General features: G+C 38.6%; 1 protein-coding gene across 1 annotated transcript; it reads left to right on the top strand.

The window, feature by feature from the left end:
- The first annotated feature begins 13,746 nt into the window (after window positions 1-13,746).
- A2M (alpha-2-macroglobulin) lies at window positions 13,747-52,786 on the top strand. Its single transcript, XM_058282752.2, has 36 exons — window positions 13,747-13,931; window positions 16,443-16,626; window positions 17,438-17,597; window positions 17,763-17,815; window positions 19,207-19,227; window positions 19,505-19,673; window positions 20,091-20,175; window positions 22,219-22,339; window positions 23,141-23,255; window positions 23,367-23,476; window positions 25,144-25,305; window positions 27,039-27,266; window positions 27,508-27,571; window positions 28,617-28,759; window positions 29,385-29,534; window positions 31,814-31,975; window positions 32,863-32,974; window positions 36,227-36,341; window positions 36,984-37,212; window positions 37,944-38,070; window positions 38,375-38,496; window positions 38,872-38,923; window positions 40,815-40,898; window positions 41,167-41,343; window positions 41,605-41,692; window positions 42,831-42,987; window positions 43,265-43,339; window positions 43,763-43,943; window positions 46,033-46,256; window positions 48,126-48,344; window positions 48,508-48,635; window positions 49,538-49,628; window positions 50,309-50,377; window positions 51,306-51,408; window positions 51,835-51,876; window positions 52,654-52,786. Exons 1-36 carry the CDS (start codon window positions 13,849-13,851, stop codon window positions 52,668-52,670), a joined length of 4,422 nt encoding a protein of 1,473 aa, XP_058138735.2. The 5' UTR covers window positions 13,747-13,848; the 3' UTR covers window positions 52,671-52,786.
- Window positions 52,787-72,089: the final 19,303 nt, after the last annotated feature.

Genomic DNA, 72,089 nt, shown 5'->3' with positions numbered 1-72,089 from the left:
TGCAAGTATTTTGCTTATAAGAGTAATCACAGACAGTTCATTAATGATAACATGTATGTGTTTAATATGAAATAGTACTCAAAAATGTTCAGAGGTCATATTTTTTTCAAGTAGACATGAAATCAGCTGTGGACAGAATAAGCTATATCAAGAATGATATGGAATGAAAATATGAAAAGGGCTAGGGATGAGGACAGGAAAATTACAATTATAAAGGTATTAGTTTTAAAATATTCTATTACTATTATGTAAGATAGACAGCATCACCAAAATGTGGATTTTTTTCTTTCATAAAGATATAAGCTCTCTATTTCCAATGTGAAGTTCTGTATACACAAGGAATAGTCAATTCCTAGGAGTGTTGGTTAGAGAGCCTCAAAAGTTTGTTGGAAAGTTAGCAGAGAAATGAAGAATGAGGTGCTTTTATAAAGGAAAATGGGCGTGGAATAAGAACTTGAAGTAAGCATCTGGAGTGCACATGAAGGACTGCCTCAAAAGAGAATCGAATATCCTAGGGCTTTTTCTAATGGACTTGAGGAAAAGTAACACTTATCATACAACTTTGTATTTTCCTCCTCCTATTATATAATTCAATAATTCCTTTAATTATTCCAACCCTTTCACTAAACTTTAATACAGTTTGTATTAGGCAGCCAAAGGGGTGCTAATGCAAAGTACCAGAAATCTTATTGACTTTTATAAAGGGTATTTATTTGGGGTAAAATCTTACTTACAGTTACAAGACCCTAGACAGTGAAAGAGTCCAACTCAAGGTACCATAAGAGGTACTTCTCATCCAAGTTCACATGTTGAATCAAGATGGCAGGCAGCCCTCAGTCTGGTCTCTTAGGCCTTAGCTGCTCAGCTACTCTGCTCTCTTTAGCTGCAAACAATCAGGTGAAGGGCTAATCTCTCCCCAGGACTGCAGGATCAAAGTTCTCTTCTCTTCCATGTCTATGGAGTTCTCTTTCTTTTCTCATGTGTCATCTAGAGTGAGTGTCTGTGGTCCCTTCCCACCAATGGGGCATGGACTTAAACTGAGTTACACTGTACTGATGTGGTCAAATCAAAGCCCTAATCTTAATTTAACAAAAACATCTCAGCTGAATCTAATACAATCAAAGGGGATCACACCCAGAGGAACAGACCAGTTTACAAATATAATCTCTCTTTTTGGAATTCATAAATAATCTCAAACTGCCACACAGTTGTACAGCTTTATGTGATAGACAGTGAGTAAAAACACTGTGGACTACCTCCCTGTCTATGAAGAGGGGACAAAATTCCATTAAGAGAATTATGTACAGCAGTTTCATGTGGTGATCAGTCAAAATGTAAATGGTAGTTGTAGCAGTTTGATATGGTTTATGAAATAGATATTGGATTATGTTTGTAAACTGGTCTGTACCTGGGCATGATTAAATTATGATTAAGGCTTTGATTGGGTCACATCACTAGGACATTGATTGGTGGAGACTCACAGATAAGACTACAAGGCAGAGCAGATGAGTTGGTTGGAGTTTGGATGTTGGAGTTTTAATGCTGGAGTCTTGAGCTAGAGACCTGGGAAGTAAGCACACAGAAGAGCTTGGTCGTGATGAAAGAGAGAAGGCCCCAAGAAGAGAAACAAACCATTCACCTCCTAGTCTGTGTAAAAAACAGAGGATCTGAGCCCAGGGAGAAATAAACCCCAGGAAGAGAGGAACTCAGGAAGCCTGAACCCTGGCAGATGCTAGCAGCCATCTTGCTCCAACACATGGCAATGGACTTTGGTGAGGGAAGCAACTTACACTTTATGGCCCGGTAACTGTAGCTTCTACCCCAAATAAATACCCTTTATAAAAACCAACCAATTTTGGTATTTTGCGTCAGCACCCTTTGACTGACTAATATAGTAATCTATGGTGTACCATGTTGGAGACAGAAGAAATACCTAAGGGAATACTTAAGAAAAACTTCTAGATCTGGAGCAGTCTGATGTTTAAGTTATATAATCTTTCATGGATATCACCCCTTTTAGTCAAGCATTTGATGGGAGTTAGATAGCAGGCCTTTGAGGATACCCAAAAGGACCTAGAGTCCTAGTATTCTGAATTGCAAAGTGGAATGGATCCATATTGAGAATTCAGATGTACCGTGAATTTGAGGAGACTAAACAGACTTCTTACCCAGTTTATAAAAAGATGAACCACAGAAGCAGCAGCAAACTTAAATTTTTCTCTGAAGGGTCCTGTGTCACATGAAGAGCTGCTTCACAGATTTTGTCCTAAATACGAAATCTAAACAGCTGTTATTGCTTTGAAATAAAGTTTAAATGAAATATATTTTACATAACATTTCTTTCTGCTAAGACAAACATGAACTATACACTATAGGATCTAAGCTCCCTCTATTCAGAAGTAGAGTGGGCATCACTATCACAAAATCCTCAAGACTGAGGAATGAATAAACATAAGGGGGGAATGAAACTATCCACTAAAGGAGACTTATTATTATTCTAGTAAAGGAATAACTTGTAACAAACATTTGTATAACAGCAGTGGTCATCAGAGGTTCTGCAGGGAGGGAGAGGGAAGAATAGGTGGAACATGGGGCAATTTGGGACATTGGAATTGTTCTGCATGGCATTGCAATGACAGATATGGCTGTAACACATTTTGTGAAAACCTCTAGAATTGTGCAGGACAAAGTGTAAACTATAATGTAAACTATAGTCCATGGTTAGTAGCAATGCTTCAAAATGTGTTGTTCAATTGTAACAAATATACCACACTAAAGAAAGATGTTGTTAAAGGGGGAAAATGTGAAGGGGGAGAAGGGAGAGTATATGGGAGTCCCCTATATTTTCCATTAACATTTATGTAATCTAAAGCTTATTTAAAAATAAAAAAATTTAAATGGCTTCATTTTTGGAGAGATTTTGGATCACAGAAGGGTCACAACTGTGGCAGTAGAGAGTCATTGGTGCAGGGTGTCAGTGATGAAGGGATGCACAGGAGAGAATTCACCTGGGGCATACCTCTAAGGCAAATGAATGTGTTCAAGTGTTCATGAGGCATTTTCATGGTGGGTGGAAATCCACACAATAACCAAAAGAATATTGAATTCCCATCCTGGGGAGTTCTGCTACATTCTTTAATGATACAGCAAGAATCCACCAGGTACAGGGAGATTGTGACAGGCCCTTGATATTAATGATTGTACTTATGAACCTTTTCTTTTGAAATTGAAACTTAGCCTGTTATTATATATTCTGCATAAGAGTTACCTCTTGAGGGCCTTCTTGTTGCTCAAATGTGGCCTCTCTCTAAGTCAAACTCAGCATATAAACACACTATCTTCCCCCCAAGGTGGGACATCACTCCTGGGGATGAGCTTCCCTGGTACTGAGGGATTATTACCAAGCACCAACTAGCAATGCATCTGGAAAAAGAACTTAACCAAAAGGTGGAAAAGGTAAATACAAAGGAGTTTTTATGGTTAAGAAATTTCAAAGTGAGTCAGAAGTCATTCCTGAGGTTACACTTATGCACACCCAGCAGGATCTCATGGACTGCCACAGTAGAAATTGCTTCAAATAGCAGGGCTCCTTATGGCTCTAGAGACATCCAGATATATAAGTAGGGCTGAAACCTCATGAATTTGGTGGCTTGCCAGTGGGTTTTACTTTGGAATTTATGCTCTCCAGTGTGACAGCATTGGACTCATTTGTGGTTTCCCTACACATGGCTCTTCTGCTCATTCTATTTGAATTTATAGTTAGTACTATGCTTGATAGGTGTATGAGACTTAAATTTTTGGTCCATCCATGTGCCAGTAGGGTCCTGAATCTCAGCAGAGTTGCAACACCTACTCTCCAGTTCATTGGACTCGCCCAGGACAACTAACAAGGAGACAATGATGGACAACATGCATCCCAAGGAAGAGAGAGAGTCTGCATCTGCAAGCAAGATATTTCCATCCATCTTCCTCCCTCTCAATTAGAGGCAGAGTGGGCATCACCATCCCAAAATCCTCCAGATTGGGGAATGAACAATGGACTAAAGTAGACTTACTATTATTCTACTATAGACTTTACTGTGATTCTAACAATAGAATTTTTATCATTGATGTGGAGGCAGTGGCTGCCAGAGGTCCTAAGGGGAGGGAGAGGGAAAAACAGGTGTAATATGGGGGCATTTTGGGGACATTTGAATTGTCCTGCATGACATTGCAATGATAGATACAGGCCATTATATATTTTGTCATAATTTCCTAAATTGTATGAGACAGAGTGTAAACTATAATGTAAACTATAATTCATGCTTAGTGGCAATGCTCCAATATGTGTTCATCAATTGTAACAAATGTACCACACTAATGAAGGATGTTGTTAATGTGGGAAAGTGTGGGATGGGAAGGAAGTGGGGCATATGGGAATCCCCTATATTTTTAATGTAACATTTATGTAATCTAAAGTAACTTTTTTAATGTAAGTAAAAAATAAATAGGGAAGCAGATGTGGCTCAAGCAATTAGGCTTCTGTCTACCATATAGGAGGGGCCACCTGGTGTAGGCAAGCTGGCTAACATAGGGAGCTGGTCCAGATGGAGAGTTGTCCCACACAGAAGTGCTGACCAGTGCAAGAATGCTGGCCTGCGCAGGAGTATTGGCCCGCATGGAGTGCTGGCCCATGTGCAGAACTGGCACAGCAAGATGACACAACAAAAAAAGACATAGAGAGGTGCAGAGGTGCCCAAAGATGTACTTACCAAATCCAATGGATGTGTCATGATGATGGGAACGAGTGTTGTTGGGGGGGGGAGAGGGGGGGTGGGGGGGGGGGGTTGAATGGGACCTCACATATATTTTTTTAATGTAATATTATTACAAAGTCAATAAAAAAAAAAAAAGACATAGAGGAGAGACAATAAGAGACACAGCAGACCAAGGAGTTGAGGTGGTGCAAGAGATTGACTGCCTCTCTCCCACTCCAGAATGTCTCAGGATCGGTTCCCAGTACCACCTAAAGAGAAGACAAGCAGACACAGAAGAGAGCACATAGCAAATGTACACAGAGAGCAGACAGCAAGCACAAAAATGAGGGGGGTTGAATATACAAAATTTTTAAAAAATAAATAATAAAAAAAATTAAGAAACAAAAAATGAACTATAGTGAAAACTCTATTAACCAGCTTTACTTAAGAGACAATGATGAAATTGCATTCTCCATTTCAGAAAATAAAACCAGTAGAATATAAAATGCTAGTGACCAATGATATTATCTAATATCTCCACACATTTTTGCTCCTAGCAGTTGAATTATATGCTTATCCAGAATCATTGTATTATATTCCCAAATCTGTTATTCCAATTACATTATCATTACTTACAAATTTTAATACTAAATTGAAAGTCTTTGGGAAGATTCAAAGGAAATTAATCACTTTTATATGAATCATTTTTAAAATGTCATTTGATAATTTTGACAAACAGGCATACAGGAAATGACCATAACTTATAGTGGAAATTGTAAAAAATCTAGGGGGATTCTTCACTCCAACTGCTTTACAAACAAAAGAGAAACAGAAACTGTAAATGTGGTAGTGTATTGGGGATGTACTTTATGCAAAAAAGTGCACAAAATTTAATAAGGTTATTTAAATCCATTTTTAAAGCCTATCATAAAATATTCACTTCATAAGCAAGAATCAAGTTATTTCAAATTGTTAAAAATCAATATTTTAAACTTTCCAATAAAATTTAAATATGTTAGTATTTAGTCTCTTAAATTACATGTGAAAAGTTACATCATGATATCTAAGAGTTGTTTCTGATTGTTGCAAAAAGCTGAAACCAGAGTTTGATACCCACTATTTACTAAAGGAATACCATACCTTTTTCTCATATCCCTTGCTTCATAAGTAACTTAGAATTCTACCTGCAAATTATATTACATTATTACAAATTAAATAATGAGAAACTTAATATCTATAACTTGTTATGAAAATATATGAATTATAAAACTATACCACTTAAAATTTATCCTCCTTTAATATCTTACAAAAATATATTCCATGATTTATTTCCTACAAGTTTTATAATGCTACTAGATATTGTGAGTTAAATAACCCAAAATTCAGCCAATGGCAAAATAATCTTTGGGCAAGACAAACAAAAATCAAATGTTAGAATGTACAAAGCTCTTAGAAGAGTATTCAATACAGTAATATAAAAGTACTGTATAATTGCTAGCTGCCATTGTTGTTGTTGATGTTGTTAACATCATCATTATCATCATCACCACCACCATCACCCAAGTGATTAGATAAAGGTTGACAAACCCTTTCATCATTTCTTAAACTCTTACTCCAATGTCTGCTCCTGGGAAAAATATGACTCTTTAAAATAAAAGTTCTGACATGAAAAGTTCTGCAGTGAATTTGAGAGCCAGAAAGGTGGATTGGTATGATTAAGAGTCTTTGAACAACCCTACATGTGTGCGCGCACATTTTCATTCATCGAAAACAAAGTTCGCCATGCAACACATGCCTTACTTGCTCCATATACAGAAGTAAACTGCACCAGTTAGAGAAAAAGATGTAAAATACAAATACTTAACTAAGGAGAAAATATTGGTGAATACCTTTATAATTTGGGGGTCGACAAAACAAAGCCCCTATACAAAGTTAAAAGCACAAGCAACAAACAGAGCTCCAACAAGTGAAGATGATGTTGAATATCATTCGTAATCATAAATGTGAAAAGGGAAAATATGCTATGGCACACCTCTTATCAGATTGGCAAAATTTAGAAAGATGAATTATAGAAAAATACAGACTCTTGGGCATTGCTGTTAAGAAGATAAATTGGCAGAGTCATCTTTAGCAAAAAGATATGCCAGCATCTATATTTTTAAAATATATATATTCTTTTTTTCCTTTCTTTATTTTCTTTTAATGTTACATTCAAAAAAATATGAGGTCCCCATATACCCCCCACCCCTCCCACATCAACAAACTCTTCGATCATCACAGCACATCCACTGTACCTGGCGGATACATTTTGGAGCACCACTGCATCACATGGACAGTGGTGCACATTGTAGTCCACCCTCTCCCCCAGTCCACCCAGTGAACCACAGCAGGACACACAACATCCATCTGTCCCTGCAGCACCACCCAGGACAACTCCAAATCCTGAAAATGCCCCCACACCATGTCTCTTCTTCCATCTCCCTACCATCAGCAGCTACCATAGCCACCCTCTCCACATCACTACTACAATTTCTTCCCTTACTAATCACAATAGTTCCCCAGCAGAACCCCGTAAGTCCACTCTAATTCATACACTATTCCTCCAGCCTGTGGACCCTGGGATGGTTATGTCCAGGCCCCCTCTACATCAAGAGGAGGCTTGGATTCCACACGGATGATGGATGCAATTCTCCTGCTTGCAGCTGCAGGCACTCTTGGCTCCCTGGTGTGGTGGTTGACCCTCTTCACCTCCCTGTCAGCTGGCCAGGGTTAGTCCAACAAACCAGAGGCTAGGAGCCACAAGTCTGCTCAGGCCCAGGGCCTGGCCATCACATGGACAGTCCGGAGATTCAGGCCTCCTGAGTATACACCAACCCAAAGGCCAACCACAGGTCCAGTAAAAGTAACAGAAGAGGCATTTCTGGAAAGGTCATATCTGAGTCCAACTCCATCACACTAAGGAACACAAACTCAAGTCAGGCCAACTGACATGGCCCTGAACTCCAGATACATCTGCCATGACCATAGAACCTGTGGGTTTCTGCAGCCCTCAGGAGAACCAGCACATGGGTTTCCATCTACCTGGGCTGTCTCTGGTACCCCGCTGAGGCATGCATAAGCATCACCCCTCTGATGACTTCCCAACTCTTTTTTGGAGACTCATAGCCATATAAACTCACTTGTCCTTTCCATTTCCACCTTTTATCAAAAGTCAAAAAGCAGTTTTTAACACCTGATATTACATGTAGGCTGAGATATTCTGCTGGTCTGAGTTGACCCCTTTATTCAAGGTCTTTTTCTAGTTACATCATCAGCTGGTGCTTGGTAGTTATCCCTCTTAACCTAGCAAATTCTCAGTACAGATTCATCATACAAAAATACCTCTACATGCCCAAAAACATGTATCTGTAAGGATGGTCATTGAATTCTATTGTTTATAGTTAATCATTTTAGTTGAGTTACTAACTCCTCTGAATCACAATATTCAGTCTAGTAAAATAGACTATTTGTGGATATCAGTCCTCTTTAGAAACCTAAAGTAGCGAGTGGTATTTAATTTAAAAGATACAATCGTTACTCAACTTTTTGGTAATTTTAACAAGATATGGCAAGCATTTGTTTAAATAGCATCAGTCTGAGAATTCATCATGTTTTAATGTTGTACATTCTGATATCTTTCTCCTTAGAAACTAGTAAAAATGTTAGTGAGAGAGCACAAATGAGAAACACTACTCTTGGAGAGCAACATCTCAATAGATACATATTATTCTAACTCTAGGTTTGCCTAAGATATGTCACACAAAGATAAAGCAGGTACACTCTGACAGGGTGAAAATGGATAGTTCATTAACAGAGCTTTCCCATTTTGAAGGTGGTTAATATGTAACTGAATCATTTTTATTAGTAACTATGCCTAACTATCCCCTTTTCTCTGGCAAAATAAAGTAAGTGCACGAATGTTACAATTAAAGAAGTTATATTCCCTTGTTGGCAAGTAATACAGCAGTACAAGGGGAAGTATATTTTTTGATCCATTTTTCTTAAAGGTAATCCACCTTCTGATCCCCTAACATTTTTCTCAATTTCCAAATACTCCTCCTTTGTTCTTCGTATTGTGTGTTTTCCTGTACTTTGCTCCCCAGCTTTCTTTTCTTTTCCTGGAAGTGCTGATAGGTGCTGTCCCTCTCCCCAAACTCAGAGCAAAAAGGCAATCGATCTCTTCTGCAAATATGCACTTAGATTTGTGTAGTAAGATTTGCAATTTTAAAAGCTGTTGCATATAGCTTCTGAAGTAAAACTACCCAGTGAAGCTGATAAAGCAGATGCTATTATTATATTTACTATTATTTACTATATTAATTTATAAATCAATTTATTTAAAAATTTCTAAATGTACTCTATTTTTTTTTAAGATTTCTTTTTTATTTATTTCTCTCCCCTTCCCCACCCCAGTTGTCTGCTCTCTGTGTCCATTCGCTGTGTGTTCTGTGTGTTCTGTGTCCACTTGTATTCTTGTCAGTGGCACCGGAAGTCTGTGTGTCTTTTTGTTGCATCATCTTTCTGTGTCAGCTCTCCGTGTGTGTGGTGCCACTCCTGGGCAGGCTGCACTTTTTTTGCACTGGGCAGCTTTCCTTACGGGGCACACTCTTTGGGCTCCCCTATGTGGGGGACACCCCTGTGTGGCACGGCACTCCTTGCACGCATCAGCACTGCGTTTGGGCCAGGTCCACACGGGTCAGGAGGCCCTGGGCTTGAGCCACGGACCTCCCATGTGGTAGGCAGTCGCCCTATCCATTGGGCCAAATCCGCTTCCCTCTATGGTAATCTAAAACCATTTGACTGCTGTTTGCTTGTTGCCCTGCCCCATATTTATTGGTGAGGAAGCTGAGGCCCTGAGCAGTCAACTGAGTTTTCCAGGCCCAAACAGTCAGAATGAGTACTCGGGTGTCCTGGCAACTAAGACAGTCATTTTTCTTCCCTCAAGCTCATTTTCCCTCTCCCCATGAAAAGGAGCGTCTGCCTTGGTGAAGTGTGCATTTTAAATAAAATGTTTCCTCTTTATCTCTGATAATACTGAAAGTGGGATTACATTTCTCATTCTATAAAGCCCAACCCCTCCCCTTTCATGTGCGCCTCTTCGTCAGCACTTATGGAAATAGCATTGCATTTAAACTTATTCAAGTCTCTTCCTTCTTAGAGAAGTCTCCTCTTCATCCTGTTATCTTGCCAAGTACTGCCCTCCAGTTCTCCTCCAGTTCAGAAAATCTGGGAAACGGGCTCATTTCTCACATTCCCCTCACTCCTTATCCAGTTATAATCAGGTTCCTTCCCTACACAAACACCATAACAGCTGGATCCCAATGTTCCTAAATCCAACAGAAAAAAAAGAACAGTCTATTATCTTATTTCACAAAGGCATTTGACATGGACAGCCAGGCATTTAGCAATAACAGTCCTTTTCAGGTCATCCTTGTAACTGAGGCATCGGTTGAGTGCTGTTAGCATCGGCCCCTTCTGTTTTAAAGACTTCTGCAAATAAGTGTTCAGTCATTTCACGTTCCTAAAAACAATTTAAGTTCTGTTATGTTTTGAAGTAACACATTATAAAACCATGCAATCTTTTGAAATGATTTTTTTTTTAATTTTGCATGCTATAAACATTGATGCCCTGGCATAAAGCCCAAATTACCCTGCCTTAGTAAATACCTGCATTTGACCATTCTCTTCTTTAAAAGGTCACCTTTGAGGGGCTTAGGGACACCACATGCTCCTGGCTGTGCTTCTCCCTCTCTGGTGCCCCTTCTGGTTCCATTTGGGTGCCACTGCCCTTCACCTAGACTTTGGTGGGTCAAAGGCTCTGTCCTGGACTTTTCCTTCATCACTATATTCTACCTGTTACCATCCCTTTGCATGGCATCACCTCTCCCAATAAGCTGGTAAATCTCTAGTCTGTTTAAATAAGGCAGATCTCAGTAACGGTGGCATTCAGAGTGCTCTACTTTAATCTTCAATAAGAAATATATTTTACACTGTGACCTAGAACACTTATAGTTATGGACAGAGATGATTGAGATAAAGATAGCAATAAAGAAAGAGAATAGTATTAGGATACAGGTTTGACTGCTGTAACAAGATCTCAAAATGCACTGGCTTCAACTAGTGGAAGCGTTTCTCACATGAAAGTCCAGGATGCAATGGCTTCTTGTTGATTGAGGGACTCAGACTGTGTCTTGCTTGTTGCTCTGCCACTTTTCACACACAACTTCTCTCTTACTGTCTATGATAGAAGCTCTGACTACAGCTATTATATCCACTTTCCAGCCAAGGATAAGGAAGAAATGAGGAAGCACAAAAAATAACCTTTTCTTTTTTCAGCCATGGTCAGAAAATGTCAGACATTACTTCCATTCACTTCTTAACTCATCAGAAATTAGTCATACAGCCACAGCCAGATTTAAAGGAGGAGGCAAGGAAATAAAGTCTTAAGCTTGGCCGCTTGTGCCCATCTAAAACTCAGGGGTTCTATTACCAAAGGTAGAATTGGAGAATGGATAGAGAGGGACACCCATTAATCTTAGTCTCAATTTCTAGGAAACAGTATTTCCCAAATCAATATTTCCACTTATTATACTTGATACACTGTATTTTCTATTTTACTATATTTCATTTAAAAGAAATCCTGGTTAGCCCTCAGTAAAATTGTAGAATAATTTACAAATAGATGGTGACCCACAATTTGAAAAACATTGCTCTAAGCCTACTCTGTCCAATACGGTAGCCACTAGGCACACGTGGCTGTTAAGCACTTGAAATGCAATTAATCTAAATTGATAGGTTGTAAGGTAAAATCCAAAACAGAATTCAAAGACTTGGCATGGAAAAGGAAAGTAAAATATTTCATTAACATTTTTATATGATTAAATGTTGAAATAATATTTTGGATCTATCAGGTTAAACAAAATACATTATAAAATTAATTTCATCTGCTTCTTTTTAATTTTTTAATGTGGCTACTAGACTATTGAAAACTACACAGGTTACACACACTTACATTTCTATTAGACAGTATTACTCTAGGTGCACCTGTTAACTCGGTGTAATTATTAATACTTGAATATATCATGCACACTTTCTAAGACTATACTCTTCATCTTCCCAAGCTTTAGCCCTTCTGTCCTCCTTCTGTTCCCACCAACCCGTGTTTTCTCTGTTTTGGTTGACCAGTTAAAGGCAACGCAATTTACTCAGTAACCAACCATGAAAATTGGAAGGAACATTCTCCTTTATCTCTCACATTCATATAGTCACCAAAGATGATCTTTTTTAACCTCTTAAATATTAAATCTGTCAACCCCTTTCTTTTCTTTTTTTAAAGATTTATTTTTATTTATTTCTCTCCCCTTCCCCCGTCCTGCCGGTTGTCTTGTCAACCCCTTTCTAACCCCATTATGAATACCCTGCATCAAAATACCATCAGCTCTCACCTATGTTATTGCAACCAACTCCCAACTGGTCTCCCTGCCTCCTGGATTGCCTCCCTCCAGTCCAGTAAATATGTTCTTTCTAGGAAACAAATCCGAGGAAGTCGTTCCGTTGTTTACTCCCCAGACTCCTTAATGTTGCTAACAGGGTCCTGTCTCATTTGGTGCCAGGTTGCCTCTCCAACCCCATCCGTCTTTGAATTGCACAGATATTTCCTCTGTACCCAGTGCTTTTCAGTTCACTGAATATGTCACAACTGGTCTTACCTGCTGGGTTTTGCAGATGTCATTCCCTTTGTTTACAATGCTCTTTTTATCTCCTTTCCTCTGGCTATTCACTACTCATATTTCAGAGCTTGATTCAGATTTCTCTTTCCCCCAGATTTCCTTTCCAAAGCCCCAAGTCTGGATTATGTACCCCTATTATGTACTCCCAGAGTAACCTAATTTCTCCCATAATAATACTTGGCTCCTATATTTTTATTACTTGTTTATTTGTCTGTTTTTCTCCCTCCCCCCCCACCCCCACCCCCATTATTTTGCACTCCCTGTCTGCTCTCTGTGTCTTCGTCGGTTGCTCATCTTCCTTTTAAGAGGCACTGGGAACTGAACCCAGAACCTTCTATTTGGGAGGGAGGCACCCAATGGTTTGAGTCATCTCCACTCCCTATTGTATGTTTTTACTCCCACAAGAATCTAAGACCTTTGCATGCAGATCTGCTTCTCCTTCTTTGATCATTCTATCACTAGGACATTGCATGGCAACTCTTCTTTAGTAGGTTCAATGAATATCTACTCATAACACAATCAAATGGATGAATGAATGGATGAAATAGTTTATATGGCCCAACAGTTGGAGTAGCAGTGTATTCAGAAGGCAATAAGGAAATTTGCCTGTAGAGTAGTAGATGGTGAAGGCAATTGGGAGCTTTATCAGACACAGTAGGACAGTGTTTGCTTTTGAAGTCCTGCTACTTCTCCTTTCATCTTTCATTTCCTTAAAAGAGGAAATGTTTGTCTATTCCCATTCTTCCAGGGCCTGGCTCTTCATCTGCAATCCAGTAATATCCCTAAAGTAAAGCCTATTATTAGCTTAAGGTATTACTCCAATCCAGAGTAATACTTCTATAGAGGGCTACTGAATTCTGAAGTATCTTCAATATTTAAAAATAAGTATATCTAATGGACAACTTGCCGACAACTTGCGGGCACAGTGACCTGCGGTGAAACTATTTTGAGCTTGCCCAGCGATGCTTAATCTGCAGCCTCCCCTGCCAACTACTTATGCAAGAGTTTTGAGGAGAGTCACTGCAAGTATGGGGGAGGGGAGAAGAAATCGAAAAGCCCTGATTAGCTGCTTTACAGTAAAACCCAGAGAAAGCGAGTAGTAACGGGAAAGTGGATTTGATCCAGCCAGGAATTAACCTTGACAGCAATTTGGCAGTCACTGAAAGCAATGACCTTTCCAGAAAATGTTTAGAGACCTCAACTTTGTTTACAGACCCTGCGTGGGTGGGACTTCCTGTTTACACAAAGCTCAGCATAAAGCCCAGTTGATCCGGGCGAGTTTGGGACCAGAGAGAGAGCAGGGAGTAGGGTACGATACTCTTCAGGTCCCTTCTCCCTGCAGCATGGGGAAGAGCAAACTCCACCCAAGTCTGGTTTTCCTCCTCTTGGTCCTCCTGCCCACGGATGCCTCGGTCTCTGGAAAACCGTGAGTTCCAGGCAGACTTTGAACTTTACTTTATTCCATGTAATCCTTTATAGGATTCTTTGTCTTTCCCCTGAAACAGCCGGCTTCTTTTCTCTAAGGTCCCTCCCAACCATTACATTTTGTAAATCTGATTTATCCATTCTTCACTTATTCTTAACCATTTTTCTCTGGCTCTCTGGGTCTTGGAATCTCTAAATTCCCTGGGAATATGCAAAGCCTTTTTAAGGAGCATAGAAAATTGATATTTTCAAAGGAATAGATTTCCAGAGTCTTACATTTATACTGATCTGTTTGAAACCATGCTGTTTATCGTTTCTTACTAACCCTTTCTTAAATGCTCATCTTTTTTAAAGAAAGATAAACTTCTCTTTCAACAAGATCTTACAATGGCACACTGTGCCAACTAAAGGAACCATTTGAAATATCGATGTTGATTTTGAGAAAGTGAAGGACTCAGAGAAGAAAATTCTTTTGCAGATCAAGGGGTGACCAATTCTTCAAGGAAATATCAGCTGATGGATGATTAAAAACAATTCTTGATAACAAGGCATTGGTGATTTTTGGTGTGTAATGCAAATATTGCAAAAAGGGGGTGACAATGTTTTACCTGGCATTTATTTATTTAATAATGTGAACCATTTTTCTCAGCACTTCCGTCTACACAAGCCAAAAATAGGAACAGAATTAATGCTAGACCTTGTTTTATACTTGGAATAAGGAATATTTATCCATGGATAGATAAGTTGATTGGGGAAAGTAAAAACAGTTTTCAGTATAATTAAAGTATTTTAATTTTATATCTTATATGTATGAATCAGAATTTGTAATATATTTATTCTGTTTTTCCCAGTTGTATACTAACAACATTTTTTAAAATATTTTGAAAATAAATCAGCCCTGAAGAAAAATTTTAACATTTAAAACCCTATGGGCTGAGGGAAGGGGACTTGGTCCAATGGATAGGGTGTCCATCTACCACATGGGGGGTCCGCGGTTCAAACCCCGGGCCTCCTTGACCCATGTGCAGCTGGCCCACGTGCAGTGCTGATGCACGCAAGGAGTGCCATGCCACGCAGGGGTGTCCCCACGCAGGGGAGCCCCACGCGCAAGGAGTGCACCCCGTAAGGAGAGCTGCCCAGCGCGAAAGAAAGTGCAGCCTGCCCAGGAATGGCGCAGCACACGTGAAGAGCTGACGCAGCAAGATGACTCAACAGAAAGAAACACAGATTCCCACGCTGCTGATAAAGATAGAAGCGGTCACAGAAGAACACACAGCGAATGGACACAGAGAACAGACAACTGCGGGGGGGGGGGGGGGGGAAGGGGGGAGGAAGGGGAGTAATAAATAAAAAATAAATCTTTAAAAAAAAAAACCTATGGTCTGAAATTCAGAAGAAGAATTATGGCTAAATTGATATATCTTCATATAATATTACATGTATGTATATTTTGAAGCATGAAAATCTTAGGATAAACATCTGTATGTTAAGTGGCATGAAAATTCAACTTCAAGGAGGAAAAAAGGAAAAGTTGTTAAAATTATGACCATTAAAAAAGAACTTTCTAATGTACTTTAAAAATAGGTAATGTTGTAAAAATTGGTAATATATTATCACTATGGTATTTAAGATTCCATGGAAAATACATAAAAGAGTTAACTAAGTTTTAATTTAAAGTATCATCAAAAATAATACCTTTTGCTCTTATTTAAGAGCAAAAAGAGTTGTGGTCAAAATAGATGTTTCTGTGAAAATATGCAAAGGTGAACAGTGCCTAAAAATTACTTTAGCAGTTCTGTGAGTAAAAATGCCTGATAAACTACAGGGTCAGTTTATCATATATATTAAATTATATACATGGTTCCTGGAAACTTTCCTTCCCACTCATGAGTTACTGAAATCCTGGAACCACTGTCTAGTCATGAGTTAAAGGCAAATATTTAAAATGCAAGCACCCATGGTTAGGTAACAAACTAAAACTTTATTAGAGTTATTTACCACAACTGAGACTTGAAGCAGTAGCCTTCTTTCTATGGGCCTCAGATTCCATATCTGTAAAATGGAAGGGCATGCTTATCATATCATTTACACAGCGTTGTTGAATATGTGTGTATATATATATGCACACAAAGTTCTATAAATTGATTGGTATTTATAGTAACCACATACCACAGTTCCGCAATCCTCAAGTAAAATAGATTTATAACGGAATAAACCTAACTAACTTGTTATTTGAATTCAGATGCTAACATATTGGGATTCCTTAACGTGAGGTATACTTGTAAAGTTTGAATAGGCTTATGACCCACCTTAAGTAAAATGTTCAGTACCACGGCACTGCTGATGGAAGGGGCAATAATTCCCGTGCATGCCATTCAACAGAAGAGATCAACTTCCTGCTTCCCACTCTGTCGTCTCTTGGTGTAGAACTACTGATGGTAACAATAATTGGGTGGATAAGGGTGCTTTTGATGAAATTGCCTCAGCTCTATCTGGCCTCCCCCCTTCCCAGGCAGTATATGGTGCTGGTCCCCTCCCTGCTCCACACTGAGACCCCCGAGAAAGGCTGCCTCCTTCTGATCCACCTGAATGAGACGGTGACTGTAAGAGCCTCCTTGGAGTCCGTCAGGGGAAACCAAAGCCTCTTCACTGACCTTGTGGTGGAGAAGGATCTATTCCAGTGTGTCTCCTTCATTGTGAGTATGGCTATTTAACTTAAAAATTTCAATTCTACTTGTCAGTCAAGAAGGACTCTGGGAGCCTGGTAAAGACTTCACAATGGAATCTAAATGTGGCAGCCAAGATTAGTAGTTAAAGAACTAGGCATGAATTTCCAACCATAGGAGGTAGAAATAGTTATAAGCATATTAAAACCCAACTTAATGATCAAAAAAAATCTTATTGACCTAGAAAAAATAAACAAATGTTATGTGCATTAGACAAAAAGAGAATGCAACTTCTCCTTAAAATGAAAATGGAGAAAACATGAATAATTTTAAATAATTTTAGCCAAAGTTAAACATGAGTTTCTAATATGGGCTGACAGTAATAAGCCATCCCACATTCTTTTCAAGAGTGAAATTTGAAGAAATTTACTCTGAGCAAATGTCCGATATCTCTTCAAAGTTCCCATATATGGGATGTTTATAGCTTAGTTCAAATAAAATATTTGTAGTTTTCTCACAGCCTTAAGACATGCTTCCATCTCTCCCTTTTAGCATTTAATATCAACTTGGTAAATCTCAGAGTATAACTGAAGCAATAACTGTATTGTCTGAGCTCTATGGGGATGTGCGTCTCATTCATGATCTCTCCTACTGAAATATTTCCCTCCATCTTGTATTCTGTCTCCCATTTGTAAGAGGAGAAATAATTCCTGTTCTTACCAAATTTTCTTGGTAAGAAGGAGGAAGAGAAGTTGAGCAAAAAGAGTGAGATCTCCAGAGAAAAGTTGCGTAAGAGATGGGGAAGAGTGGGTGGGGTCACACAACCTCTGCTATATTTCAGGTCCCAAGAACTTCATCCAATGAGGAGGTGATGTTCCTCACTATACAAGTGCAAGGACCAACCCATGAATTCAAGAAGAGGACCACAGTGCTAGTTAAAAACCAAGAGAGTCTGGTTTTTGTACAGACAGACAAACCCATCTACAAACCAAGTCAGACAGGTATGAAGAGGTCTACAGTAGGACGACTTCACAAAGGAAGGATCTTCCTTCCCCACATATCCCCCAGACACAATCCCTGTAATCCTGGTGCTTTAATATTTGGTCTCACTGGCCTTCTGGCCTGATTTAGGTTTCTGGGGCTCATGGAAATTATTTCTGTTTTAGCGGAGTTTCGCGTTGTCTCTTTGGATGAAAACTTTCATCCCCTGAATGAGCTGGTGAGTCTCCTATTTGCTACATAAATTATTATTACCTGTATAGATAGACTAGGCAACTGTTTTTGATGTTAAGGGAGGAACAGAGAGAGGAGGAATCTGGTATCAATTTCTGTCATCACAAGTGCACAACATCATTTAAAACAGTATTCATGGGTCAAGAAAGTTAATTCTTTCTGTCTAGGTACTAGTACTCAGTGAATTGTCACACAATTAAGCTTGCTTTTTAGCTCTCAATTAGGAAAACTATAAAGGAAATATTTAAATAATAGACTCAGTTAAAATCATCAAAGAGTTTATGTTCAAATAACTTCTCAAAGATTTAGACTTTTTCTAAATGCATCTACCAAATTCTCTACTATAAGAAAGATGAGGATACTCAATATTTGTTCCTCAAGACTAATACTTGATATTTACAATAAGAAATAACTCTTTCTATTGTATGGCAAACATCAAACCAAAGCCTTTATTTTTCTCCCCTAAATCTGGTCTTCCACAATGTTTTTTTATCTCAATAAGATAAAATTCTTATCTTTTAGTTCCTTGGGCAAAAAAAAAAAAATATTGACATTATCCTTCTTCTCTTTCACTCATACCCATATCCACTTCATCAGAAAATCACTTTGGCTTGGTATGTATGCAGACTACTTCTGACCACTTCAACTCCTGCCACTAGTCCTGGTCAACATCCTCTCTAAACAAGACTATTGCAGTAATCTTTTAACACTGGTTTCCTTCCTTCTACTTTTACTCCTGATCTAAAATAGAGCACTTCTGCATCACTCTAGCCCCCTTAACTCTGCTTTATTTTTCTTCGTGGCACTTACTACTTCCTGATACATGTTTTTGAGTTTTCTTATCTATGCACCCTCCTTATTAGACTATAAGAGCAGATATCTTGAGATATGAGAGAAAGTATATTGTTCATTTGTGTGCTGCTGTATTCCCAGTACCTAGAATGATATACAGCACTTAGTAGGCACTTAGTAAAGATTAGTTTAAAAATGAATAAATGAGCATTAAGAGCAGAGATGCTATCCCTCCTCTCAGCACTACCTAAAGATTCTGTGACTTGTGTTAATAATTGGATCTGAACATGGTTATTTGTATTTCAGTCAGTGTTCATTTCTCAGTTTGTAAAATTGCAAAGCAAAAGGAATGTTCTTCACTGGAATGCTTTAAGACCTTAAGTTATGTTTGTAAATTCCATTACTAATAAATGGCATTTTTAACATTATTTATTAATGTTATAGATGGATTAATTAAAATTTCTGTAAACTTTAGCCTGAAATTTCTGTGCTTTTCTACAGATGTTTATTCTACATAAAACAGTTTTGTTTATAAATCAGAGTTGGAATATTTGAAGACATGTTTTTTTCTCTTTTGTCTTTCAGTTTCCACTAGTATACCTTGAGGTAAGCAACATGAAGTACTCCATAATAAGAAAAGCAATACAATTAAGGAAAATGTTCTTATTTGGGGGATTCTTACAATATTGCAAAATTTGTCATCAAGGAAGACACCTTCAAACTTTCACATAAGGCTGGGTTTTAACTCATCTCCCCTTCTCACCCTAACTCCCCACCACCCCATTTGTCCTCTTTGTGGATAACATAGGACTTTTTGCAGTTTTCTTTTATCACTAATGGTGGTCCTAGGCCCTTTTGTAAATTATAGCTAATTTATCCATAGGACCCCAAAGGAAATCGCATTGCACAATGGCAGAATCTCAAGTTAGAGAATGGGATCAAGCAGTTGTCTGTTCCCCTCTCATCAGAGCCCATTGAGGGCTCCTACAAGATTGTGGCACAGAAGGAGTCAGGAAGAAGACAAGAGCATGAGTTCACTGTACAGGAATTTGGTATGGCTTATGGGAAATCAGGGAGCATGCTTTCTGCATATTTAAATTTTTAGGGCATAGAATTGGAGTCCTTCCATTTCCCACATGTGAGGTTGGGCTTGGAGTAAAACCAATTATATCTAACTCCTCCAAGGAACATCAATGCTTTGTGAACTGAATTTCATATACCTTGGTTATTTTGTGGCACTTTCTAATCTCCCAAAAAAGATAAAACATCCTTACTTTAGTGGCATCTTTCATAATTCATTAAATTTACAGTGATCTGCCAAAGTCCCTCAATCAGAATCTCCATTTGGAGAGTAAAGCTAACTTTTCAGAGCCCTAAAGTATCATTATGGAATTGTTAAAGAAAATCTGAAAATATTAATGCCCCACAAGCTGAAAACCATTCACAACTTCCTTTATCTCCATCAACAGTGCTTCCTAAGTTTGAAGTGAAAGTAACAATGCCAAAGAAAATCACTATCTTGGAAGAAGAAGTGAATGTGTCAGTGTGTGGCCTGTGAGTTAATCTTTTTTCATTGGTGTGGGGTGGTTATTTAAAGGATAGTCACCATTTGGGATATTTTGGCTGGTTTCCCTCAGAACAGTAGTAGCACAATCCCTTAATTACTTGAGAGCACCTCCACTTCTAGAACTTTCTTCTGTTGTTTTTCTAATTTTCCTTCTTTTTTTCTTTTATGTTGTCACCAGCTATATTACAATTACTATCATGGGGTGGAGGAGCTGTTCCTAGAGAGGCTATGTTACCAGATTGATTTTGAAAGTAACAAACATGCACAAAAATGAGACAGTGCCAAAGGGTAGTGACTTTCCCTGCACCAGAAGTAATCAAACATATATTAGGCAGATAATTGACAGATGGCTGTAGAGGAAATGCAATCAGCAAACATCATTTACTGGACCTAGGATGAATAATGGAAAGATAACAGATTTGAAATTTGTAGAGATTGGCATAAAACCCAAATCTCATCTAGCTGATTGGTCTACCTAAAGCTTGCCAGATACTTCTCTGTACTGCCATTTTTTTGAGATTAGACTTGATCTCTCAGTTTGGTCCTTCCAATCTTGAAAATTCATCTTATGCTCCCTTACCCACTAGTAAAAAGAGCAGTCAAGGTGAAGAAACCAGCCCTGCCTAAAAACCACATATGTAAGGCACCTACTGATTGAGCTGAGCCCCTACCCAAGCAATGCCTCACCATAATGGCCACCAAGTTCTTGGTTCCATATAGCTGGTGAGCTAGTACTCTTGCAAGTGGGGATCTCCCTTCATAAGACTTTCATACTAATCTGCTGGAGGTGCAGTTAACGTTGGGGTTTAAGATATAGTTAGGGGATTTGAATCTCTGGACTGATAATGTGATAGCCAGGTCCTGAGCCTCAACAGACTCCAGCACCTACAATCTGATTTATTGGACTTACCACACTCAGCTAAGATGGAGTTGAAGAAGGACAATCACCACACCATGGAGCCTAGAGTGATTACAACTGAAAATGGGAGGATGGCAGCCAGCATCCATGTGGAATCTGAGCCTCCTCTTGACATAGAGGTGCAATGGACACAACCAATCCAATGTCCACATAGAAGAGGTGGCATTGGATTGGGAAAAGTGGACATGGTGGACGATGGGTATGGGGAAGGGCAGGAAGAGATGAGAGGTGGGGGCGTATTTGGGACGTGGAGCTGCCCTGGATGGCGCCTCGGGGGTGATCACCGGACATCGTGGATCCTCACAGGGCCCACTGGATGGAATGGAGGAGAGTATGGGCCATGATGTGGACCATTGTCTATGAGGTGCAGAGGTGCCCAAAGATGTACTTACCAAATCCAATGGATGTGTCATGATGATGGGAACGAGTGTTGTTGGGGGGGGAGAGGGGGGGTGGGGGGGTGGGGTTGAATGGGACCTCACATATATATTTTTAATGTAATATTATTACAAAGTCAATAAAAAAAAAACAAAAAAAAATAAAATAAAATAAAGGATATATCAAATAGGGAAGGAAACAAATGCCCTCAAATGCACAGCAAACATCAATGACATGTATATGGCAAAATCCCATATTTGCAGAGAGTAAACAAGTAAAACTGTATAAAGATGGCTATTCGTGGGGATGGGATGCTGGAAGGAGAAACACCGAGGTATTAAGAGTTTGCATTCCTAGGTAGAATTGAGGGTGTTTGTTTCTTCTACTATTTTGGGGTTTATTGTTGCTTGATTGCTTTTTCTCTTAAGAACAGGCTTGGCTTTTTAAATAAGTAAGATTTTTTTTAAAGATGAAATTGAAAAGAAAGAAATTAAGGGGAAAAAGAGACTTGATAAAGAAAAGAATGTAGTAAATGTTAGCACACTGCACAGATTTCTAAATAAGAAAGGTCTTTGCTCAATTCATTGTGCCCTCAACTGTGGCTGAGCCCTAAACACCACAGAGATGAGAGAAGTACAGAAAATAAATATACTATAAAGGGTAAATATTAATAGGTAGAAATTGGGAATGTTCATTGTCTGCTTTGAGTCATTTGAAAATGTTTTCATGACAGATACACATATGGGAAGCCCGTCCCAGGACATGTGACTGTGAACATGTGCAGAAAGTACAACAGGCCATCTAACTGCATTGATGAAGATTCCCGGGCTGTCTGTGAGAAATTCAGTCAGCAGGTAAGTGGAAAACTGTTCCTTCCATGGACTAACAATAGAGGCATTGTTGATAACAGTGAGTTGCAACATGGTGCTAACTCAGGAATGAGAATAATCTGGAAGAGAAGTCTATGCTAGCTATTATAATTTTTTTTAAGAAAACAGTGACTTACCACAACAGGAATTACTTATTTCTTGTCATTGCCCATTTTGAGTATTCTTGGTCCACCAACCATCGAAAATAATAGAAGCTCAGCCATCTCCAACGCCTGGCATCCAAGGCCTCCTTGGGTGTCCAATTCTGTGGAGGAAGGATTAGAAATGCTCAACTTGTAAGCACCTTAGCTGACAAGACAGGAAGTTCTGATTTCTTCCCATGAGCAGAAACCTATCACATGGTCCCATCAAGACGCCAAGGAGCTATAACACACAGTCCCCGAAAGGGCAGCTACTTCTCAGCCACAGCCGTACATTGTGGGAGGGAGAGCCAAACTTTGGTGAAGAGTTAGCTGCCTGCCTCAGTAAGGTCACCCAACTATTTTTTAAAGGCATTTCTATCTCACTCATTCTAGGGAATTTCAAGTATTGAGAAATATAACTGTCAATTATCAACTAGATATTGCTGTGAAATGAAATAATAATTAAGACTTCAGAAAATATTTATTGTGACCTCTTCATAAAATAAAAATGCCTAGATATTGCTCCCCGCAAAAGAACACAAAAAAAAAAAACCAAACGAACACAGAAAAAAAGCAGATTAACCACTAATCTGTCCTGTAAAATATGCATTATGTTTTTGTATTTTATTTTCTCCCATCTCAGCTAAACAGCAATGGCTGCTTCTCTCAGCAAGTAAGAACCAAGGTCTTCCAGCTGAAGAAGGATGGGTATGAAATGCAACTTCAAGTAGAAGCCAAGATACAAGAAGAAGGAACAGGTTTGTGTACCGCTTGGGTTCACCAAATTGTGAACTGAAATGGAGGAGGTAGTAAAGGAAGTTCTATGAGATCATCCTTGCCAAAAAGAGGTCTTTTTTTTTCTTTTTCAGAGGTAGAATTAACTGGAGAAGGACACACTGAAATCACAAGAACTGTAACCAAGCTGTCCTTTGTGAAAGTGGATTCAGACTTTAGACGAGGGATCCCCTTCTTTGGGCAGGTGGAGTATTTCACAATTAACAGATCAAACCATGTCCCCAATCAGCGCAACATATTCTGCCAGTACCTTACCTGGTTAACGCTGTCTTTTAGTTAATACAACCAAAGGTATAAAACCACATAGAAATAAATCTGTCCCCCTGTAAATTTGTACATGAAATCTATAAAATCATCCTAAAGCACTGTTAAAATTAGAAGGTTTCCGCCCCCCACTCCCCCATTTTGGAAACAGTCCTCTAAGTCACCCAATCGCCTTTTTTCATGGTTTACCAGGCAGGCTCAGATTTTCATGACATTTTCTCACAAGAATCTTAAAATTCATGGTATATATGTAAATACAGTATTCTTCTAACACTAATTTTGTGTAGAAATAGATGAGTAGGAGGTCTTTTTTTCTTAAGTACCGGGGCCAGAGATTGAACTCGAGACCTTGTATGTGGGAAGCCAGCACTCAACCATGGAGCCACTTTGGCTCCCCTGAGTTGCTTTTTTTTTTTTTTCATTTGTTTGTTTCTGGTTTTAGGAGGCACCAGGGATCAAACCCCAGACCTCAACCACTTGAGCGACATCTGCTCCCTAATTTTTATTTTGATGTACTAAAGACTTTACTATACCTAGATTTCTTTCATGGATATAATATATATATTACTTCTTATAAAATAACAAATATATTTTTAAAGACTGTAAAAATGGGAGTGAAATACTGCTATGTAAGGTTCCCAGATTTAAATATTATAAATTTTCTCACAGAGCTACAAAAAATCTCCTACGGTGATTTTTTTTTTCTTTTGTAAACATGTGTGCAAACATGTCTTTCTGAGTCCAAAATTCTGAAATCATCGTTTGTGTATACCTTAACTTGTAATCACTTAACTTGTATCATGTTCTTAATGAAAATGTTGTAAGATTTCACCTACAGAGGGTGTAAAAGATAGAGGGACTAGACTCGACTCAGGTGCAGTGGAATACCTTTACAGTGCTTTGATTGGTGCTATGATTGGCTTTAGGCCCTTATTTAGTATTGAGTGCCTCTTTTCAATTTGACTGTTTTTTCACATGGTGCCTCATGAGATCTGTCTGCCTTCCAAAGGGTTGGTATCTAGGTTGAGAAGTGAATGTCATATATAAAACCTCTAGATAAGCACACAGAACAATGTATTAGCACCTGCTTACTTGTCCACTTATTATACTTCAGAACACAACTCCATAGGAAGTTAAGGGTTTGCCACAAAATTACTGTCTGAGGCTCAAATAAATATGGCTAATGGCTTAAATAGTTTTCATTCCTGTATCACCCTTGCTCTGTGACTACCTAAGAGTTATATATATACACAGCATTTCCAAAACATCCACAGAATACACTTTTCAAGCCACCCTTTTTATCATCATCATCACTTACTGTCTTTGCACTGTTGTATTTGCCTTCTTAGGATGGGCCACTGCTAAAGAAGTACAGGTTATGTATATGTTTATTTAGCACCTGTACCTTTTACTAGGCTATACGCTCTATGATGGCAGGGACTCTGTTTTACTCACTGCTCTAGCCCCAGAGCCAGAAACTGTGACTAACATCTAGAAGGCACTCAATAAATATTTATGGTAAAATGAGTGTTTTCCAGCCCTACTCGATAATGGCCATATAACTTATCCAACGTTTTTAATCTGCAGGTGCGCCTAGAGGATGGGAAAGGTGTCCCTATGCCAAACGAAGTTGTCTCCATCCAAGCAGATGAAGCTAACTATCACTCCAATGCAACCACGGACGAGCACGGCCTGGTGCAGTTTTCCATCAACACCACCAATGTTATGGAGACATCCCTCACTGTCAGAGTAAGTTTGGACAGAAGTTACCAATGACATGAAATAAACTTAGAAACAAAGTTGCACCTTCTAACAGTTATGAAATTTCTAAATTGTGATTAGTCTAAGGGGAGAAAAATCTAGAAATTAGAACCCAATTTGAGGCCAACTTTGAAAAAAGAAAAAAGGTTATAAGATAGAGGCAATATTGTGCAGTGGTGAATCAGATAAACTGAATAAAAATCCTGGCTCGACCCTATATTAAGGGCAAATAACGATAAACATCTATACTTCAGTTCCCTATTCTATAAAATAGGTACAGTATTGTTACCTACATTCTTACCACTTGGGGTTGTTATGAGAATTAGTTGAGATACTGTAAGTTAAAGCTTTCTTTAACAGTCAAATATTACTACTATAAAAGCACATTTTCATATCATTTAGCAATTAGCTTCAAAAAGTATAAACACTGTAATTATTAATCTTGCTTTATTTTTATCCTACCATTTTATCTCCAGATCATCTGTCCATACCCATATAACTGGCTTTGTATTACATACAGTCCACTACATACTGATACAGATGTAGATACACATATATAGATATGTAGCTACTCTTAATAGATACTATTTAATAATAATAATGGAAACCTCCTGCCTCTTAGGAGGTTCCATGATATAATAAAGAAAGGATAAAGAATATATTTTATTGATTCAGCTTTTAAATAGATGACATAAAAGCACATCCCTTTAAGGACTCAAAATTGACTGTTCACTCATTTATGTTTGAATGCCTTATATGTTCTGGGTTCTATCCTAGTCCTGACAATGAAAATATCCTTTTAAATGCTCCTTCCTCTTTATAATCAAGTGTGTTATTTATGTCCATATCAATATCAATAGCAATATAACATATATAGAGATATGACTAATATGTTTTGCTGGCACAGAAAGGACACACACATGCTAGTTGGGAATGGGAAGGAGAAACCTGGAAAGAGCTAAGGAACTACTTCTACATAGAGAAAAGATGGAAAAACAACCCAAATAGAGCCTTCAAGTCTTAACATTCCAGAACTGCAGGAAACATTAAAATGAACCAGCCCAAGATAGCCCAGGTTAGATAGACTTCAGCTTATTCCACAACTCAACTCTTTGAACCAGTACCACTTAAAGAAGGCTCTAAGGCCCCTAAGGTTGCAATATAGCACTTATTCATCATGCATATTTGAAACCCATTAGAAGCACCTATTTTCTGAATATCAATTCTTCTGTTTTTACCAATTATTTACTCTCTTCAATGAGATTTCATAGCTCCAGTGTCTCTGTTTGCATAGATAGTGTTGCCAAAGAAATGTTGTACAAGCTAATCAAAGCAAAGGATGCCTCCTTTTGTGTTCTTCAGAAATATAAATACCAACCCCAGAGGCCTCTGCAGTGTAAAGACACAAACCATTACTTTGTCTGATAGTAACCAAAAATAAGTTGCCCTTCTCTCTCACTTTTTTTTGTTTGTTTCATTTTTTCTTTCTTTCTTTTTTTTTTTTTTAGGAGGTACCGGGGATTGAACCTGGCACCTCATACGTGGGAGACAGGCACTCAACCATTGAGCTACATCCACTCCCCATCTCTCACTTTTTACTGTGGAGCAAAAGATTTCTAGCTACTCTTTAGGGTAGGACAGTAAACTGATGCTATTTTTGTGATAATATTGATTCATTATGATATGTAATCGATAAAATAACACTTTTTCTATTTCATTAGGTCAAATACAAGGAAGTTAGACCCTGTTATGGCTTCCAGTGGCTGTCACAAGAAAACATAGATGCACATCACACTGCCAATCATGTTTTCTCCCCAAGCAAGAGCTTTGTCCACCTTGAGCCTGTGGCTCATGAACTGCCCTGTGGCCAAACTCAGACCATCCAGGCACATTACATTCTGAATGGACAGGCCTTGGAAGAACTGAAGGAGCTGGCCTTCTATTGCTTGGTGAGAAAGGAACCCACCACATGGAATCATCTGTAGACAAAAGCTCTCTATGGAGCAAGGAATGAGGAACCTTTTTAGACAGTACCACTTTGATTTCTTATCCAGTCCACTTGAAAGTTCTTCTCTTGGGGCTAATTATTGCTGGCAGGGGCTCAATAACAAGCATATCACATGGAGGGCAAGCCTTGGGATAAGATCTCTATCAGGCAAATTGCATGCCTTTTTCTTTCCTTTTTTGTAGATAATGGCAAAAGGAGGCATTGTCCGAACTGAGACTTATACACTGTCTGTGGCGCAGGGAGACCGTGAGTATTTCCATAATCTCCCATGTCTGCCCTACTTTGACACATTCAAGCTTACACTGCAGAAATACCAGGGATATTTTCGAATATTTGTTTTTTCTCTTCATTATATTCTGTTCGATTATTTAAAATATTAATGTTGTTTTTTAATCTGTCCTTATTCCAAATTTTTAAACAATAAATACTCAGGGACCATTTTTTTCTCAGAATGAGATATATTTAAGAATTATTTAAAGAACAAAGAGAAGAAAAGAGAAAATTCTGAGGTTCCTTACATGTACGAGGTCTTGTGTTGAGTCATTTATATTTTTATATCTTATCTCCCATTTAAAGATAGTTACGATTTATGAAGAGCTAAGTTGGATAGGTCTAACTTTGAACTGGTCTCTCCCATGAATAAATATGGAACAATATAAACTTTTGACAATTTCTCCTATTCTAATACAGTCTAAAAGATCACTTAGTAGAAAGCTATCAGGGAACTACTTCTGCATTGTCCCTTCATAGCAACATGGAAGCATTACAGTAGACTTTAAAAAGTTAAATGCAACTCTAAAGAATCTATGTAGGCATCAAAACAATTTCCAAAGATCATCGAAGAAAAGAATAACACACTTGGCTCACAGAAAATTAAAGAAGATACATGCATAAATACAATGTTCTAAACTCTTACCATTTTATCTCACAACTGTAGGTTGTATTTCCCTTCTTTAATATGGGATTTAGATCAAAAAGTGGCCAAAAATGTCTCCGTATTCTTAGGTAGCATCAGAATCTTATATAGGTGAGCTTAAGCATGGAGTGGATGAGAAATTAGTATATGAGTAATGAAAGAAGAGAGTGCCTTGGTAAAGTTTTTCTAAAGCTAGTGTTCTTAGAGGTAATCATCCATTTATTATATCTATTGCTTATTATATCTACTATTCACTAATAGCAATTGTCATTAACCAGAAGAGGCTTCTAAAATGGCTTTGTTCACCAGACTAATTTCAGACCTGGGGAGCTCTCTAACCCATGATACATTCCTCTCATTCTCTCCACAATCCAGTGAAAGGCCATTTTACCTTGTCAATCCCTGTGAAGTCAGATATTGCTCCCATCGCCCGATTGTTCATCTATACCATTTTACCTGATGGGGAAGTGGTTGGGGATTCTGCAACATACAACGTTGAAGATTGCCTGGCCAACAAGGCGAGTGTTTTATATAACAAAATTTTTAACATCTCAAACTAGAAATTACTGTCAGTATCAATTATATCATACATGAGGGTATGAAACCAAAAGAGTTCAAAGGAATTCTGCAGAAACATTCAGCAAAGCAATGGCAGAGTCATGCCAAGAATCCTTGCCAACGGACCGTAACACAAAATTCTCCTGTATATAGCATTGCCTCTTATATGATCTGGTTCCGAGTTCCTTACTCCCTTTTCTATGAGGAAATGTTGGGAACTATGTAAGCAAGGTTTTAAGACTGTCAAAGGGAGAGGGTTAGAGAACATCTAGAGCTACTTGCATCTACCTGCAGCTAAATAGCACCTCCATAGAAATCAACAGGAAAAAAAAAGTCTCCTCAAAACTAGTAATTTATAAGACTACCTAGATGTTATAAAGGCTCACCTGATTCTTGAGAATCAGAGTGCAATGTTGCACTTTGCCTGCTCTACAAATCTAGATACAGGCACGTGGACAAAAAGCCCCAGGGCTGACACAGTCAAAGCCATAGGGCAATGAATGTGAGGAACATTCAGTCAGTGCACATGAATGCGTCATGAAATCTGGATATTTGTCTTTCTGTCCTTTCCGCCTGATTCCACAGGTGGACTTGAGCTTCAGCTCTTCGCGAAGTCTTCCGGCCTCACACACCCACCTGAGAGTCTCAGCTTCCCCTCAGTCCCTCTGTGCCCTCCGGGCGGTGGACCAAAGCGTGCTGCTCCTGAAGCCCGAGGCTGAGCTCTCCCCGACCTCGGTGAGTTCCCGCCAGCCTCTGCTGTCAGAAAGGGCCACACCAGGGGCTCCGAGCAAGGAGAAATGCTTCTCTAAGTAGTGTAGAACCTATTGAAATGTTCTTTATCCAGGAGCTAATAGTTTTGAGCTCTTTTGTGTATACCTTTTCATGAGGACAATATTATATATGAATATATATTTATATTTATGTATATATATATAATGTAAAAATGATCAGGCACCATCCAAGGTCCCTAAAATCCTTGAACTCTACAAAACCATTAATATTTTCAAGTTATTCTGAATGTTTCAGAAGCCTGGCAAAAATGGTACATTTCCCTGCACAGAGACTGCATAGGCTAAAGGGAATATCAAGTTTCAGTGTTAGTAAGAATTTTATCAATTCATTGCACAAGTACTGGAAGTCCAAATCTGAACATAATTCCTGAAAGAAGATATATATTATCTCTGATGAATAAGAATTGGGGAAAATTAATCACTATGTGATAAATGGCATTGATAAATAGGCCTTTTGAAATGTTGAATGTGCTAGAGTAGAACAAAGAGAAACTACTTAGCAACGTGTACTATATTAATACTAGTATGCTCATATCTTCAGAATTTTTGGTGATGCCAATTGGAATAACCTGTTACGGAAGTTTCATTATGAAAATTTTACATTGGCAAATTTCATATTTATATTTCCCTAAAATAATAATTTATAAGAAAGAATTTCTTACTTGTTGGGCCTTCAAATACTAAAAAGTAGTAGTAAATACATTCCAATAATGGGTGCAAGGGGCTACTGGAAAAATTAGCATTAATTTTTTTGCATTTTTATGTGTAATCTTATAGCTCCCATGGGTTTTTTTCCCAATGATCTTATAGTGGTACAGTAAGGAAGGAAATTCGATTTAATTTACTAATAATAAAACAAACTTTCAGGTATTGAGTAGTAGACATGGGTTAGATTATTAGTTCCTCTCAGTTGTTCATAAGTGTTTTACTAATGAAACACTTTGCTGGGGATCTAGTGGTGAACTACTAGAAATGACAAAATGCGTGCTCTCATGGAACTTACATTTTAGTAGATGAGACATACAGTAAATATGTAATATGTGTTGGAGAATGAGCTGCCTTTTATAGTGTCTATTATCATCACACACACTACTAATTTTTGCTAATCTATTCTGTCAATCAATTGTAACCTTCTTTTTTTTTTAAAGATTTATTTATTTATTTATTTCTCTCCCCTTCCCCCCGCCCCCCCCCCCATTGTCTGTTCTCTGTGTCTATCTGCTGCATGTTTTTCTTTGTCTGCTTCTGTTGTTGTCAGGGGCACGGGAATCTGTGTTTCTTTTTGTTGTGTCATCTTGTGTCAGCTCTCCGTGTGTGTGGCACCATTCTTGGGTAAGCTGCTCTTTCTTTTACGTTGGGCAACTCTCCGTATGGAGCACACTCCTTGCACATGGGGCTCCCCTAGGCGGGGGACACCCCTGCGTGGCAGGGCACTCCTTGCGCACATCAGCACTGCGCATGGGCCAGCTCCACACGGGTCAAGGAGGCCCAGGGTTTGAACCGCAGACCTCCCATGTGGTAGACGGATGCCCTAACCATTGGGCCAAGTCCGTCACCCAATCGTAGCCTTCCTTGACTACAATACAGTGCACCTCTCAGCATTTTTGTGTCTGTCTTACTCTCCTCCAAGTGTATTTGAAAACATCATTTCCAGTATTTTACAGATAAAGTTTTATATATTGGGTGAAGATCTGGAGCATTCTGTTTTCATGAATAATACCCAAGAACATACTATTCTGTCCCATATAAAGGATAGATACTCACTCACAAGCCTATTTAGAACACTGTGTCCAAGACTTTATTATACACTGAGTCAGATGCTAACGTCAAGGTAGAAATGAAACTATTATTTCCTTCTACATTACAAAGCTTTGTACAATGTCTCTAATATAGCAGACCTCAATTCTCAATTAACAAAATTTTATTTCATTCTAGTATGGAGTCTAGTGATTGCCTCTGAACTGTGTAACAAAGTATTAAGACTCCTGAGTACTTAGATGGGTGTATTACTATTGTTTTGTTCCTAAAATTGTTAAACATCTGCAAAATGAAACCACTATTCAGAGACAATGTTCCATAACTTCTCTATAAATCAAGGCCAAGGGAGCACTCAAAAAAAAAAAAAAAAAAAAAAGACTGATGTTGATTATTCCTTTTCTTTTCCCCTTACACATAAGAAAAATAAAACACAAATGGGCTCTTCTATCCTTTGCATTTGTACAGGTTTATAACCTCCTGCCAGTAAAGGATCTCAGTGGCTTCCCGGAGCGTTTGAGACAGCAAGAGGAAGATGAATGTGTGAACCGGCCAAATGTCTACATTGATGGAATCGTGTATTCCCCAGTATCAAATACAAATGAAAAAGATATGTATGGCTTCCTAAAGGTAAATTTCTTATATTGTACGTGGTCAGTTTTAAGGTTATTAAAATACTATATACAGAATAAGACAAAAAGAAAAGTATGTATTATATATGGAAACCATTATGTACTTAAATACCTTCATATCATAACTGAGGGTAACGAGACATAGTGAGGTCAGGTGATTTCTCCAAAGTCAATCATAGTAGCAGGTCTGGTAATAACGACAGAGACACAACTGGAACTTTTTGGACTACTAATCAAGTTCTTTAAAACTGAAATTCATTGCTTTGTGATATCAAAATAATTACTACTGTAAGATTTTAAAGAACAGAATGAAATTATTTTTGTAAGTATGCTAATATCCTTTCAACAGATAGGAACATTCAAAGTTTAATATTAAGCTAATTGGATTTTGTATGCTAAATACAATGAAAAGAATTATGTTTTTGTTTGTTTTATTTCTCCCCTCCCCCCTCAGTTGTCTGCTCTCTGTGTCCATTCGCTGTGTGTTCTTCTGTGACCGCTTCTTTCCTTATCAGCATCACCGGGAATCTATGTTTCTTTATGTTGCATCATCTTGTCGTGTCAGCTCTCGGTGTGGACGGCACCATTCCTGGGCAGGCTGCACTTTCTTTCACTCTGGGCGGCTCTCCTTATGGGGCGTACTCCTTGCGCGTGGGGCTCCCCTACGCGGCGCACACCCCTGTGTGGCAGGGCACTCCTTGCGCGCATCAGCACTGCGCATGGGCCAGCTCCACATGGGTCAAGGAGGCCCGGGGTTTGAACCACAAACCTCCCATGTAGTATGCAGACACCCTATCCATTGGGCCAAGTCTGCTTCCCAGAATTATATGTTGATATATATTTGATAATATTTATGTACTGATTAGGTGATAATTTCCTCCACAGGACATGGGCTTAAAGGTGTTCACCAACTCAAAGATTGAGAAACCCAAAGTATGCCCACCGCCTCACAGATTTGGATTAATACAGGAATCCCGAAAACTATTATATTCTCCAGGTAAAAACTTAATAAAAACTTAATTACTTAACATATTGAACCAAGTAAAAGAATTTTTTTTAAAAAAAAGATAAAATATGGTAAGATTAACAAAAAAAGACTTGTGATTCATGTTTTGCTCAAGGTCACATACAACCCCGTGTCTTCCAAGGTGCAAATATGCAGAATAAAAGAAAGGAGTAATTCTCATCGTGGAACCAGGGAAGTCATTTATAAAGTATCTGCATCTGATAAATGGGGTTGAAAAGAGAAGAGACAGTTTCCAGGCATAGGGTCTGTGCGAACAAAAATAGAAAATTTCACGTATCGGGACTATACTTTCACCAGTCAAGGAAAGAACTTCTTCAACTCCCCTTGCTTATAGTCTTGCTCCCATCAAGATAAACTTAGAGCTCACCAGTAAACCTATTTGTTCCATGGCTTGCCCTAATGGTGAAGATAGTTTTGTCAGGACTCATGACTGGAAACCATAAGGGATTAACAGTGATGAGTCCAGCCAAGGGTCAGAGACGTTTGTATAAGTGATTAAAATATCTATAACATTTGAGATGAAGAAGAAGCTTCAGATACGAGAGCTATCATAAAGGAAGAAAAGTAGAACTCAGCTAATTTTTTCTATAAGAAAAAAGAGAACAACAGGCAAAAAAATCCTTTAAAAAAGTCATAATAAATGACTCTCATCTGCATCCAAAGTATTGAATTGATACTGTTTTATAGACAGCACATAACTAAATTTATAGATTGGAAAGCAATCTTCTAAAAATTTAATCTGTTTTATTTTAAAATTATATTTAATGAGTAGAAAAGAAGAAAAAAAATCACCGTATCAGGGGAAGAAGATTAAAAAGCATTACCACTAGAGTTTGTTTTATGTTTAAGGAAGATGTGGTTACAGTCTAGAAATGGTGAAAGGACTAGGTCAAATGGTCAAAAGGATATTGATAGTGAAGAAAGGGAAAGAAGAGACATTAATCACCAATGAAGGAAAATTGATTGCAGAAGAGTTCTAAGGATAAATCCAAGATGTATTACAATATGATTAAAAGTAGCCATCTGGGGAAGCAGAGGTGGCTCAACTGATAGAGTGTCCACCTATCACATGGAGGTCCAGGATTCGATACCCAAGGCCTTCTGACCGGTGGTGAGCTGGCCCACGTGCAGTGCTGCCATGCACAAGGAGTGCTGTGCCACACAGAGGCAACCCTGCATAGGGGTGCCCCGTGTGCAAGGAGTTTGCCCCATAAGAAGAGCCGCCCCACATGAAGAAAGCACAGCCTGCCCAGGACTGGTGTTGCACACACAGAGAGCTGATGCAGCAAGATGACACAACAAAAAAGAGATGGAGTTCCTGGTGCCACGTGACAATGCAAGTGGACGCAGAAGAACACACAGCAAATGGAAAAAGAGAGCAGACAACAGGAGGACATGGGAGAAAAATAAATAAAATAAATCTTTTTAAAAAAAGTAGCCATCTGGAAAAGTTATATCTAGCAGGATAACAGGTAGAAATGGTAAATGACCTCATTGGATGTGTGATCCTTGCAGATGCTTAGTTTGCTGAGAAATAGGCCAGTGAATTGAACAACTATCCAGAGAGGAATTTCAAAGTCAGAGATGCAATTGGAGGCTGAGTTATAAATGAGAAGGAAAGACATGTGAGAAATGAGCTGCAGGATATAAAACCCATCCTCCACTCCCCAAATATAGGAGACACCTAGTTTGAAAGAGGTACAGAAGATTTATGGAAATGTGGTTCTCCCATCACGTGTTTCACAATATATTTCTTAAATAAAGGCGGCAGTGGTGTTCTAGAGCTAGTTGACGCAGCCTCATAAAAAGACCAACTGTTACATTTTCAGGAACTTTGCAAGCCACTTATTAAACACAACCATCATTAAAAACCAAATTACATAATGTTGCAAGTAAGTAAGTTGTATTAAAAAAAAAAAACAAAAGTAATAATTACCCAGTATTTTACTAATACCATTCACTGCATCTGTATGGTCGCAATAATACTTAACGGTGTTCTACCATACATCACTTTCCAAGTCCACATTTACAAACATCACATTGATAGCTTGAAATAGGTCATGATGGGAGTATGTATAATACAAAACCAGAAATGTTACAAATCAGGACTTGATTTCTTGGTGATTGTCTAAATTTAAGAAAACAATTAAGTAAATATTATGCAGATTAAACATAGTGAGTTTTCAGTAGCTGTTACACTGTCAATAGTGCAAAATTTGAGAGACTACTCTTTCCAGTATTCAAAAACTGTAAATCAGTTCAGCAGTTACTCTTTCCATTGATGAATTAGTGAAGTTCTGAACTTTCTTCCTAGTCATTAATGTGAAAAAAAAGTTCAGCCAATTGGAGGAATTACACTCATTCTTCAATGAGGTGAGCTACACTTCTTTGATGACTCAGAGAGCAATCAGGCACTTATCTGTAGTCTGATTTTGTCATCCTGATTGAATGACAGCAATAGGCTGGTTACAAGCAAGCATTTGTCAAGAATCAAGGAAAGCATTCAGTGAGATTCAATAAGCTATATGAAATTCACTATAAAAAAGCATGGTATATTTTCATTATCATTTATACAATACGTTCTACAAATTCTTTATTTCAGGAAGATTTATAGTAAACTTAATATGTATGTGTGTGCATAATTTTCTTCCCAGAGAGTCAGTTGTTAAACATTTACCAGTCCATAATTAATAGAAAGTGGGGTGAGAGATACTAACTCTAATCTCCTGGCATGATGTGGAATAAAGAGCTTTTATTTATCCTGGATACTTTCATTCCTGTCAATTGTTTCTGAAAGTCACTGTCATAATGTCTGTGCCAGAATTTTTCTTTGTTCCCACAAAGGAACTCACCAAATGGAAGTGCTGTCTCCTGCCTCGCTCCCTCCCCGTGTCAAGCCCTCTTCTCTCAGCAGTGTGCAGAGGCCACTGTATTCCCTTCTGCTCCACAGACAATCCAGTCCCATCCTGTCTCTGGGTCTCTCTAGTCTCTCCTTGTGATCCCCTTCTCTCAGATCACTCCTAACTCCTTCAAATGCTGATTCAACTAAGATATCATTTCCTCAAAGAAGCTTTCCTTGATTGCCCTACCCAAGTTCACCTCTTCCGGATCCTCTCTTTCATCACCCTGTTTGTTTGTTTCCTTTTGTAGCACTTATTACAATCTCTAATTTACTTCATTTTTATATTTTCTGTCTGTTTCCTCCCCTGCTCATGGTCATAGAAATGGCAATGTCCCGTGGTTTTGTGGAGAACGCAGATCATTTAGAGCCCCGCGCCACGGAGACTGTGAGAAAGTACTTCCCTGAGACATGGATCTGGAACTTGGTGCCTTTAGAGTAAGTACCTTTCTTTACATAAGATGCAGCAAAATAGACACATCACAATTTTCAGTTCTTAGCTAATATTCAAGTACTTCATTTAAACGCTCTCTATTTTTGGCAGAGGTTTAGCATAACTATTTCTGTGATACAGCTTTACTAACCCAATTATATCAGAGCGAAGAAATTTTGCACAAATTTAAATTCTAAGACTACCAGAAAATGATGACAAGGACTAAATATAACCAAACGTTGCACAGATGAACAGCTATTAGGGATCCTTCATTGATCAGTAATTTGGGCTAAGCTCAGAATCAGTCAGGCCAATTTAAAAATTACAAACCAGTCCTCAGTAAAAATGTATTTTAGAGAGGGGAATTTCAGGACGATCTTAAATTACCTATCTGGTTTCTAATTATATTGTTTGTAATAGGTTATAACTACGATTTATACAACTATAGATTTTGGTATGAACTAGAAGTGAAACAGTTGAAAGAAGCATACTTGTGTTTTCCTCCCTCAGGCCTTGTTTTTACTCTCCATTACTGGCCTTTCTACCAAGTGCGTTCAAGGCATAATATAAGGGTCATGTATAGGAGTTCTTTTTCTAGAAAGGACTTATTTAGCTGCTGACTTTCCTCACGCCGCTGTCCTCCGCAGCTTATCAGGTGTGGCTGAAGTAGGAGTAACAGTCCCTGACACCATCACAGAGTGGAAGGCGGGGGCTTTCTGCCTGTCTGAGGACACTGGCCTTGGTATCGCTCCAACAGCCTCTCTCCAAGCCTTCCAGCCCTTCTTTGTGGAGCTCACAATGCCCTACTCTGTGATCCGCGGGGAGGCCTTCTCACTCAAGGCCACTGTCTTAAACTACCTTCCCAGTTGCATCCGGGTAAGGGCCGCTCATCACTTAAACACAAGGTAACAAGTCAAGAAAATTAAAAGTTGCTTTCTTTAGGAATCCTGACCAACTCCTGTCTACGGGTGTGCTCACCAGGGGAAGGACACTATCAGAGCGACAGACATTCATACGTTCTACAAGTTATTACTGCTACTACCTCCAAATACCAAACTACAACTTTTAAAAAGCATCTGACCTGTATCAGAACACTGTATAATTAAGTGGCTTGTATATCATGAAGATTTCTGACATGGACAACAAAAATCAAGATTCTTTAGTCCCATGTCCCAGTTTCTCAAGATTTCAACCAATGTGTTCCCATTACTTAACTTTTCTTTTAGCATTCATTACATTAAGCCTTATTTAAAAAGTTGTTTGTAAGCATCTTACTTCTGCAGAAATAACTGTTAATACATCTTGTATATTCGGCCGAGGGCACTGAGAGATTGGTCAAGGTCCCAAGCAAAGAAAGTAGAGCACCTACAGGCAATATGCCATTGTTCCCTCTCCTCATACCACCTGAGAGATCACATTACCACAAAGCACTTAAGATTTAAATGTTAGACCAACCAATAAGATACCCAGCCTTCAATTGTTTTATCTTCAATATTAGACAAATCAAAATCAAAACAACCCCACAACATGCTTTATTTCATATCTATTCTCCCTCTGTCCTCCTTCTCCCACCGATCTCTTTGTCTCTGTCTTTTGTGTGGTTTCAGGTCAATGTGCAGCTGGAAGCCTCTCCTGCATTCCTAGCTGCCCCAGTGGGAGAAAAACAAGATTCTTATTGCATCTTTGGGAATGGGCGGCAAACCGTGTCTTGGGCAATAACTCCGAAGTCATTAGGTGAGGGCAGTCTGCTAGAGACAATTCTTTACCCAAAGATTATACATATCAGTAGGATCCTTATATCCATGCCACTCACTGATTGCCCCAGGCAGAAGCCCCACATGGCATGATTTTGTTCTTTGTTTTTCATTCTACCATGTCTACAAGAACATCCCCACTTCCTTCACCTTCCTCTGGTTTATGCTGCTTCCATCCCTGCTCCTGTGTTTTATTTAGATAAAAAGGTTACAGGTATTGAATATTTATAAATTTTGGTCTTTGAAGAGGGGGATGGTCCTCATCTCTTTGTCCCTTTGTCTAGGGAATGTAAACTTCACGGTGAGTGCAGAGGCAATTGAGTCTCAAGAGCTGTGTGGGACTGAGGTGGCTGTGGTTCCTGAATTTGGAAAGAAAGACACCATCATCAAGCCCTTGTTGGTTGAGGTAAGTAAGCCTGCCCATTTGATAAGTCACATCGAATTGAGAAAAACAATGGCAAATCCAGCTGGGATTCCAACTTTTGGGTAAGAAGGGCTAAAGTACCTAGGGTCATGAGCTGTTTTGTGGCTCTCCTCCTGTCTCATGGTCACCTAATTCTTTCATTCTCTTTCTCTCTCAATTTGTTTTCTGACTTTTCTCTTCCCTTTCTCATCTATCAACTTGTCTCCTTCATGGTTATTATACTTGTAAAATTTGCTTATATTATAGATTTGAAAATTAGTTCAAATCTTTCTCTTCACTATCAAGATATCTATGCCCCCCATGTCCTGAATGCTCAATCCATTCTCACCTCTAACTTTTCCTTCTTTCCACCTAAAGCCTGAAGGTCTAGAGAAGGATGTGACATTCAACTCTCTGCTCTGTCCATCAGGTAAGAGTCAGTGATAATAATTAAAATTACAGGGACTGCATATTGTATGACATTTGAAGTTCAAAGTTCTTTTATAAACTATTCCTGCACTCTTCCTATGAGTTAAGTAAAACCAGAAGTACCTTCAACACATTTGACAGATGAGGAAACTGGTTATTATGGTGGCCAATTAGGATAAAATCCCAAACCCATGCCCTCTGAGCATTTATCCCTAGAAGCACCTGTGCAAACACCAAAATGTCTTTCTGGTGAGTTCATGATGTGAGTGTAGGTAGAAAGTGGACAGAATCAAAATGAATATGTGCTAATAGAGATATTTCCTTGAATATATAACATACAATAAAGATATCTGAATTCAGGCCATTCCAAAACTGAGTTTTGCATAGCCAACAGCATTTGATAATGCGATTGTGTTATTTCCTGAAGAAAGAGTTGTCATGGCCTTTATCATTACAGTCATATAAATATTGTTTGATTCCAATCTTCCACCTAATGTTTTATCAGTCATTTCAGAAAGACAAAAGACTCATAGTAAAAGACATAACTTTATATTGATGGAAGATTTTCTAGACTAAAACAAAAAAAGTTACAGAAATTTAGTGCACTAAGAAATTTGTCAACGCAATGTGTTCTATCCCAAACCAATGTCAAACCAACATCATACATAGATTCTTTTCTTTCAAAATTTATTTTTATTTATCTATTTCTCTTCCCACCCCCATTGTTTGTGCTCACTGTTTGCTCTCTGTGTTTGCTCTTTGTGTCCTTGTCTACTTTCTAGGAGCCATTGGGAATCAAACCTAGGACGTCCCATGAGTGAGGGAGGCACCTAATGGCTTGAGCCACCTCTGCTCCCAGTACATAGATTCTTTATCTTTTTCGGTCTACCTTCTAATTTCTTTTTTTTAAAAGCTTTATTTTATTTTATTTTTTTAAGACTTATTTTATTTATTTTTCTCCCCTTCAACCCCCATTGTCTGCTCTCTCTGTATATTCATTGTGTGTTCTGCATCCGCTTGCATTATCATGTGGCACTGGGAATCTGTGTCTCTTGTTGTTGCATCATTTTGCTGTGTCAGCTCTCCATGTGTGTGGTGCCACTCCTGGGCAGGCTGTGCTTTTTCCCACAGGGGGGCTCTCCTTGGGGGGCACACTTCTTGCATGGGGGGGCACCCCTACGTGGGGGTGTCCCTGCATGGCACTGTACTCCTTGCATGCAGCAGCACTGCACATGGGACAGGTCACCACATGGGCCAGGAGGCCTTCCATAAGTTAGGCAGATGCTCTATCAGTTGAGCCTTGTCCGCTAACCCCTTCTAAATTCTGTTTACTGTTTCTTTTATATTGCCCAGTTTCAAAAATTGCAAAATACATTCTAAAGATTGCCTGGTTGTTTATCCTTATCTCCATATTTAAGTAAATTTGGTGCTTACTATTCTAACCCTTTCTGAATTATTCATTTTGATTTAACTTATGGGATCTTAGGACTATTCATTTAGTCATTTCATTAAATTAATTTTAATTACCCATATAATACAAAAACAGAACTTCACTTTAAAGGCTAAAATCACTCTCCTGCAGTCTTTTCCAGTTCTTTCATGATCATCCATGTGCCTTTAGAAATTAATAACATATATCCCAACACATTCACCTACACATGGAATTTCCAAACTTTAAATTAATAACTGTACATATGGTGGGAAAAATGGTTGGGGAAGGAGATGTAAGAAACAGAATCCTAATCATCCATGTTTAAGATGTGAAGAACTGAAATAAAGGACAAATTTCCAGAAGTTTAGGTCTAAAGCATAGTCCTAGCTACTGGGTCTTGGAGTTCTTAGATAAAAAGAAGAAATAATTTTTATTATGATTAATTTGTTCCTTTCTCAAGGAGCTGAGATGTCTGAAAAACTATCCCTGAAACTGCCATCACATGTGGTAGAAGGATCTCCACGGGCCTCTGTGTCAGTTTTGGGTGAGTCTCTAGCCCTTAGTGGACTTGTGCATTAACAGCTCCCACTGTATGTCTTTTCCATAAATACTCAAAATGGCAGCTATAATTTTAACTTTCCTCATTCCTTCTTGTACTTATTTACTGATTCCAATCATATTCAGTCCCTGGAAGACTTACCCTACCTAAAATCCTCATTTCTTTACTTCAGTTTATTATTCACTGATTCTTAATGATTCAGACAGGTGATAAACTCTACATTTCATGACTTCCTATCTCTCCCATTTCCTAGGAGACATATTAGGCTCTGCCATGCAGAACATACACAATCTCCTCCGGATGCCCTATGGCTGTGGAGAGCAAAACATGGTCCTCTTTGCTCCTAATATCTTTGTTCTGGATTATCTGAATAAAACACAGCAGCTGAATCCAGAGATGAAGTCCAAGGCCATTAACTACCTCAACACTGGTGAGTGATTGAATAAGTGAGTGGAAACCTCGTATTGATATATTAACTGGATTTCCTGATAAGCTTGAGTTAATTAACCTTAACTGATTACTATCATAGTAAATTTCATGCTAACTATACGCTGTCCAACCTCCAATAAACTTTATAACTCAGAACCTTCTAATATATGACAGCAAAATTTAGAAAAGGTCACAAGAGAGACCAAGGCATTTTAGTGTGTACATTGCTCTGCCATGTTCTTTCATTAACTTTCCATTCCAGGTTACCAAAAACAGCTAAACTACAAGCACCATGATGGTTCCTACAGCACCTTCGGGGAACAACGTGGCAGGAGTCAGGGCAATACCTGGTAAGGGACTGACAATTTTTGAGCTCTCATTTTTGTGCCAATGCTTTTACATACATTTTTTTTTAGGATTTATTTTATTTATTTCTCTCACCTTCCCCCCCGCCTCCTGCCCCAGTTGTCTGTTCCCCCCACCTCCTGCCCCAGTTGTTTGTGTCCATTTGCTAAGTGTTCTTTTTTCTTTGCCCACTTCTGTTGTTGTCAGCAGCTCAGGAATCTGTGTTTCTTTTTGTTGCATCATCTTGTGTCAGCTCTCCGTGTGGGCGGCACCATTCTTGGGCAGGCTGCACTTTCTTTCCCTCTGGGCGGCTCTCCTTACGGGGCGCACTCCTTGCGTGTGGGGCTCCATTACACGGGGGACACTCCTGTGTGGCACAGCACTCCTTGTGTGCATCAGCACTGCATGTGGGCCAGCTCCACACGGGTCAAGGAGGCCTGGGGTTTGAACGGTGGACCTCCCATGTGGTAGGCGGATACCCTAACCACTGGGCCAAGTCTGCTTCCCTACCTTTACATACATTAACACAATTTTATTCACAGTTACCCTGTCAGATATGTATTATGAGATTTATAATTAGTTACACTAGATAAATGCTCCAAGATTAATGAAGTGATATGGCAGTGAATATATGGTCATCTTATAGAAAGTCAAATTAACTTCAGTTTATATTATATTATATCAGTTTATATTCAGTTTATATTTTTCAATCATATGCATCTTGACTGAGAGTAAATTCACTAACAAATAGGAGAAAAGAAATGAGGCTATTGATATGGAAGATTATTTTTTTAAATCCCAAAGACAAATATTGGAAAAAGTTATTTCTTATAAGAACTGTGTATGAGATGATTCTATCCTCTACAGAAGCAATTCTCTAAAAAGAGATGTAAAACCTTGCTAAAATAACTAAGGGAAGTAAAATTAGAAGAACTTAGAACCACTGCAGTAATAAAGAAAATACTCAAGCTAGTGGGTTAATTGAGGATTCTAAGGAAGATGCAAATTCTCAGTACAAGAGCGTTTCCCTTAGGTAACTCACATTGATGTAAGAAACATCATAGGAAGCCTGTTGCTGAGAAGTGGTGAGAGAGCCATTGTAACAGCATTAATATCATAACCTCACTTTTCCTCCCCACTCAGGCTCACGGCTTTTGTGCTCAAGACTTTCGCCCAGGCTCGAGCCTACATCTTCATTGACGAAGCACACATCACCGAAGCCCTCCTCTGGCTCTCCCAGAAGCAGAAGGACAATGGCTGCTTCAGGAGCTCTGGGTCACTGCTCAACAATGCCATCAAGGTGAGCTGGTCCTGATGCTAGATCTAATTTGTTCGGGGGATGGCTACAAGGATGTGGCGAGGAAGCAATAAAGTAAGAACTCCTAAGGGAAGGCAGCAGAGAAAATCAAACCTAGATAGTACCAAGAAGGGCCTGAAATTTAGCTGGTTTGTGATACCTTGTCCCAAGGAGAAGGATATGGGTAAAGACAAATTCAACAAGACAGAATAGAAAAGCTTGGTTAAGAGCATTCGCAGAAGTTGAATTACTTGAATCTCTCCCTCTCTCATGTTTACAGGGTGGAGTGGAAGATGAAGTGACCCTCTCTGCCTATATCACCATTGCCCTTCTGGAGATTCCTCTCCCAGTCACCGTAGGTACCAGCTCACTCCCTACTGAAGCATAACTCTGGATGCAGTCTGGATGAGGCTGCTGCCCTGCTCTCTGTAATACCACTCTATTACAAGCCAAGGGCCAGCTTTCCAGAAAATAGAGAATTCTGTCAATTCATCAGGGAAGATTTACACTTTCCCAATGATGCCCTGAGGGTATTTCTTCATGCACACCTCACCCTCAAAAATAAAATAAATCTTAAAAACATGGCCTTTCACTTGGCCTTTGGAGTGTAAAAATAACAGAAAAAAATGCAATTCTCTGTGGCCATTAGGATGAGGATAAGTGGACAAGTGCATTTGAAAAGCATCCTTACCTCTTGCGTTCTGTCCTGTGTGGTTACCCAGGAATGCCAGCATCCTCATTCACATAGCTTATCTCCCTTCTTGTTCCCTCTTCACAGCACCCTGTTGTTCGCAATGCCCTGTTCTGCCTGGAGTCGGCCTGGAACACAGCAAAAGAGGGAGCCCATGGCAGCCATGTCTACACCAAGGCATTATTGGCTTATGCTTTTGCCCTGGCAGGCAACCAGCTCAAGAAGGCAGAAGTACTCAAGTCACTTAATGAAGAAGCTGTGAAGGAAGGTGAGAGCAGATGCTGACATCTTTCTCCCATCCACATCCTCAGTATCAAGACCCGTACCACAAAAATCCCCTACTCCTACCTCCTGTGGTCCCTTTCCCTTCAACTTTGAGTTATATCATTAGAAATTCTAGAATTTTTTTATCAAATGGCACATCAAGAGATGACAGGCAGTATAATGTAGTAGTTGGGAACACGGTCTCTGGTAATTTCCTGGGTGTGACGCTTAACCGCAAAACGTACTTACATGACCTTGGGCAAGTCCCTTAATCCGCCTGTGTTTCAATTCCTCCATCAGTAAAATGGGAACAGTACCATTTATTTCATAGGGTTGTTGTGAGTATTAAATGAGTTAATACATGTAAAGCACTTAGAAGAGTACATGGCAGAGAGTAAATGCTAAAAAGTACTAGCTGTTATTACTAAGTATCAGTTTTTAATATAGACCCAACCCTTACCTAATATATCATATCACCTTAAACATAGAAAAAATTGATGGAATGACCCCATGGGTAAATTTATGTGCATTTCAGAAGACCATAATGTTGACAAATCTGTTTATATTCACATAATACTTCTCTTATACCATGGTCAATATGAGCATTCAAAGAAATAGGAAATAAAATGTAAATGATAGCATGCCCAATAGTACACACTTCTACCTTTCTTCATTTGCCAGTGCCATTAATTATTCATTTTTTTAATGTATTAGGAAGTATATGAGATGTACAAAAAGATATAATCAATTAGCAACCACTTGTATACCTCTCTTCCGGATTGAGAAATAAAATATGACCAAGGTAGTATAAGTTCCCTGTGTACCCCTCCCATCCCCAGAGGGAACCATTATCCTGAATTTTTCATTATCATTTCCATGGGTTTCTTTATATTTTTACTACCTATTTATCCCTAAAAAACATTCAAAATTTACATGTTCTTAATCTTTAGATAAGCAATATCATACTTTTGATACTTCTGAATATTGGTTTTTTGTTTGTTTGCCATTTGTTTTTTAAGGTCAACATTGTGCTCATGATACTGATGCCTGTAGCTCTAGTTCATTCATTTTCACTGCTGTATAGTGTAATATCACAATGGATATGAGTTTCTCCAAGTTATACTTCTAGAAGTGTAATTGCTGATTAGAAGCCCATCTTCTAATCATCTTCTAAGCCCATCTTCATATTTGCTGGATATCTTAGTCTGCCAGGGCTTATATGACAAATACCACACAGTGAGTTGGCTTAAGCAACAGGTATTTATTGACTTACATTTCAGAGGCTAGAGTTCCAAAGTTAAGATGTCGGCAAGGTCATGCTTTCCCCTGGAACCATTCATGTCTGGTGAAGGCCGACCTCGGCCACATGGAGATCTCTGCCCTTGTCTTCTCCTGTGCCATCTGATTTTCTTTCTTTATGAGTTCTCTAATGACACAGATTAAGACCCATCCCCATTCTATTTGGCCACAGCTGAACTAATGATAACAGCTTCAAAGGTCCTATTTACAATGGGTTCACACCCACAGGAATGCAGATTAAGATTTGAACATGTCTTTTGTGGGATACATGATTCAATTCCCAATACTGGCTATTGCCAAATGATTCTCCAAAGACCAATTTACTTTCCACCACAGTGGGAATAAATACCTTTGGTATTTTAAGAATTACCATACTGAGCGTGAACATCCATTATCGAAGGTGATCAATTATCCTCACAAGAAACTCTTGAGGACAAACTTTATTGATAAGCAAAAGTCTTTATAGGACATTTAACAGACACCAGATATGGTCTGGATAACATTAGAAATAGGACATTTTCACACCAGTGAGAGAACTTTCTCCCAATTTCTCTTTCATCAACCTAACTAAAGCTACCATTTGAAAACACAGATGACTATAGATTTCTGACTCTAGAAACATTACCTACTTGCCTTATCCTGGCTGAAACACACCAAGTTCAGATTTACGTAGAAGGAGATGCATCTACATAAGGTTTAAGAAATTGGAATTAGAGTGTGACCCTCACTTTAGTTCTTTCACCTTCAATTAAATATAGCTTTGTAGTGACATGAATATCTTTTTTCACCCCCAGATAATTCTATACACTGGACACGACCTCAGAAACCTAGGGCCCCCGAGGGGCATCTTTACAAACCCCAGGCTCCCTCTGCTGAGGTGGAGATGACGTCCTACGTGCTCCTGGCTTACCTCACGGCCCAGCCTGCCCCATCCTCAGAGGACCTGACTACTGCATCACACATCGTGAAGTGGATCACAGAGCAACAGAATTCCCAGGGCGGGTTCTCCTCCACCCAGGTCTGTGGTTTGCCAGAAACATTTTTTTATTTCACTTTCAGGTAGGCAAAGGCTTGAATAAGCTATAAATAGAACTTGAAATAAGGAAAAGACTATTACTATTTAAATACAGAGTGAAATAATGGAACATGAGAGTCAATGAGGGCTAAAACAGAAAATACCAGAACCCCATCTGTCTTAATCTGCCAGGGTTGCTATGACAAATACCACAGACAGGTTGGCTTAACAACAGGAATGTATCTCAAGGTTCCAGAGGCCAGGAATCTAATGTCTAGACATAGGCAGTGCTTTCTCCCTGACATCTGTAGCATTCTGGTGCTGGCTTGCCAAAACCCTTGGGGTTCCTTCGCTCGCATCTCTGTCTCCCTTCACGTGGCCATCTCTCGATCTCTTTGTGTCTGTTCCTTTGGTTTCCAATGACTTCTGTCTTCATCCTGTGGCCTCCTCATTATAAGGCCTCAGTAATATGGATTAAGGTGCACCCTGTTCAGTTTGGCTACACCTAAGTAGGATCTCAGGAGACCCCATTCACAAATGAGTCCACCCCTTAACCAATAACGCATCTTCAAAGGGTCTGATGTACAAATAAGTTCATATGCATAGGAATACAGGTGAAAACTAAAAACAAGTCTTTCATGGGGTTAGGATTTAATCTACCATACGTTCTCTGTGTTTTTGCCACAGTCTCCTATTTCCAGAAAAAACTCCCCCTGACTGTAGCAGTAGTGGGGTACCAGGACCTTGTGCTCAATGCGCACAGCAAAGTGAATAAGAAGATCTCCTATAATTTTTTGGAAGTTAACAGCATCATTCTGATTGTTCACCAGAACTCTATATCAAACCCAACACTCTTTCCTTGCACATCTCTCCATTCTTAGGTCCTCTTTAGCTTGCTTCTTTTAAAGCTGACACATTTCATGCTACCTCTGCCCACTTCTTAGTACACAAACATTTGTTCATCAGGAACATAAAAAACTATTTATCCAACCCCAAACTTAACTGTGTAATCCTATATCTTAAAAAAAATAAACAACTTTCCTATGTACATGGCAGGAATTTTTAACAATCAGAGAGTTTAATTGTAAGCATCTACATTCTAAAAGAGAAATAAAAATGTGGCAAAATAGCCACAAATCTTCTTTCCGTTGTATTTATCTCTCATTTTTCCATATGAATGAAAAAAAACTAAATATTTTGTTCAAACAGTTACCATTCTTAGGAATCTATTATTAGGAGGCTGTCATTCAGGCTCAACGTTGATGAGAACCAAGAATATGACATATGACAGAGCACAACCACAGTGCATAGGAAATACTCCAATAAAAAGGAGATCCAAATAAAAATGTCAATTAATCAAGAGTTATAATTATTCATCTTTTATGTCCTTTGGAGAAACCAAAACATGACCCTGATCAAAGATGCAAAGGATCCTAGTGTTTTTTTGAGATACTGGCTTCAGCAGCAGAGTTTAATTTGGGGAGAGAGCCAGACCTCACTTTGGTTGGGCAGTGGCAGATATTGCCGTACTTGTTAATTAAGACATCAGAGGCAAGTAGCTCATGCCAGATAATGATTCCCACTCACATGTATTTCCCACGTTCTATATCCCAAATATATATATCTATAGAGCGAAAAGGGTCAATTTTCTGAGAAGAAAATAAACTTCTGGGGCATGTATTCCAAGGTAGATATGTAAATGTCATGGTTCTAGCATCTCTTTAAAGATTATGATCAGTTTTGAAATTAGAACTCCAAAATTTAAGTAGTGAGGGAACAAAGGAAATCACAGCTCCTTTAGGGCAGCTAATCTGGGCTTTGGGGGGAAAATCTTATCTTACCTGAGCAGGTTCTCTCACTCCTCTCCTTCAGGACACAGTGGTGGCTCTTCACGCCCTGTCCAGATATGGAGCAGCCACTTTCTCCAGAACTGAGAAAGCTGCCCAGGTGACCATTAAGGATTCAGAGACCTTTTCCACAAATTTCGAAGTAGACAACAACAACCGCCTGTTGCTACAGCGGGTCTCATTGCCAAAGCTGCCTGGGGAGTATGACTTCACAGTGAATGGAGAAAGATGTGTCTATCTTCAGGTGAGACTCTTGGGCCAGATGGGAACAAAGGACCTAGAGTAACCTTTCTTAGTGAAAAATCCTACCGGGAAAATGATGGACAAAATCAGAAAAAGAGTTAAGAATGTTGAAAAGAATTCTAGGGAAAGGAAAAAAGCAGATTTTTGCCTTTAATATTCCATAGACATCCTTGAGATACAATATTCTCCCAGAGAAGGAAGCATTCCCCTTTGCCTTGGTGGTACAGACTCTGCCCCAAACTTGTGATGAACCCAAAGCCCACACCAGCTTCCAGATCTCACTGAATATCAGGTAAGACCTACTGACTACATCACATATTTCTGAGAATAACAACTACTTACTGGAATTCCTCAGGGTATAGGGCAGTGTGGCAGTACATGTTTGCTCTATATTTATTGAAAAGCAGTATCTTCTCTCATGTTGATTCTGTAGAATTTCTCAGTGATGGGGTTTACATTGTCCGTGACTACCTCCAAGATCCATTCCTGTCCATCTTCATTATTTAAAGGTTGATAATTCCCCTCAAAAATAACTAAATAAAAAGCAGTATCTATTACCTCTGACCTGAATTCTTTTCAATGTAATAAAATCCTATATTATTCTTGCTCTATCTAGGACAGATATAGAAAATTTTTTAAAATCTTGACTAGAAGAAAATAGTGACTCTCTGGTAATGACTTCCACTGGCAATAAATATATCCCAGATTATATATAAAATCATATTTTGGAAAAAATACATATATATATATACACACACACACACACATATATATACAGCAATGTTCAAGTAGCCACAGGGCTTACAAATAATTGTTTGCCCACAAAGGATATTAAAATTTTACTAGGGATAATATTCAGGAACTATGTTATAATAAAGTATATGTGTCAATTAACCAGCACAGATTAGAAGTCTCAAGCCCAGTTGTCCATCACTGGTAAAGCTTTCTCAAAACACAGTTGCTCATGGTCCAGAAATTCTGGTCCAGTTGGCCCAGAATAGGACTTGTTCTCTATGGCTTTAACGAGCTTCCTGGCAATTCTGATGCACAGTCAGATATCTGAATTACCGGGTCAGATATCTAAGAAGACTTTTATGTAGTCTTCACAGCTTTTGAGTGCTTACTGTAGACATAAAAAAAAAAGAATGTGTAAAAGACTGAAAACACTAATTCCTTCTGTCCTTGGCTCCTTAGCTACATAGGGAGCCGTTCTGTCTCCAATATGGCAATTGCTGATGTGAAGATGGTATCTGGCTTCATTCCCCTGAAACCAACAGTGAAAATGGTAGGAGAATTATAAGTCCAGTAGACCGTATTTTATTTAATGTTTTTTGTATTAATACCCTTAAATCAATCTCTATCAAAGACTATATTTTCTCCAAACACAGAAATATTATTTCAGATGTTTTTATGGCTGTCTACCCTGTGCATAGCACTCTGCTAGGAGCTATGATTCCTGGGGGGGGGGGGGGGGGTGGCGGGGGCCAGGAATTAAAATACTTTCATGGAGCTTAGACTCTTGTGAAGAAGATAAAATATATGCACATTGACCAGTGAAATCACAAATATGATAATGATAGATTGACATAAACTATGAGCATGATGGTAGTTCAGAAGAAAATGAGATCACTATAAGTTAAAGCAGGTAAAACAAACAAACTTCTCCATGAAAGAAAAGAAAGTGATTTGAATCTTGATGTATGGGCAATTCCCAAATTTAGGATATTTAGTTCACTTTTCTTCAGATAAATCAACTTTATGAATAAGCCATGTTATACTTATATTAAACCCTGAATCCAAAATACCTTTTAATTTAAATTTTATCACATTATTGACTACTTATTTTGAAAATTGAAAAATTCTACCCTCATAGTAATTTTATTTATAAAAACTCTTTTTTCCTCTCTGGGTCGCCCGGAGAATTCATCTGTTTATTAACATTGGTGACTTTTTAATTTTCTTCAGCTTGAAAAATCTAACCATGTGAGTCGGACAGAAATTAGCAACAACCATGTCTTGATTTATATGGATAAGGTAAGAACCCTGCCAACCTAGTTGTGAAAAAATAGAAACAATAATCCTTCTAAGGGTTCAGGGAAGTAAATGGTATGGTGAAAACAATCATAAAATATGCATTTTGGAGAAATCACCATCATTCTAGAAACTTAAAATTTTTAATATTAATTCCAGTGAATGTTCTCCTCTCCTTGTTTATTTATATTTCACATGGAACAATGCATAGAAATGTTTTTTAAAAAGTTAGAATATGAATATTTCTATGATTCCATAAGCAAGAAATTCTCCATAAAATGTGTTCACTATGTCTACATAAGGCACTGAGCAGTATAGGGAAGTAACCATTGGGATTAGTCAGTTGTTACACCAAGATCACCATAATGATCCATATAAAAGGGAAATGCTGTCAATCTGAGAAAGGACTTGGATCATAAAATATTGAGACCAGTCCCATCAATAAACCCATCTGGTTTAATAATTATGTGTTGTAGCATAGTTTATTCATTCCTATATTTATGGATAATATTATAGCTTACACATTTTATAAAACTTAAGGCTGCGGTGATCAATCTTTTATATACCTCTTTGAGTTAGCACAAATATTTCTATAAGATAAAGTGAAACTGTACCATATCTTTGGATATTTTTGAATAGACATAATAGCCAAAAAAAAAACAGATTATCAGTTATCCCCTATGATCAGAGCCATGTTCTGGCATCCATGGTTGTATATGACTGGTTTCAGTTATTTAAGAAATAATTTGGAGAATTCATCATCCACTCTGAGGGCTCTCTGTAAAATTTAATGACTCTGTAGTGTGTTCTTAGTTACTAAAAAAAAAATTTTTAAGGTTTTTCCTTCTAAAATAGATGAATCCTTAAACTTATCCAAAGAATAGAGAAGGAAGTTCCCTGGAAAGTGGTTTAATTCCCATTTTCTTTCTAGGTAACAAACCAGACAATGAGCTTGTCCTTCAGTGTTCTACAAGACATCCCAGTAAGAGACCTGAAACCAGCCATAGTGAAAGTTTATGATTACTATGAAACAGGTGAGTGTGAAAGACTTTTACATGAAAACTAAATATCTGATCACAGAAATTTAATTCTAAGAAATGTTTTGGGTTCTTTTACGACGTTAAATGATCATACTTTGTTTTATCTCCATCAACTGATTCTCCTCTCTTTGTCTTCTATGCAAACTTTGTAAAAACTACCTACAGTACAAGTATATCAATACAAAACACCTATAGGGCAAAATGAGTTTTAAATAAGTATAATATCTGAACTGTCCTCAAGGAGTTTAGAGATATTTGAAAAGATAACAATATAAAGCAGCCTGCAATGTGTCAAATGAATGATGCTGACATTTCTGGTGTGATGCAGTTTTTCCCATAATTAAGGTCTCTCCGCTAATCTGTATCCCATGGATGTTTGTTATCCTTCTCCTTCATCTAGCACATTTTTATTTTTTTCAGATGAGTTTGCAGTTGCTGAGTACAGTGCCCCTTGCAGCAAAGGTAAGCAATTCACTCTCCTTCCAAATATGTCAGAACCCCTTTGGCTTGGACCCAAAATCTCTTCTATAAAATTCTGGCTAAATATTTTTCATAGGTACTCTACCGTTTACACTGCACATTATTATAGAAAAATACATTGATTGGGAGAGGGCCCCTGACCCTTCCAAACCTTTACCCAATTCTCAGACAATTAATAGGATTATTTATTAGGTAGGTATCTATAATGAGTCTAGTTTCCCACTGTGTTAATTGGGTTTTCTCAGGCACTCTGCTACACAGATCTAAGGGAAGGAATACTTACTACTCATCTTTTTTTTTTTTAGATTTTTAAAAAATTTCTCACCCCTTCCCTGTCCCCCCATCCCCTACCCAGTTGTCTGCTCTCTGTGTCCATTTGCTGTGTGTTCTTCTGTGTCGACTTGTATTATTATCAGCAGCACTGGGAATCTGTGTCTCCTTTTGCTGCATCATCTTGCTGCATCAGCTCTCCATGTGTGCGGTGCCACTCCTAGATAGCCTGCACTTTTTCTCACTGGGCAGCTGTCCTTATGGGGCCTACTCCTTGCGTGTGGGGCTCCCCAACATGGGGGACACCCCTGGGTGGCACAGCACTCCTTGTGCACATCAGCACTGCATGTGGGCCAGCTTACCACACGGGTCAGGAGGCCCAGGGTTTGAACCTTGGACCTCCCATATGGTAGGCGGATGCTCTATCCATTGAGCCAAATCCGCTTACCCCTATTTCATCTTAATCTACTTTTCTTTCTGCTGTCACAGATCAAGGAAATGCTTGAGGACCATAGGAATGAAAACTGCTTTGCTCAAGTTCCTGTTCCACAGACTCAGGATTCCATACAGAAAGGGTTTATGTCTTTCCAAAAATTGATGAATAAACTCCTCTTCTGGTCAATCTCTTTACTACTGCTTCCTCATTCATTCAACAAGTATTTAATACATTTCAGTTTGATTCCCAATAGAATCCTGAAATAAAATGCATCAAGGGCAAAGGGACTTGAGAATACCAAAAACCATTACAGCGATGTTGGTCTGAGTAAGCTTCATATAAGAGTGATGGAGAAAATAAGAAAGTATGGATTACATACCAGGAGGGTGTAAACTGTGTTTGGTTATAGGAATTCCCTAGGAAAAACTTGAGTGGATTTTATGAGAAAATGAAGGGCTGACTTAACTAGAAAAGACTTACCACATTAAAGAGAAGTAATGATATATAAAGTTGGATAGCTTACATGGAAAAGCAGCACAATGAATGTGAACTTGAACAGCATTGGGGATTTTGTGTCAAATTAGAGCCAAATATATCATCGAATGATAAGTGATCGTTAGCCTCTGGTCTCAAATTAAATAAAGGATGAGAGACCAAATATATCAAAAGGGTGATATGTAGAAGCAAGTTTTCTCAGAAGAAAGAATATATAGAACTCACAACCCAAGTAAGAGTGTTATCTTGGAGCATCTTTATTTCTGGAACTTTGAGCCAAGATTAAAGGCAGGTATTCAGATGAAGAAATCAGACATTGCATAGTATTTAGTCTCTACATTTTCTTTGCAGTAAGTGTTGAAATCACACACTATATGGTGGAGGAGTTTGTTGAGAAGAATGTAAAAAAGTTAGAAGGATTCAGAGCCAAGAGATTCTCTGGGGCAGTACTAAGAGTCCTAGTCGTCATTAGCCCTAAACATGATGCTGACTCCTTTAGTTTGGCAGAAAGCAAGTATGGATGGTAAAAGCTAAGAACTCAAAAGGATTTTGAAATTCAAGCTATCCTTAGCTCTGTTTCCAGGATGGGTAATAAAAAAAGATAAAAATCCTCACTTTTGTGCCAATTCTGCCCTAAGCACCTCACAGAGTAACATGCTAATCCTATGAAATAGGTATTATTATAACAAATGAGAAAACTGAGACACAGAGATGCAGCTTGCCCAAGATTACTCAATTTGTAAATGGCACAGTTAAAATACCAAGAAATCTGACTTCCAAGTCTACATCTTAACCCCAAACCATGCTGATTCTTAGACCCATTTCAGACCAGAAGGCCTATCCTGATACTAAAGACATATGTATATGCCAGAAGAAAACATGTTTCGGGTAATTACAATTAACCATCAAAGTAAGCATCAAGCCAGGACTCAGAACATAAAAGGAATAAAGAGCATGCCTAAAGGAAACAAGCCAACAGGATATAAATTCTGTCACTTCATTCTAACCACTTTTTTTTTTCTAGCCACTTTTTTGTTATTTTTCATAACAAAATTATGACTGAAATTTACTTTAAGTGTAAATTTGCTGCAAATCATTAGTTATATCATCTATCTGAACCAAGAAGTTTGATCCCCAGACCGATACTTAGTAAATAGTATCGGTTATATGCCAGGCACTATATTCCATACAATGATATAACACTGAAGAAACAAATGATATCCATAGCAGAATAAAAGAAAAGATAGTATTTGTATCAATGTGATAAGTGCTACAAACTATTCATTACCGAGATGATCCTTAAAATGTCCTTCCCAAGTTGTGAAGTACCACATCCAAATTCTTATGTGACCATGTGGAGAAGACATAATTATAATTGAAAATTAATTTCTAACTACCCTGATTGCATTTGAGCCTGGACTTGAAGTTAGGTAAATTTTTAAAGAGCGATATATCCTATTTGATTTTATAAACTGAGATTTATTGTTTCTACAGAAGAATATGCAGACATGACAGGAAATGAGACAGAGATCTGCTGTGGTCTGTTTACATAGACTTTCTATTTTTATTTGTATTTTACATTTTATTATATTTTGAAATAAAGTGAGGGCTATTTGCTTGCATTTTTTATATGTGCGTTACCACCAACCCCATCTTTCCCAGCTTCAAGTCACTCTGTCAAAGGAATCCTTTTGCCTCAGGGAATAAAGGATTGTTGCAACAGGAACATAAAAAGAAATAAATAAGATGTTTGAGTCTATCATGTAAGAGTAAACAACTTTAAACTTATTTATATCCCATTGCTGAATCGAGTTAACTCCTAAGTGACATCATCAACATGGCAACGTAAGACAGCCCTGAAAAAACTCCCCAGAGATTCAGTGGATGAAAGGACAAATCTTACTTGCTTAGAATTCTGGAGGACTAGAGAGACTGGAGAAGGACTTCATAAATGCTGAGTGGAAAAAAAAGGAAAAAATCAAGTAGGGCTCTTCCATCCCAGACCTGCTGGTCCACTCCCTCTCCACCATTCAGTCCCACGCAGCTTGGGGAGTTGCTCAGAGGCAGCAACCCAGATCCCTGCCACCTCAGCAGCAATACAACCTCACACATATCCAAGCAAAGGGACCCAAGTCCACAGAGACCCAGGATGGAACACAAGCCGCTAAGGATGGTTTCATATAAAGGGACCCTGGAGGCAGGGAGAAGAGAGAGAGCAAGACCATGCTAAAACTGTGGCTGGAAAGTGCTGCACTCAGTCTGGTTTCTGTTGACTGGGCCGCCTATATGCAAAATGGACTTTTCTGGTGCGACCCATCTTTCTGGATTGACGCTATCTGGTTCCCCGGGGTAGGATACCCTATTGCAGAAGAAACCGGAGGCAGAAAAGTCTCACAGAGGAAAAAAATGAGGTGGGGTTAAACTGAGCTGCCATTTAATGGGTAAGTCCAGACATCCTAAACATGGCATGCAATGAACCTGATAATTCTACACAGTGTAGAATATCCCCACTAAAAATGTCAATAGCACCCCCCTTGGGAAATGCCTAAACTCCTCGCTTTTACAAACAAGAAATGGAACCCCAGAGAGCTTCAATGATCCATTTCAGCTCAATGCTTTAAAATTTTAATATAGGCAGATTCTCTTGCATTAATGGGATGGGTTCAATCTAATTATAGGAGCCCTTAAAGCATAGGACCTTCTCCAGCTGGGGTCAGATTCTGAATTCAGCAGAAGGGTAAGTTAGAGATACTTAAAGCATGAGAGGGACTCAACCTGCCATTGCTGGAAGGGGTACCCTATCAAAAGCATGAGAAGGAATGTGGATGTGGATGGGACCTCAGTCCTATAACCACATAGAACTGAATTTGGACAACAATTTGAATAAACTTTGTACTGAATTCGTCCTCAGAGCCTCCAGAAAGGAACACACACTGCTGACACTTGGATTTCAGCCTTGTGTGACAAAATAGAGGACTCAGTTGAACTGTGCTGTACTCAGACTTCTGATCCACAGATCTGTGAGTTAATAAATGGGTGTTGTTTGAAACTGCTAATGTTATGGTAATTAGTTGCAGCAGCAACAGGAAACTAATGCAATGTGTATCTATGTTGTTCTGTTGAGGGAAGATTGAAGGGTTGAAGGAGGGAGACAAATATTTCAAACAAGCAATTTAGATGGTAGAAGTAAGTAGAAGTGGTGAAAATTCACTTCTGGATATATCATGAAAGTGGATCTAAAGAACTAGCTACAGGTTGGGTTAGATGTGATAGAAGGAGAGATGTCAAGAATGATTCCAAAGTATTTGACTGAGCAACTGGGAAAACAGTAACCATAAACTGCACTGGGAAAGACTATGAAATGAACAAGGTGGTAGAATATCAAGAAGCCATTTTTAAAATGTTAAGTCTGAGATGCTTATTGGACAAGGTTTGAGTAGACAGTTGGATACACATGCTTAGGGAAGAAGTTTCAGAGTGCAGAGGATATAGATATAGATAGAACTTACAAGCACATGGTTTCACAAGATATCTAGATGTGGCAGGGGGCAGGGTTTGACTCCAAGGACTGACCCCTTAGCCACTCCAATATTAAAAGTTAGAGAGATGAGGAAAAACTGAGCAAAACAGATTAGTAAGGGAAGTCAGTGACAGAAAACCAAGAGACTATGGTGTCCTGGAAGCAAAATGAAGAAATTTCCCAGGAGGAGGGAGTGTTGAGTTGAAACTAATTTTGGTGATAGATCAAGTCAGAATGAGGAGTGAGAATGGTCATTGAAATTAGTGGCATGAGATCAAAACTGACCTTGAAAAAATAATTTCTGTAGAGTGATGTGCATGAAAGCCTAGTTAGACAAGATTCAGGAGAAATGGGAAGAGATTGAAACATCAAATTTAAAAAATTCTTTAAAATTTGCCTGACAGGGCAGCAGTAGTTGGAGCAATGAATAGATACAGAAAGGAGTCAAGAGCAAGATTTTTGCTGTTTTTTTTATTAATTTTTAGAATAGTAAGATAATATTAGGCTTAGATGTGCTGATGGTACTTGGTCCAGTACAGAAGGAGCAAAGTGGTAACATAAAAGGATGGGGGGAAAGAATTTCTGGAGTGAGGTTCTAAAGTAAACCAGAGAAAGTGGGATCCAATGCACAAAGGGTTGACTAAAGATAAGAATTGGGTTGTTAAAGAGGGCATCTGCTTTACTTGTCATAGTATTTTTTTTTTAATTTTTTTATTTTTTATTGACTTTGTAATAATATTACATTAAAAATATATATGTGAGGTCCCATTCAACCCCACCCCCCACCCCCCTTCTCCCCCCCCCCAACAACACTCGTTCCCATCATCATGACACATCCATTGGATTTGGTAAGTACATCTTTGGGCACCTCTGCCCCTCATATACATTGGTTCACATCATGGCCCATACTCTCCTCTATTCCATCAAGTGGGCCCTGTGAGGATTTACAATGTCCGGTGATTACCTCTGAAGCACCATCCAGGGCAGCTCCATGTCCCGAAGACGCCTCCACCTCTCATCTCTTCCTGCCTTTCCCCATACCCTTTGTCCATTATGTCCACTTTTCCCAATCCAATGCCACCTCTTCTATGTGGACATTGGATTGGTTGTGTCCATTGCACCTCTATGTCAAGAGGAGGCTCAGATTCCACCTGGATGCTGGATGCAATCCTCCCATTTTCAGTTGTAATCACTCTAGGCTCCATGGTGTGGTGGTTGTCCTTCTTCAACTCCATCTTAGCTGAGTGTGGTAAGTCCAATAAATCAGACTGTAGGTGCTGGAGTCTGTTGAGGCTCAGGATCTGGCTATCACATTGTCAGTCCAGAGATTCAAATCCCCTAAATATATCTTAAACCCCAACATTAACTGCACCTCCAGCACATTAGCATGAAAGTCTTATGAAGGGAGATCCCATCTGAGTCCAGATTCATCACACATAAACACCATTTCCACAGAGGGGCCATCTGCCCTGGTAGTTAACCCCATCGGCCATGACCATAACTCCCATGGGTCTCTTTAGCCCTCAAAGGAACCAATATCTGGGGGTTGTATCTGCTTTATCTGTCTCTCTGACTCTGCTCAGTTGTGCATGAGGGCAAACCTTCTGCCAGCCTCCAGACTCTTTTTTAGAAACTCGTAGCCATATAAACTCATTTCTCCTTTCCATTTCCCCCTTACTTTAGGTCAAACAGCATTTTAAAGTCATGGTATTTTAAATGTCATAGTATATTTTTAAGTGGGTGTTAATACATCACTTGTATATTTTTAAAAGAATGGAAAGGAAACTGCCTGGAAAGAAAGTTATTGAATTGTTAATAGAGGTCACCTTTGGAGAGGGGAGTAGAAGAGTTGGCACATGGTCAATGGAAGGCTTCCAAATTTCACTCTTTAATCCACTGTATTTTTAACCAGTGTGTATTCATATAGTACTTACGTCATTTCTTTTCAATGTTTAGTTGCTTTACCATTTTATAAGCAATGTTTAGGGGTTCTGACATTGCTATCATTGCACATGTGCAATGTGATTATTAAATTAACTGTTTGTTAGAACATTCAGAAATTCTTCTTTCATTAGATAAATTCTTCATTTTGGGGAGGTTTTTGATCACTCTTTCCATCTCTTTACTTCTAATTAGTTTGTTGAGGTCTTCTATTTCTTCTAGGGTCAGTGTAGGTTGTTCATTTCTAGCAATTTATCCATTTCATCAAGTTCTTAATCTTTTATAAATAAATGGCAAATTTTACCCAGCCAGCTCAAAAAAGAAAAAATAATTGCAGCAAGAGCATTGGACAGTTTAAGTGATCCCTTATGACAAAAAGGTAAATATACTTGATTTTAATCTGAAATGTTCAGTGAGTCAGTTTAATTCACCTTACAACTCAGAAAAAGTTGATTAAAATGAATCTTGGATTTTTATTATTTTTTTTATTTTAAAAAAATTTATTCCTCTATAACTGATCCTATGCTTTCAAACTCTCACAATGTCACTTTAAAGTCCTTAAAAATCACAGAGTAGCACATACATTAGAATTCCCAAAATCAGAAATTTAGCAGAAGAAAGTAAGCCCTTATTGTCACTAGACAATGGGTTTGAGTCCCTTTTGGAATAATACTGAAAAAATGATAAGATTTTATTTTTCACAAGATGAAACTATTACTAAAGTATCTTTTATTTTTAAAATCTTTTTAGAAAAAGGAATAAACACTATGGATAGCAATGGTCTGAGGATATTTGTTTTTTACTTTGTGTATTCTGGTTAATTTATAATCAGAGACTGAAAATAAGGGTTAATGACTAGCATAGATTTGCTCACAGTCTAGGAAGGAGATATTAGTCATGTCTAATAAATGGGCTCTCTGTACTTGAAGATAGTTAATATTTTACCAGATGAAATACCCTTTAGCATTTGCAAGATTCAGGCAAAGTGCAGCTAAACATACCTTGTGTAATTTATTTGAATAAGGCTCAGATACAAGACTGAGACTTATGGGATGCAGGGCAGAGGCAGGGGGATTAATTCAGCCACTGCTAACTATTAAGAACAATTTCTCCGTAAAGTTGATTTAAGTCATCTAACCTCATAATCCTGTTTTTCTCCAATTTCAAATAGTTCCACTTTCTGTTTCACATCTCTCAATTACATATTCATTCACAAATTATTTATTGGACAAGAGCATTATATCCCAATAGGAAATAAAACAGACAAAAATTTCCACCCTTAAATAGTTTATGTTATGAAATAAGGAGAAAGATAAAAAGCAATAAAAAGAAGTAAATTAAATTGCATATAAGAAGGCTTTACGTGCTATGGGAAACAAATAAAAGAGGAAGATGAAAAGTCTGTATAGGTAATGGAAAGAATGAAAAAAGAAAAGAGAGAAGGAGAGAGAGAGAAACATGGCAAATGTTGGTAAATCTTGGTGTGTCTGGGTAGGGGGTAGATTGGAGTTCTCTGTATTGTGTTTGTGGTTTTTTTTTTTATTATTTTTAAAAGATACATAGATCACACAAAATGTTACGTTAAATAATATAAGAGATTCTCATATGCCCCCACTCCCCACACCCCCCACTTTTCCCACATCAACTACTTCTTTCATTAGGGTGATACATTCAGTGCATTTGATGAATACGTTTTGGAGCACTGCTACACAGCATAGATTATAGTTTACATTGTAGTTTACACTCTCTCCCAGGCCATTCAGTGGGTTATGGCAGGATATATAATGGCCTGCATTTTTGTGAAATTATTTCAAAATTAAAAGTAAAAAAATAAAAGGATGACTTTTATGCAGACACTTGAAGGATGTGACAATTATGGTGCATTTCCCTGTCTCTGGTTTCCAGACACCTGATTGAGGTCTTAGGTCTGTCACTGATTAGCTGACGACATTTCCAGTAGATTAGCAAGCACTGTGTATTCCGTCTATAAAATGGAAGTGAAAATAGTACCCTCTGCATGGTGGGGTTGAGAGGTTTAAATGGGGTAACACATGAAGCTTAGGATACAGTAAGAGCTTAATAAAGGTTAGCTGTTAAGTGCAGAGCCAGAGCTAGAAGTCCATTGGAACTTCTAGTCCAGTGAAGTACCCAGACCACTGTATTATCCATTCTTGAGGAGAAGAAAAATCTGGCTTGGTATAGTGATATTTCAGGCAAAGACCTTTCCTGTTACAATGAAAGTGCTATCATTCCTCCTTCCAAGCATTCTCGTACCACCTTTTCTCTGAATCTTATCATCATCCAATTTATGGATCACCCCGACTGCCTCCCAAATCTCCAAATCACCTTTTCTATTGGCTTCTTCTCATGGACATTTAAATAGCTGTAGGTCTCCCCATTTAAAGAAAAACATTCTTAAAACTCCTCTCTTCCTCTCTTCCCCTTCAAGATAAACTTTTTGAAATCAGTCTACATAAACTGATTTTTACCTTCTCACATTATATTTACTGCTCATTTCACTATAATATGGTTTAGGCCCAGACAACTGCTGGCTCTGGGAAATAATTCCTGATGTCACAGACAAATTGGTGATAATAATGGCAGCTTCCATTTTTAACCAATTATTCTTGATAACCAAATGCTAAATTCATTTTTGCTGACCTCTAGGGTATATGTACCACCAAAATGTAAATATAATAAAATTAAACACACACTTACCAAATGTGACAAGCTCTAGAAAACAGGTAAAGGAGTTCAGTAACAAGGCAAGCACCAAATCAAGAAAAGGGCTACTTAGAAGTGGCAGGATCTTCTGTAAAACCACAACTTCTCTAATAAAAAAAATTTAAGTGGTAGGATCTTGTGTCACCTTGGTTGTTCCCTACCCACCCTCACTGGCTTTGTGTGGAACTGCCCTGTGCTCCCAGGAAGATCGCTGATCCCAGTTCCAGAGGGAGCAGCATAATCCTCATCACACTGTTTTAGTTTCCCAAAGGGTACCAATGCAAACTACCAGAAAAGGGTTGGCTTTTATAAAGGGGATTATTTGGAGTAAAAGCTCACAGATCCAAAGCCTTGGAAAGTCCAAATCAACGCACCATAAGAGGTGCTTTCTTTGAAACTTAGCCTAGTCACATAGGGTGCCTAAGAGTTACTTACTGGGAGTCTCTTGTTGCTCAAGCATGGCTTCTCTCTATGCTGAGCTCAGCATATAAAAGCAATAACTACACCCTAGCATGGGACATGACTCCCGGGGATGAGCCTTCCTGGCACAAAGGGGTTGCTACCAAGTACCATCAAGCAATGCATCTGGGAAGAAAGAAAAAAAAAAAAAACTTGACCAAAAGGGGGAAAAGTTAAAGACAAATGAGTCTGTATGGGTAAGAGACTTTAAAGTGAGAGTCAGGAGGCCATCCCAGAGGTAGCATTTATCCTCTTCTCAACAGGATCTCATTGACCACCAAAGTAGATACTACTCCAAATAGTGAAATTCCTCAGGGATATAGAGACATCCAGACAATTTAGTCAGGGCAGATAGCTCAGGAATTTGCTCCCTTGCCAGTGGGCCCTAATCTGGTACATATGCTTCTCAAAGTGACAGACTCATCAGTGGTTTCCCTATGCATGACTCTTCTGTCCTTCTATTTGAACCTATAATTAGTCTTAGAGTTGGTAGATGTACATCCAAAAGACAAATCTTTGGGTGGTCCATGTGTCAGCTGAGCCCTGAATCTCAATGGAGTTGCAACACTTACTCTCCAGTTCAATGGACTCACCCAGGACAGTAACAGGGAGAAGATGATGGACAAACAACATATCAAGGACCAAGGAACTGAGAGTGCCTACAACTAAAAGCAAGAAAGTTCCATCCTTTGGATGTATGGGATCAAAGCCCCCCTCAATTAATGACGGAGTGGGCATCACCATCCCAAAGTCCTCAAAATTGGGAAATTAACTATGGACTAAAATTAACTTAGTAGTATTCTACTATAGACTTATTGTGATTCAGGCAATGTACGAAATACCATTGCTGTGGAGGCAGTGACCCATGGATGTTCTGGGGTTAGGGAAAGGGAAAAATAGGTATATAGGGGGCCATTTTTGGGACTTGGGAATCATCCTGAATGACATTACAGGGACAGATATAGGCCATTATATATCCAGTCATAACCTACAGAGTTGAATGGGAGGGAGTGTAAAATACAATGTAAACTATAATCCATGCTTAGTGGCAATGCCCCAAAATGTGTTTATCAATTGCAATGAATGTACCACACTGTTGCTAATGTGGGAAGTGTGGGGAGTAGGGTATATGGGAATCCCCTATAAATTCTCTGTAACATGTATGTAGTCGAAATATCTTTTAAAAAATAAAAAAAGGGGGAAAAAGAGGTACTTTCTCACTGCCACATGTTTAATCAAGATGGCTACTTATCTCTGCCAAGGTCTGAGCTCAGCTGAGGGCAACCAGGCTCAGGGCTTGTCTCTTTTCAGGACTTGTCTATCAGTCTCAGCAGTTCCACCTTCTTCCTGAGTACAGTTGTAAGCTATCAGGCATATAGCAGGGCTCATCTCCTCTTGAGCTGCTCTGTGGGCCCAGCTTCTTGGGGCCTCATACTTAAGTGATCCTATAGTTCTCTTTCTTACATGGCTGTTTCCTTTTCCTGTGCCTGTCTGTGTATCTCTGTGTTTCCATGTGTATCAGATCCAGCAAGGGGTCAGACTCTACCTGAGTTACTCCTTCTTCCTGAGTACAGTTGTAAGCTATCAGGCATATAGCAGGGCTCATCTCCACTTGAGCTGCTCTGTGGGCCCAGCTTCTTGGGGCCTCATACTTAAGTGATCCTATAGTTCTCTTTCTTACATGGCTGTTTCCTTTTCCTGTGCCTGTCTGTGTATCTCTGTGTTTCCATGTGTATCAGATCCAGCAAGGGGTCAGACTCTACCTGAGTTACTCCTCACTGACATAGTCCAATCAAAAGCCCTAAAGCAATTTTATCAAGTAATCTAATCAAAGACCCCTCAACTGAATCTAATGCAATCAAAGGGTACCATGTCCAGAGGAATAGATTAGTTTACAAACATAATCTTTCTCTTTTTGGGGAGCCATAAAATAATTTCAAACTGCCACATACGTACTGGGAGTACATATGTCTGGTTCAGCCTTTCTGGTGGTGGCCTGAGGGACTCACTCTCCCAGAACTTGCCCCCTGTGTAGATGGCAGCTCACTGAGCTTTATTATAGAATCCTGTCAGAAAGTAGTAAAGTCATGCTGCCTGGATTAAGGGATTGTTGGCTGTAGGACATACTTTGCAGAGCCTGGAGTTATGAGGAAACTGTTTTCTAGGACAGAGGGGACATTCCTATCTACAAAAACAGGGAAATTCCTAGGGCCAAATGTGCATATCTAAGACAAGATGCAGGTGCAGAAAGAACCTAGGGAGGTCCCTATGCTTTGGCCTAGAACTATTCTCTGAACTCATTGTATGGATAAGCCCTGAAAGATGACACTCCTACAGACTAGGAAAGATTTTTTGTCATTGTTGTTGTTTTTCAGTTGTTTGTTTTGTTTTTTGGTTACCTCCTGCCATGAAAGCTCTGTAATAAAACTAGCTGCATATGAACTTAAGGAACAGACACCTCAGAGTCCAAATTCCAGAGATAACACATTAAAATATCAAAACATCCAGGTTTCAACAAAAGATTATAAAATATAAAATAAACAGGAAGTGATGGACAAACAAAGGAAAACATTAAAACTTTACAAACCATCAATGAAGAGGATTAGACTTGGGACATTCCAGACAAAGTATTTTAAAAAGTGATCCTCCCAAGAGACTTAAGTCTTTGGGTTTTCCATGTGCCAGTTGAGCCCTGAATCTCAACAGAGTTGCAACACCTATTCTCCACTTCATTGGACTTACCCAGGACAATTAACAAGGAAACAATGATGGACAATGACCATCCCAAGGAACAGAGAGAGTCTACGGCTGCAAACAAGATAGTCCCATCCATCTGCCCCATGGAAACTAAGGCCCCTCTCAATTAGAGATGGAGTGGGCATCATCATCAAGAATCCTCAGGATTGGGGAATGAATGATGGACTAGAGTAGACTTACTGTTATTCTACTATAGATTTATTTTTATACTAGCAATGGAAGAACTTTTATCATTGATGTGGGGACAGTGGCTACTGGAGGTTCTGAGGGGAGGGAGAGGGGAAAAATAGATGTAATATGGGGCATTTTCAGGACATTAGATTGTTATGAATGGCATTGCAGTGACAGATACAGGTCATTACATATCATGTCATAACTTACAAAATTGTGTGGGACAGAGTTTAAACTATATAATATAAATTATAATCCACAGTTAGTGTCAGTGCCCCAATATGTGTTAATCAATTGTAACAAATGCATCACACTAATGTAGTTAATATGGGAAAATGTGGGAGGGATAGGAAATGGGGCATATGGGAATCCCCTACATTTTTTATGTTCCATTTATGTAATCTAAGTATCTTTATTTAAAAATTTTTAATAATAATTTTTTAAAGTTGTCTTCAATATGTTCAAAGAGCTAAAGGAAAACAGAAAACCAATAGATGAACACAACAGAATATCAATAGAGAGATGGAAACTATGAAAAGAAACCAAACAGAGCTAAGATCACAGTAACAGAAATTTTAAATTACCTACAGTGATTCATAATGGAAAAAGAATCAGTGAAGTTAGAGTAAAACCATTAAAATCATTCAGTCTAAGAAGTATAAGGAAGAAAGAATGAAGAAAAGTGAACAGAGCCTGAAGAACTTGTGGGACACATTCAGGCATACCAGTATACACATTGTAGGAATCCTAGAAGGAGAAGAAAGAAAGAAAAAAGAAATATTGGCTAAAAAATTCCCAAATTTAGTAAAAGGCATGAATATACACATCCAAGACACTTAAACTACAAATAGGCTGAACCCAAATACCCCACAACATGCCATATTATGATCAAACTGGTGAATGACAAAGATAAAAAGAGAATAATGAAAGCTTCAGGAAAGAAATAGCATGTCATTATAAGGGAGCCTCAATAAGAATAAGTGTTGATTTCCCATCAGAAACCATGGAGGCAAGAAGACAGTGGAGGGAAGTGGACTTGGCCCAATGGATAGGGCCTACCACTTGGGAGGTCCAAGGTTCAAACCCTGGGCCTCCTTGACCCATGTGGAGCTGGCCCATGCACAGAGCTGATGCACACAAGGTGTGCCATGCCACGCAGGGGTTTCCCCCACATCAGAGAGCCCCACATGCAAGTAGTGCACCCCATAAGGAAAGCTGCCCAGCATGAAAGAAAGTGCAGCCTGCCCAAGAATGGTGCCATACACATGGAGAGCTGACACAACAAGATGATGCAACAAAAAGAAACACAGATTCCCAGTGCTGCTGTTAAGGATAGAAGCAGTCACAGAAGAACACACAGTGAATGGACACAGAGAGCAGACAACCAGAGGGGAGAGGGAGAGAAATAAATAAAAAATAAATCTTAAAAAAAAAAAAAAAGGCAGTGGGAAGACATATTAATAGTCTGAAAGCAGTAAATCACCAACCAAGAATTCTATATCTAAAAAAACTATGCTTCAAAACTGAGGGAGGGGTAAAGACACTCCCAGAAAAACAAAAGTTGTGGGACTATGTCACCATAGAGAAACCCTACAACAAATGCTAAAGGGAGTTCTTCAGTTTAAAAGAAAAGGAAGCTAGACTATTGACTGAAGCCACATGAAGAAATAATGAGCTCCAGTAAAGATAATAGCATGGGTAAATATAAATACCAATTCTATTGTGTTTTCAGTTTGTAATTCCACTTTTTACTTCCTACAAGATCTAAAAGCCAAATGCACAAAATGTAATGATAAACCAGTGGTTTTGGACTCAAAATGTATAAACATGTAATTTGGGACAAGAATTACATAAAAATGGGATGATGGAAGTGTATAGGGACATCCGGTGTGTATACTATTGAAGTTAAGTTGATATCAAATCAAGCCAGATTATTATAAATTTAAAATGTAAATTTAATCCCTATAGTAACCACAAAGAAGTTATCAAAGAATCTGAAAATTCATTGATACAGAAAATAGAATCCATGTTACTAGTTGTGAAGATCAGGAGCAAAGGAAATTATGAAAAGAAATACCAATGTACACCAAAAAATTATGAAAGAAATATCAATATACACCAAAAATGAGCATAAGAGGACAGTCACAGGTTGATGAAAAGCTTTTGGTAATGTATAGTAACCAAATGCCCATCTGCAGAGAAGATTTGTAAAGTAGAGCACTCCACGACCTGGAGGCAAGTACACATCCTCCACTGGAGGCACAAGCTGCCTCAGGAGCTTCTGTGGCTGGAACTGGAAGCTCTACTTCCCAAAAAATGGGGGAGAAAGAGATGGTTGGGCACCAACTTAAGCTACTTATTAGTAAATGCAGTGAGCTAAAGTATAATCTTAAGAAAAGCTAAAGGTTGAACCTGTCCAAGTAAGAAAGAAACCAGTAGCCTCCATTTTAACTCCTTGCCTGGCACAAAGGGAAGAGGGGCAGGCTGAAAATCACAGTGCAGATAGGGACCGGTTTTTTTCCATCCAGGTCAGGTTGCAGTTGTAGCATAAGCCCCAGCCCCACCTCCAGCAGGGAGGAAACTGCAGGGACCTGCACCAGGCTCTCCAGGAAAATAAAGACCATGCTGCAGAGACCAGTGATTATCCTACTCTGGCAGCACAAGCCACCTCAGGAGCTATTCTGAGGCTGGAGTTGGAAACTCCATTTCCCAAAAACAAGGCAGGAAGAGACCATTGGCCACCGACTTCAGCTACCAATTAGTAAACTCAGTTGGCTAAAGTATAACCCAAGAACAACTAAAGTTTGAAACTGTTCAAGTCAGAAAGAGGCCAGTAGCTGCAATTTTGACTCCACCCCCAGCATGAGGGGAAGCTGAGCTGGCTGATAATCACAGAGATGGTGAAGACTGGTTTTGCCACCCAAATCAGCTGCAACCCTAGCCTAGGCTTCAGCTCCACCTCTGGAAGGTAGGAAACTGGCGGGCCCTGTACCAGCCTATCCAGGTAACTGCAGGTACATTTGACTGGCACAGACTGAATAATCAGAAATTTACCAGGGTAACTGCAGTCATCTTGGACCCTCACTGCATAGATTACTGCCATATCACATACCCCAGGCAGGGGAAAAAGGGTGTGAAGCTTCATCAGTCTCTCTGGGTAATGGCACACTAGTATTATTCACACAGCTTTAACTCTGTCCCTACCCCTGGCAAAGGAGAAAGTTGGGAGAAGCTTCATTAGTCTCTGGGGCAATGAGGAAAGCTTGAGTCTCCACAGCGTATAGCACCAACTGTATCCTTGGCTCCTACTGCACAACCTGCAAGGGAGAAAGGGCAGGAAGCCCTAAACTAAAGGGAAAAACAGCACCCAGATTAAGTACTCTAGTAAGCCAAATGCCAAAAACACCAACAAAAAATTACAATCCACACCAAGGAACAGGAAGATATGGCCCAGTTAAAGGAACAAGATGAGTCTCCAGATGACATAAAGGAGTTGAGACAACTAATCGTAGATGTTCAAACAAATCTCCTCAATAAATTCAATGAGATGGCTAAAGAGATTAAGGATATTAAGAAGACATTGAATGAACACAAAGGAGAATTCTAAAGCATACTTAGAAAAATGGCAGATCTTATGGGAACGAAAGGCACAACAAATGAAATTAAAAATACACTAGGATCATATAATAGCAGATTTAAGAAGGCAGAAGAAAGGATTGGTGAGCTTGAAGAAATGGCTTCTGAAAGTGAACATATAAAAGAGCAGATGAAGAAAAGGATGAAAAAAATTGAACAAGGTCTCAGGCTACTAAATTACAGCAAGATGTGTAAAGATAAGTGTCATGGGTATCCCAGAAGGAGAAGAGAAAAGGGACAGAAGGAATATTTGAAGAAATAATGGTAGAAAATTTCCCAACCCTGCTGAAGGACATCGATATTCATGTCCAAGAGGCACAACATACTCCCATCCAAAAAAATTCCAATAGAATGACTCTGAGACACACTGTTCAGAATGTCAAATGCCAAAGACAAAGAGAGAATTCTGAGAGCAGCAAGGGAAAAATAATGCATAACATATAAGAGAGACTCAATAAGATTAAGTGCTGATTTCTCACTAGAAACCATGAGGCAAGCAGACTGTGGTATGATATATATATATATTTAAAATACTTCAAGAGAAACACTTTCAGCCAAGAATCTTATATTCAGCAAGACTGTCTTTCAAAATTGTGGGGAGTTTAGAATATTCACAGATAAACAGAAACTGAGAATGTTTATAACCAAGAGGCTGGCTTTGCTGTAAATACTAAAGGGTGTGCTACAGCCTGAAAAGAAAAGGCAGGAGAGAGAGGCCTGGAAGAGAGTCTAGAAATGAAGGTTATATTAATAAAACTAGCTAAAAGTGTCAAGAGAGTGGTGAAAATAAAATATGACAGATAAAGCCCAAATATCCAGGAATAAACTTAACAAATGATGTAAAGCACTTATGTTCAGAAAACTACAACTCAGTGTTAAAAGAAATCAAAAAAGACCTCAATAATTGGAAGAACATTCCATGCTCATGGATTAGAAGACTAAACATCATTAAGATGCCAATTCTACTCAAATTAATATACAAATTCAATGCAATCCTGATAAAAAGTCCAAGCATTTTTTAAATAAATGGAAAACATGACTATCAAATTTATTTGGAAGGTAAAGGTCCTGAATAGCTAGAAACATCTTAAAAAGGAAAAGCAAAGTTAAAGGACTCTCATTTCCAGACTTTAAATCATATTACTAGCTACAGTGGTGAAAACAGCATGGTACTGGCATAAAGACAGACACATAGACCAACCAAATTGATGATTCAGAAACACACCCTCACATGTATGGTCAAGTGATTTTTTACTAGCCTGTCAAACCCACCCAGCTCAGGCAGAACAAGCCATTCAATAAATGGTGCTGAGAGAACTGGATATCCATACCCAAAGAAGGAAAGAGAACCCCTATCTCACACCTTTTACAAAAGTTAACTCAAAAATGAATCAAAGACCTAGATATAAAAGCAAGAACCATAAAGCTTTTAGAAGAAAATAAAAGAAAAAATCTTCAACATATGGTGAATTATTAAAGGAAATAAGAGGAGGACTGAGATGAAATACTGATGTTTAATATATGTGAAGTTTTAATTAGCTTTACTGTAAAAGTGCAGAAATGTAGAGTTGATGGTAGTGCATTATAGTGTGTAGCTGCTGTTTTACAAATGGAATGTGACTGAAAATGGTAGTCTAGGGACGTAAATGCCAATTGACAGAATGCTAGAGAATAATCTAGGGACTGAAAAAGCACAGTAAACTCAGAGGTGGGATGAGAATTGTGGTTGGTGGTACAGATGCAAGAGTGAGGCAAACATGATAACCACTACACTACAGAAACTCCTTTGTGAGCTAGAGCAAATATACATCACTATTGCAGGGTGGTGGGAATGTGGAGAAGCATGGAAAAAATACAACTGGAGTGGCCTATGAACTGTGGTTAACAGAAATAATGTAACATGCTTGCATCTATGCAAAAGATATACTGTGTTGATAATGGGGGAGTATGGAAAATGTGTGCCAAATGTACACTATGGACCTGGTAATAATCAGATGATATTATCTCATAATCTGTAACAAATATTCCACCATGGTGGGATGTGTTGATAGAGGGGTTTTGTCTGGGATTTCTGCATATGTGCATGATTATTTCATAAGTTTATAATTTCTGTCATAAAAATATATTTTAAAATAATAATAGGGTGGGTTGGGGGAAAAATACACCAAATGTAATATAAGGTATACTACTAATTATAGTAGTAAGACAATATTCTTTCATAATTTGTAGCAAATGTCTCACAGCAATGCAAGGTGTTGGCAGAGGATTGATATATAAGACCCCTGTATGACATTATGCACATTTGCTTTGTAAGTTCAAAACTTTTAGTAGACACTTATTATGTATGTTCATGTATAAATGATATCTAAAATAATAATAAAAATCTAAAAAATAATAATCTAAAAATAATAATAATAATAGAATGGGTTGGAGGAAAAATACTTTGGTTAGTAGTAATATTCTGACAATGCTCTTTAATCATTAGTTAAAAATATTTAACAACAATGCAAGGTATTGGTGGTAAGGTGAGGTATGAGAGTCCTATATGATGTTAAGTATGTTTGTTTTGTAAGTTCATAACTATTACAATAACTTATTTTTTATGTATGTTCATGTATGAGTGATATATTTCAATAAATTTTTTTAAAAAGAAAAAAAATAGTGAGGAACACTTTGAATGCAATTAAGAGCAAGGAAATATATATCTGAATATGGTTAAAGAGGGAAATGCTGGGTTGTAAATATGGTAATAGAATACATTTTTTAAAAATTCCCTGCACTACACAGTGAATCCTAAGATAAATCGTGAACTATAGTTAATAGTACAATTTAAAAATGTGTTTTCATAAATTGTAACAAAGTTTCCACACCAATGCAAGGTGCTAATAATTGATATATGGGAATCCTATATTTTATGCATGATTATTCTGTAAACCCACAACATCTCTAATAAAGAGAAAAAATTATCATGCCTTGGTTTTCATCTAACTTATGTGATGGCACATTATCCTGATTTTTCTTCTAATTTTCTGGCTATTTCTTGGGCACTTTTTTTTTAAGATTAATTTATTTATTTTCCCCCTTCCCCTCCTCCCACTGCTGTTTTTGCTGTCTGTGTTGTCTTCTCTTCTCATTTTCTTTCTCTAGGATTCACTGGGATTTGATCCTGGAGACCTCTGATGCGGAGAGAGGTTCCCCATCAATTGCACCACCTCAGTTCCTGGTTTCTGCTTCTGCTTCACCGATTCTCCCCTTGTCTCTCTTTTGATGGGTCATCATCTTGCTGCATGACTCACTTGTGCAGGGCACTGACTCACCATACAGGCACTCATGTGGTCACTGGCTTGCTGTGCAGGCATGCTTTCTCGTCTTCTTTTTCACCAGGAGGCCCCCAGGGATCAAACTGAGGACCTCCCATATGGTAGTGGAAGCTCTATCACTGGAGCCACATCTGCTTTCCATCTGGGGCACTTTAAATATTCATGTTTCTCAGAGTCCTGTTCTAGATGTCTTCTTGTTCTATAGATTCTATATGGGAGATTTCATCCATTCCCATAGCCTAAACTCTCCAAATATGATGACCATACATTGGAATATAAAAAGTACTGGTATTTATATTTACACATGTTATTATCTTTACTGGAGCTCTTTATATCTTCAGTCATGGTCTCTTTCCTGGATTCTAGCCTCTCATATCCAAATCAATGGTAGACATCCACAGGCACATCATGTCCAAACCACACTCAATATATTCACGCTCATAACAGATGCACACACGTACACCCA

This window comes from Dasypus novemcinctus, chromosome 20 (genome assembly GCF_030445035.2).
Source record: "Dasypus novemcinctus isolate mDasNov1 chromosome 20, mDasNov1.1.hap2, whole genome shotgun sequence".
Lineage (NCBI taxonomy): Eukaryota > Metazoa > Chordata > Mammalia > Cingulata > Dasypodidae > Dasypus > Dasypus novemcinctus.
The sequence above is the reverse complement of the archived record's forward strand: the minus strand, read 5'-3'. Positions and strand labels throughout refer to the sequence as shown.

What these genes read in the sequence shown, in the direction of transcription:
- A2M (XM_058282752.2), top strand. Translation starts at nt 13,849, where the DNA reads ATGGGGAAGAGCAAACTCCACCCAAGTCTGGTTTTCCTCCTCTTGGTC. An exon ending in TTCATCCCCTGAATGAGCTG is followed by an intron (nt 17,816 to 19,206) that starts GTGAGTCTCCTA and finishes TTTGTCTTTCAG; the next exon opens with TTTCCACTAGTATACCTTGA. An exon ending in GTTCACTGTACAGGAATTTG is followed by an intron (nt 19,674 to 20,090) that starts GTATGGCTTATG and finishes CTCCATCAACAG; the next exon opens with TGCTTCCTAAGTTTGAAGTG.